Consider the following 52,230-nt stretch of genomic DNA (forward strand, 5'->3'; position numbering starts at 1 on the left):
GGGGGGCGGGCGTGCTTACTCGCTCTCTGTCCCCCCAGCCTCCAGGAAGAGAGAGGCTCCAGGCCAAGGGGTCCAGAGGAAGAGAATGAAGGGGGCCTCGCCCGGCACCTCACCTCCCACCTCCCCCCCCAGACCCCAGGGGGTCACTGCCACCACCAGCCCGCTGGGGAAGGCCAAAGGTAGAGCCGGCCGGCTGCAGCCATGCGGGAGGGAAGGGCCCCGGCTCCCCCCCCCCCCCCCCCCTCTGCCTCTGCCCTTGCTCTCCCAGGGGAAGGCGCCGGCCCCGCAGGGGGAGCAGGGCCCGGAATCGGGACGCACCCACCCTCCGAGGGCCCCAGGCCAGCCGGAAGGGACCCCTTCTGTGCCTTACTCCGGGGGTGACCCTTCCGGCTGCTGCTGACCCCCAGGCGGTGGGGTCCTCGGAGCCCTGGGGCGGGGTGGGGGGGGAGGGTCTTCCTTGGACTGGGCTGACATTTGGCTCCTTGAAACTTGTGCCCGGCAGCAGCGACCCTGCCCTCCCGAGCCGCCCCACACCGCGTCCTCCCGTCTCCCGGGGGAGGGAGAATGAAGGGAGGGAGGGGACAAGGGGGGGCCTGACCCCGGTGTAGCCACGGCCGCTCTCTCAGGCTTGGGGGAGAGAGAAGGCCCAGCTTCCCTCCGCGGGGGCCGTCTCCTCCTCCCCTCCCACTCTCCCCCAGTGGTCCCAGGGCTAAAGGATGCCTCAGTCTTGTCCAGTGCCTTCCGTAGCCAAGACCCCTCCCCAGACCCAGAGCCATGAGGAGCGGGGGGCTCCCCACCTCCCCCTTGTGGCCAAGAAGGCTCCTGCTCCCCACGGGGCCCCCTCTGCAGCCCCCGCTCCTGTCTCCCCAAAGGCCAGGGCTCCCCCCAGAGGCCGAGGCCCACCAAGGTGCTGTCCCCAGAGGCTTTGGGCACGGTCAAGGTCCTGACGGACAAGGACGGCCGGCGCTGGAGGCTGGGGGAGCTGGAGACCAGGGCCGAGGGCGCCATGCTCTTTGAAGGTGGGGGGGCGGCAAAGGGGCCCCACGGCCCCAGACTCCCAGCCTGGGTGGGGGGTGGGGAGCCCCGCAGCCATTTGTCCGGGGGCCAGCCTGGGGGGGTTAGGGAGGGTCAGGGTCCCAGAATGGGGGCGGGGAGAGCGGGCCGTGGAACCCCCCTCGGGAGGGACTCCTGGGGAAGCTGGGGCGGCCGGCCTCTGACAAGCGGCCTCTCCCCTCCCTCCCAGCCTTCCCGGCCTCCGGCTCCGTGCTCCCGAATCAGCGATTTTCCCTCAAACTAGTGAGTGCCGCGTGGGCCCCGAGACGTCCCGCAGGGGGCTGGGGAGGCGGAGAGCCGGCCCCCAACCCGGGCAGGGGCCCCGCTGATCCTGCTCCTTCGGTGCCCGAGCCTTCTCTTCTCCAGAGCAGGCAGGGTGCCCAGGCTCCTCGGGCGGGGTCCCCACTCCCCCCTCCGGCCCCGCGGGCGCCCTCCCCGCCCTCCAGACACCCTTGGGAGGGAGCGTGGCAAAGAACGGCATCTAGCATCTGGACAGCAGGAGCGGGGGGGGGGGGGGGGGGGGGTGCGGGGGGGGGCGCCAGCCTCCAGGGAGGGAAGCTCCTCGAGGGCACCGCGCCAGCCCTCGGGGGTCCCCGCTGGCACCGAACACGCCCTTCGGCACATCCCCAGGGAACGCTTCAAGCTCCCTTGCATACTTGGGAATATGAGGAGCTCATTACCATGGATTGAGCCAAACGCTCCGCTGCCCTGGGGACCCCGCAGAATGACGCGGAGGGGAGGGGGCCTCCCACAGTGCCGCTGGCTCCTCAGCCACACAGCCCCGGCCTGGGCACATCGTCGGCCCGCCTCTGGGCAAGCGGGCACGCAGGGGCCCCTCCGGCGGTTCTGGAAGGTGTCCCGCCTCCCCCAGCTGGCGAGCTTCATCTTCTGTGTCTTTCCCCCTTCTGCCTCCCCCCCCCCCAGGACTTGAAAAACGGCCGCCTCTTCCATGAGCAGAACTTCTTCCAGAGAGCAGCGAAAGGGAAAGAAGGTGCCCGCCGGGAGAAGAGGGGCACCCCCACCCCACCCCGACTCCTGTTCACACTAGGTTGTGAGGGGCTGATGGCCCTCCTGGGCAGCTCCCCCGGGGCTCCCGCTGAGCTGTGTTTGCTTCTCCGGGAGGAGCTCGGGATCGTTCCATGGGGGGTGGGAGGAGCCCGTCCACGGCCCTGGCCCCCTGCCCCCCTTCCGGCTCTGGCCTCTCCCTCAGGGAAAGGCGGGTGCCGGGGGCTCCGCGAGGCCCCCACAGGGTCCTGGCCTGGAGGCGGCCCGGACCGGGGCTCCCGCCGGCCTCAGACGAGCAGACAGGGACGATCCAGCGTTTTATTGGGAGGAAGAAATCACAGACTGAGGACGTGGAGCGGGAGCAATGCCATCTGGCCAGACGGGCCCGCTGCGGCCCAGAGCGCCCGGCCCGAGGCCTTCTGTCCGCGGCCGGACCCGGAGGCCTCGGGAACGGAGGCTGGGCCCGGGCATCGGACCGGCTGCAGCGGGGAAGCCCCTGTCCCCCCTCTTGCGGCCCCGGTGATGCCGCTTCCCGAAGTCCCCTGGGGAGGCTTTGGGCTGCTCCGTCAGTGGGCCGGGCCTTTGGCCCCCCAGCCGGCCAGGCAGGCGGCAGGACTTCTGGTGTTCCCATTTTGCAAAGGAGAAGACTGAGGCTCACGACTCCCAGTCCTGGGGCTCCCCTGGGGAGCTCTGCTCAGCCCCCACCCCCAGGGCTCCGAGGGGCAGGAGGGCGAGGGGGGCCGAAGGGGCTGCCACCCACCTCCCGGCCTCTTTCTCTCCCACAGTGGACAGATGGAAGAAGGCCCGCTCCCTCCCCTTCTTGGCCATCCCGGCTTGCGTCACCTTTGGCCTGCACCAGGACACCTACAGGTGAGTGGGGGCCCCGGGGAAGGGGGCAGCAGCCTCAGAGACGGCTCTGAGTTCCCCCCTGTAGCGTGGCCCGGCGGGCCGGCCGGAGACCCCCGCTTGGCCCGAGGGCCCGTGGCTTTGGCGGGAGCTCCCAGCCCCGGACCGCCCTCTGCCCTCAGGTTCCTGGTGTTCCCCGGGCTGGGGAGAAGCCTTCAGTCGGTCCTGGACGAGCGCCCCAGGAACATGCTGGCAGAGCTGACCGTGTTCCATCTCTTGTTCAGACTGGTGCGTTCGGGGAGCTCCCGAGCGGGCCCCGAGTCCCACACGCTCGTTCCCCCCTTGGGGGGACCCCAGGGGCCTCCGAGTGGTCGGAGCAGGGGACGCTCAGGTCCCTTCCAGGATTCCATGGTCTCGGGGCCCCTCATCTGACCTTCTAGCGGGGGGTCCTTTCTGCGACCCAGGACGGCTCCCCTCGGCCAAGAATGCCAGAATCTCGGGGTTGGAAGGGACCCCGGGGGTCACGTAGGCCCCGGAGACCTCAGCGGCGAGGAGCTTGCTCCTCTCTAAGGTAGCCCGGAGATAGAAGGCGCTGGGGCGGGGGCCACAGCCAGCGTGGTGAGGGGTTCGGCCGGAGAGGCGAGGGCCGCCAGACGGAGAAGGGACTCGTGGCCCCAACGGGCGCCAAGCTCGGAGGCCGCCCCCCGGCCAGGAGGTTCCCGAGGTTTGGGGGAGGGGATGGCGTGGCCAGATCGATGCCCTAGGGTGGGGCGACCGGCCGAGGCGAGGGGGTCCGAGCGAGCCAGGACGGTCACGGGGGTGACGACAGGAGGAAGGGCCGGCCCCGCGGCGGCCGGAGAGCGAGCGGACTCCCGCTTCTCTCCCTCAGGTGGATGCCCTGGAATTCATCCATGAGAACGAGTACGTTCACGGAAACATCTCGGCAGAGAACATCTTTGTGAATCCGGACACGCCTGGCCAGGTGGGTCCGGCCCGGCCCGGAAGGCCGTCCACAGGTCATTGGGACCCGGAGCCGCTCGCCCCGGGCCGGCAAGCGTGACCTCCCGAGGACGTGGCCGGCCTCCTTTGGCCTGGCTCCTTCGCTCCTCCCTTCTTCCACCTCCCCCATGGCTCCCGGTTCTGCGCTGGGGGTCTCAGGCCCGTCTCACTCTGTGACCCCCTTTGGGGTTTTTCTGGACAAAGATACTGACGCGGTCTGCCTTTCCTCCTCCTGCTCGCCTTTCAGATGAGGAAATTGAGGGAAATGGGGTTCAGTGACTTGCTGGGGTCACCAGCCCCCAAGGGGCCGAGGTTGGAACCGAACTTGGGCTTTCCCGGGTGTAGCGGCCCCGGCCCGGCCAACCTCTGGGCGCAGGTGGCGGAGGCGCCCGCCTGTGTAGCGGGAGAGTCCTTGGAGACCCTTGTCGGGCTGGCGGCCGGGCTGGTCTCCCAGGGCCTCGGGGCGCTCCTCAGGGACCTGCTTCCAGACCTTCCTTCTGAGACTCAGGAGCTGAATGGTCCTGGACACGTAGCTTCCCTCCCGGTGCTCCCCCAGAGGGCCAGCGGGGTCCGGACCCGAGGGCGCCTGCCTAGAGCCCCTCGCCTGTAGCCCTCGGGTGCCCTCGCTGAGAGGCAGTGCCCCGTGCCCCAGGCCTGGCCGGCGGCGGGACCGTTAGGCTCCTGATTCCGAACAGTTGGATTCTCTCGCTCACCTGAGATCCGTTGGCCGTTCAGCACTTAGGAAGCGCCTGGCCCTGGGGCCGATGGCGACCCCCGTGCGTCTCCAGCTGTCCTGGCCGTGCGGGCCCCGGGGACACGGCCGCCAAACACAGGTCCCTGCGTCTCCCCCCTTCTAGACTGGGCTCCGTGGTGGGGCCGGCCAAAGCTCTTCCCAGAGCCAAAAGTTGGGGTTCAGGCACCCAGACAGTCCACAAGCAATCATTCGGCACCTGCTGTGTGCCGCCCCCGGCCAACGTCCACGAAGAACAAGCCTTTTGTGGGGGTTGGCCGGGAGCGCCCCGGTGGCCCAGTGGTTAGAGCGCCAGGCTTGGAATCGCTCATCTTCACGCTGCCTGGCCTTGTGGCCCCAGGCAAGTCACTGGGCCCGCCTGCCTCAGTTTCCTTATCTGTCAAATGAGCTGGAGAGGGGAATGGCCAAGAAAAGCCCGGGGGAGTCGGGGAGAGCCTGATAAATGAGTGACCCACCGCAAGTGGGCAGTCGCCTTTGTGGGAAGAGGCTCCTGGGGAGAGGCTCGTGGCTCTCTGCTCTGGCCTCCCCCAGGCCTGGCACGCTCCCCCTGCTCGGCGCTGACCACTGAGCTCCCTGCCCCCTAGCAGTCCCCGCTGAAATCTCAGCCTCAGTTCTCTCCCCCTTGAATCCCTGGTCTTCGCGCTTCGTCTTCTCTATTGGGCTCCTCTCCTCGGGGGCCTCCTGGGCCCTCAGCACGCAGCCGGACCCCCGCTTGCGGGGGATTTAGCCCCGGCGTCCGGTGGCTCTGCAGTTCCCTCCTTGACCTGTGGGGTGAGGCATTTGGGGTCAGGGACTCGCCCAGGGTCCTCCTGACTTGGGGGCCGGAGCTCTGCCCACGGCGCCCCCAGCTGTTTCCTGGCTCGGTTCTTCCTAGGAAATGCTGTCCATTTCCTTCCGTGCTTTCTCCTTTCCATTCGGCCTGAGGGTCTCTTGTCCCCCGGAGTCACTTTTTGGCTCGCTCTGCTTTTCTGCTGCGGAAAAGAGAAAGGTCCGCGGGAGTCTGCGACGCCCTCCGGGGCCCGCCCTGCCCGCGTTCTCCGCCTGCGCGCTCGCCTCCTTTGCGGCCGCTTGGGGCTCGTGCACTTGGGACGGGTCTCGGCGCCCGCCGGGGCTTTTCCTCGAAGCTTTGCTGACGGGCGCCTGGAGCCAGTCTGCCCCCGTGGCTCCCGGGGGGGGCACTTCGTTCTCCTTGGTGCAGCGGAACTGGGTCTCTTGCGGCCTCATTTCTCGGACCGTGTCCCGGGGCCGCAGTCTGGCCGCAGCTCTACGTCCTCTGGGCCCCTTTGGGGACCGAGCGTCACGGGCTGGGCTGCGGGCGGAGGGCTCTCGCGGGCTCTCGGACGGGCCCCAGGAGACAGGGCTGGGGCCCAGAGCAGGAGGGTCGGCCCCCTCGGAGCCGGCTCTCACGCCCGAGAGTCGCCCCTTGTGCCGCTCCCTTGTTCTGCTCTCCCGAGGGCCTGGGGCAGGGCTGGGGACACTGGAGAAGACGCCCCGAGGGCCTCGGGCAAAGGGAGGGGGGCGGGCGTCCCTGAAGCCGCTGGATGGGCCCCAAGTGGCCGCGGCCTCCGTCCCTTCTCTCCAGGTCACCCTGGCTGGCTACAGCTTTGTGTTCCGCTACTGCCCCGGAGGGAAGCACGTGCCGTGCGTGGAGAAGAAAAGAGACCCTCACCAGGGAACGCTCGAATTCATCAGCCTGGATCTGCACAGGGGCATAGGTGAGGGGGGGGCCCACAGGTGCCTCCTGCGGGGCCGCCGCTCCATCCCCAGCCCCAGGGGCAGACCCGGGCCGGGCCGGCATGGCCCAGGAGGAGTACAGGCTCAGGGGTCCCTTCCTCCCTGGGCCTGCTAAGACGGGGTCCTGACAGACACCCCCTCCCGTGTCCCTTCTGGCCCCGCACGCCTCTGCACTGTCGGAGGCCTCGGGCTTGGACGGGGCAGAGACCCTGCTGCCCGGGCTCCTCCTCGGGAGAGCGGGGGCTGGGCTCGCCCTCCTAGGCCTCCGCGGCTCTGCCGGCTGCCGCACCACGCCAAGGTGGGCTGTGTCGGCTCTCCCCAGACCCCTCCCGCCGCAGTGACCTGCAGGCCCTCGGCTATTGCCTTCTGAAGTGGCTCTACGGGGCCCTGCCGTGGACCGGTCAGCTTCCCGACGCTCAGGCCGTCATGGGGCAGAAGGAGAGGTGAGTCACGAGGGATGTGCCCATGGTGGGTGGGCCTGGAATCAAAGGCGCTGCCGAGAGCTCCCGCAGTGACCTAAAACTGCCCAACTTGGGCGGCCCGGAGCCCGGAAGGCCGGGGCAGAACTGGGCTCTCCCGCCAGGGGGCCACTGGTTTTCCGGGGGACTTTGGGGGGCGCTTTCCCACATTAGGGCTTTCCCTCAGGGCCCTCCGCTTCTTATTTATCCAGCGTTGTTCACTTGGTGCGCCTGAACGTTGTGCCTGCGACTCCCGCCACGGCTCGGTCCCTCCCGGCCTGGGCCCCCCCTTCGGCCGGGGAAGCAGGAGGCTGTGGAGCTGCCTTTGCTCTCGCTCTAAGTTTACGAATGCCTGCCCTTCCGACTGTGGGAGGCATTGGCACATCTTGCAGAAATGGCGGACGCGGGGAGCTGGGGGATGGGCAGCCTGGTGGGTCGGTCCTTGTGGATGGATGGGGCCCAGATGCGGAGGGCGCTTTAGTGACTGCCAGTTATTAAGTGCTGAGCCCTCGGTGGGGTGCCAGGGGCTCAGGGAGATCCCTGGGTGATCTCAAAGATGGCCCAGATGGCATAGGAAAGAGCGTGTGAATCTGCAGGTGGAGGAGAAGTCCCGGGAGCCCCACGTGGCAGGGCTCAGGGGGTATGAGCAGTTTAGAGGCCGGTGCCTGGAGGCCAGACGCATGGCCAGGCCCAGGGGACTTTCAGCTTCCCGGATACACGGGCAGATGCAGGGCTTCCAACCATCACGTGGCCGTTGAGAGGAAATGAGATTTGTGAAGGCTTCGTGGGGCCTTCGGGAGCCTTAGAGACGCACCCTGCGAGAGAACGGTGTTCAGGGGAAAAGAGGCAGCTCTCCAAGACCTGCCTCGAGGCGGGCTGCACGGGGGTCCCCCGCCCTCCTCGCCGTCACGGCGCACTGAGTCCCAGTGTGAGCGGCGGACTTTGTAACAACGCCCCTTTGGGCCGGAGCGCTCCCTCCAGCTCAGCTTCAGAGGAGGTCCGAGCTGGCGGGCCCGGACACTGGCGTCAGCGGTGCGAGAGCTGACCGAGCTTTTGTTTCTGTTTTGTCTTTCTGCTCTTGACAGGTTCCTGCACGATGTGGCGGAGCTCGTGAGGCGGTCCTGTGGCCAAAGAAAGCCCTCAGGTGGGTTGGGAAGGTGTGGGGGAGCCCAGCTCCTCCGAGAGGGCCCGCCCCCGCCCCAGCTTGTGGGACCAGATGTCTTTGGGCACTCGACCTGGGTTCAAGGTCGGAGAGAATGGGAGGCGGCCCAGGTCTCCGGCCTGACCCGGCTTGGCGGGCGGGCTTCGCTGTGTTTCAGAAGCGCTGAAGGCCTTCCTGAAGGCGGTGATGGTGTTGAAGTATGAGGAGAAGCCCGACTACCGCATGCTGCAGACGGTCTTGGCGCCAGCCCTGGAACAGTACCACCTCATGCCCTACGGCCCCCTCTCCTTCTAGCCCGGCCACAGGTAAGGCGCCCGGCTCAGTGCCCGGGAACGTGCTGGCCCCGGAGCCGGAAGGTGCTCAGGAAGCGTCCGGCCAGGCCTGTGCTAACTGGGCCAGTGCCGCTGGGCGCTCAGCCCATGGGAGGCCGCGCCTGGCCTGGGGGGACCGGCCAGTTCGGCAGGGCCAGGATTGGAACTCGCGGCAGGTGGTCTCTCCACCTGTGGCGCCATCTAAACGCGCTCCCGGGCGCAGCATTACCCAGAGCGGGATCCCTGAGGGGGATCTTAGGGCATCCTGGGGTGAGACTAGTCCTGTTTGACCTCAGAGGGCCAAGGAAGGGACAGAGAGTGGCAGACAGGGGCTCAGCGGCAAAATCCCTGCCAGGATTGGGGGGCCTCCAGTGCCCTCCCAGCTCAGAGGTGCCAGTTCCAGCCCGGAGCCTGGGCCAGGCCCAGTCAGCCCAGCAGGCCCGCGGTGCCGGTGCCACGGCTCCGTCTCCACGCGGTCAGACGAGACTTTCTGCGGTCGGGCCGGGCAGTGGGCTGGGGGTCGGGGACACATAAAGGAGTCGTCCCTGCCCCCGGGGAGCTTCCGTTCAGTCAGGACCAAGTACACAGTAAACACAGGTTGGGGCCGTCGCTCCCCCCAGAGAACATAAGAAATAAACCCCTGAGCCAGGGGACGCCGCCAGTCACGGTGTGAGGAACAGGGAGAAGAGCGTGGCCGAGCGCCAGGCTCTAGAGCAGGAGCGACCGGGGGAGGGCTCGCCGGTCCTGGGTCCCCAACAGCTGGGACTCGGGGGAGCGCCCACGACCTGGTCAGAGAAGCAGGAGACCCTGGGCAGAAAGAGCCCCCTCCCCCTGCCCACCAGCACTCCTCTGAGCAGCGGGGGGGCCTGCGGAGGCTCTGGAAGGATCTGGGCTGGAGCCATTGGGAAAGGAGATAGCAGCCAAGTCACGGCCATCCAAGAGGAGGCAAGGGGGTTGATGTCAAAGAGCTGTGCAGGAACCTGGGATGTGAAAAAGCCCATTGCAGGGAGACTGCCTGGAAGCAGGGAGAGCTGGGGAGACTTCCCGGGAGAGCTGGCCCACAGCTGCCCCTCAGTGGACTTGTGTGTCCGGCAGGTGACCCCGGGGCTTGGCGTCCCGGGAGGAGGGGACAGTCACAGAACCGGGGAAGGTGTAGGAAGTTCAGGGATGGAGGCGGCCTGGTTTTGTCTGGTGTCGTGAAGACGGGGAAGGAGCCCGGACACCTCTCGGCTCTCGTGGGGACAGAGATGTCACGGTTCTGCAAAGGGTATTAGAACGGGGACCCGGGAAGACCCCGATGGGCTCAGATGGCCACGGGCTGGCTCCCCGGCCGAGTGAGCGCTCGGGGTTCACAGGACCGGTTCTAGAGGAGAACTGCAGAGGAGGGGAAGCCGGACGGCCTCTCAGCAAGAGTCCACTGCTCTGTTCTGCAGAGGATCATGGGGGGAGGGGGAGGTGGTCTCTAAGATCCCAAGGAATCCCAAGATCCCACTCCCAAATCTCTCCCCTGGATCCCAAAGGGTATGGCCTGCCCTGCCTGCCCTCCCACCAGAGCAAGCCTTGGACCCGGAGGGCCGAGACCCAACAAGAAGTAGCCTCCAGGAGTTAATGGCCTTTTCTTGCGTTTCAGATTTATCGACTCCCTGCTTGTTTCCTCCAAAAGTGATTACGAAGCCGGCCTGAATGTCAGTCTGCGTGGGACCCCCGACTCCCAGAGCCAGACGTTCTCTCAGAAAGCTCCTTTCTCAATCTTAGATAATGTGAAAAGTCCAGTCACCGCCCATGACACCTGCCGAAAGCCGGAGGCAGGCGGGGCCGGGAAAGCATGCTTGGGTTCCTGGATTACCTCCCTGCCAGACTGCCTCCCCCCCCCCCCCCGGGGCCCTGGGCGTCCTGCTGCCCCAACCTCAGAGCCCACAGAGCTACGGCCTTATGTTCTTGGTCCGTGCTCTTGCCTCCTGGTCCCCGCTGCTCCACATTGACTCCCCCACTGCTGCCCCCTCACCGTGGAGAGGAGCCACGTGTCCTGCTTCATCCCTTCACCTCTCCGCATATGACCCTGTGGCTCTCAGAGATTCTCGGCTGAGTTTAGACAAAAAGACCCTGGGGAGCCATCGGTAACAACTAAAAGAAGGCCCCCAGGAGCCCAGACGTCTCTGCCCCAGTATTTAAACCGGAGCCCAGGGCGGTGCATGATGGCGGCACCAAAGGAGACAGGAGGAGAGGGAGGTGGCCCCAGATCAGGCCTCCTGTTTCCTTGGAGCGGGGACGATGTCCCAGAACAGAAGAGACATGGGATGGGACGGGAGATTCTGAGATGTCCAATGGTGCTCATCGGGCCCAGAACACACACACACACACACACACACACACACACACACACACACACACACACACACGATTCTGCAGCTTCTTAAGACCTTTGCAGCCACCAAGGCGGCCCGAGCTTCTTGGGTCAGTCTGACCTTCATCTCTATAGGTGAGGCCCTGAGACGGGCAGCTCTCCCTGGGCCGAGGGACCCCAAGATTTCTGTGAAACGTTGGAAGTTCTTGTTTTTCTTAGAGAATGGTAGAGCCGGGAGCTTGATTTGTTTGGCCATTTGAGATTTTCTTGCCAAAGGGATCGGAGTGCTTTACCTTTTCCTTCCACAGTGGATTAAGGCAAACTGGTGAAATGACTTTCCTGGAGCCGCCTAGCTAAGTGTCTGCAGCTAGATTTGAACTCAGGTCTTCTTGACTCCAGCCTGGAGCTCTAGTCACTAGAAATCTTCAACTCCACTAGCTTGAGGTTTTGTTTTCAATTCCATTCGAGATCACAGACTGTGACCATGATGATGACAGGGATGGGGGCGATACACAGATATCGTCGCCGCATGAGGGATGTAAGCAGTTTATCCTTAGTCCTTTGTCTTTGTTCGAGTTTGCCTTTTCCCCTTTGCACTACTTTAGGGTTGTTTTCTTTTGTGTCTGATTTGTGGATTTTATAACTTTTAAAAGCTGTTGGAAAAATTAAATACAAATATAAAATAAAACTATATTTAACTTAATTTGGTTGACATAAGCATGTTTTATTTGTTAGATGTTGCACAATCTGGAGTGCCGTTTTCTGATGGTCTTTTTTCTTTTGGCAAGAATCCCAAGGCCATCTGATCACCCTCTGGACACTGTCCAGCTAATACTCACACTGCCAGGCCAGTGTGCCCGGCTGGCTTACCCAGGCAGAGGTCCTAGCCCCAGGCCCTGCTGCTAAGCACTTCCATGGTAACCTTTTAATGGCCATATGACCCCGTTGATGCATGGTGACCTTTAGCCCACTGAGACCCCCAGATCTTTTTCAGATGAAGTGCAATGGAGGCTTGAGAACACTTCCCCCCAGCATCCCTGAATGTTCTTCAGGGGAAGCTTCCCAAGGCCTTTCTCGGAGGGTTTCCAGACTCCTGGTTCTCCTTCACTGTGATGCTTTCCATCCCAGAGCACTACAGCTAAGCAGTCCCCGAGGGACCCTGAGACTGAGTGGCCAGAGCTTCCACGGCCCTTCCCCACCGTCCGTCAGGCTGAGCGCGCCAGGCTCACGTCCACATTTGGCGGCAGGTCATCGTCGGCATCGGGATGGACAAGACCCGTGTGGGACTGGAGCGCCAGCATGGGATGGTTCTGGAGGCCTGGAGTCAGACCCGAGGTCACCTCCTGCTGAGGGGGGGCGGCCCCCCGAGGACCCCGCCTGAGAGGGAGCGAGCCCAAGATCCCAGGTAGGTGAGGGAGAGAGCGCCATCCCAATGATTCGAGTTCACACCTTTAAGAGAGCTTGGAGCCTCCAGCAGGAGGCGCTCTGGGAGATTCACAAGCCAGAGAAGGCAGTCGGGCAGAACTGAGGAAGACAGAAGTGGCGGCGGGTCCTCCTGTGGAGAACACCGAGAGCAAGATCGGGAGGCCTCCAGAAAAGCTAGCCAGCCCCGAGGGAAGGAGATAAGATTTTGGAAGAGACACCAAAGGACCTGCACTTTCCCTCCTGGCCGCATTCGGGGTGATTATTACTCCGAACTGAAACGAAGGCTGCTCCAGAAGCCCCCAAGAAACCTGCTCCCAGAGGAGACCATACTGTAAGGAACGCCACAGAGACTTTGGAGTCCCCACCTCCCCCTTGCCCCTCATGTAGACCTGGCCATTGATCTCCAACCAATAAGAGAAAAAAAAGACCCAGAGCAATAGATTTTGAAACGCATACTTTTTTTTTATTTTATTTTTTTCTTTATTAAAACTTTTTAATTTTTCAAAACATCTGCCTGGACAATTCTTCAACCTTAAACCTTGCAAAACCTTGTGTTTCAATTCCTCCCCTTCCCCCCACCTCCCCTAGAGGGCAGCATACATAGTTATACGATTAATGTGCCGCACAAAAATCAAAACAAACCAGTGAAAAAGAAGAAAATTAACAGGCAAACAACAGCAAAGGGAGTGAAAATGCTGGGTTGTGAATCACACTCGGTTCCCACAGTCCTCTCTGTGGGAGACACATACTTTTAAAAATCTCTGCATCCTCGGCATAAAGAGACACAGACTTTGATCCAGTGATGTAACTACTGTATCTCAAGGATGTCAAAGAAATTCTACACAAATAATTATCGGGGCACTTTTTTGTGGAAGGAAAGCAGGAACCCCCAAACTGGGAAATGGCCAGGCCAATTCTCCATGAAAATGAAGAATTTCAGGGAAACGTGGGCAGATTTGTACGAGCCGGAATAGAGATGAGGAAGCGGCAGCAGAAAATTCTACACAACGGCCACAAGAATATGCAGGAAAAGGCATCTGGAAAGCATGCTTCAGCAGAGAGCGGGGGACCAGGGGTGCAGAATGAGGAGGGTGTTTCCTCACCTGGCCAACAATTTTGTTTGATTGCTCTTATCTGTGCAGGGAGCGAGCAGGGAGGAGAGCATCAGTGTGTAGCTAAAACACACTAATAAAAAACAAAATCGATCAAACAGGCAAAAAAGTGGCTCTGGGGTTGTCTGAAGCCCCCCCTTTGGGGGGTCTCCACCGTCCCCCCCACTTCTGTTGCTCCTCCCCCAGGACACCTCCCCACTGCTGCCTTGACTCCATCTCTCTGAGCACCTGCGTAACCGCACTATTATGTGGAGCTCTTCCCCGTCTTCCTCCTTAGCCTGGCAGGGCCAGAGAGCCATGGTTGGCTTCCTTTGGTGCCCTTTGCACCTGACCCTGCGCCAAGCACCATGGGGGCACTTGGAGACTTGATGCAATGAAGGGCTTTAATGCCCTCCTCTCACATCCTCCACAAAGTGTCCTGCTCAGATCTGGAACTAGGCCCAAAAAGTGATCAAACTGTGCATACCCTTTGATCCAGCAGTGCTGCTAATGGGCTTATATCCCAAAGGAATACTGAGGAGGGGAAAGGGACCTGTGGGTGCCAAAATGTTTGTGGCAGCTCTTTTTGTAGTGGCTAGAAACTGGAAGATGAATGGATGTCCATCAATTGGAGAATGGTTGGGTAAATTGTGGTATATGAAGATTATGGAATATTATTGCTCTGTAAGAAATGACAGGCAGGAGGAATACAGAGAGGCCTGGAGAGACTTACATCAACTGATGCTGAGTGAAATGAGCAGAACCAGAAGATCACTATACACTTCAATGCTGTATGAGGATGTATTCTGATGGAAGTGGAAATCTTCAACATAAAGAAGATCCAACTCACTTCCAGTTGATCAATGATGGACAGAAATAACTACACCCAGAGAAGGAACACTGGTTACTTATACCTTCGGAATCTAATACTTAATGTGCAACAAGAAAATGGTATTTACACACGTATATTGTATCTAGGTTATACTGTAACACATGTAAAATGTATGGGATTGCCTTTCATTGTGGGGAGGGGGTGAAGGGAAGGAGGGGAATATTCAGAATAAATGTGAGTACAAGCGATAATGTTGTAAAAAGTTTCCCATGCATATGTACTGTCAAAAAAACAAAAAAGATAAAATTATAAAATTAATTTTTAAAATGTAAAAAAAAAAAAAAAAAAAAAGTGCCCTGCTCAGGTTGGTGTGAGACCAGCCAGGAGACAGAGCAGGGCAGGAGGCCTCCAGGCAGGAAGGTGTGAGTTCGAATCCAGTCTCAGATCCTTAGTAGTCGTGTGACCCTGGGCAAGTCCCTTAACGCTGGCTGCCTTGGTCTCCTCATCTGTAAAATGAACTGCAGAAGGATGACAAACCACAGTATCTTTATCAAAAACCCCAAACAGGGTCCCTGAGAGTTGGGCCTGAGAAGTGGGTGGACCCCCCCTCCTGTGAGGCGGAAAATGTGATCGTAAAAGCTGATAGAAGGAAGTTCCTGCTCCAATTGCCAGGATGTCACCAGCATCTGATGTACTTGGAGGGCACGGAGCCGGGCACACTGTGGGCGCTGTACCCAGTAGCTCACACTGTAAGTTTTCTTATTGCTCTTCCTGGGTGGGGGCTCCACTAAGTTGCCTTGCTCCTTGCAGGGTCCTGTCCATCTGGGTTCTCGCTGAGCTCGCTCCCCAGTGGGCGGCTGTAGCTCCCACCTTCCCCGGCCTTGGAGACCCAGAGCCTAGATTAGGCAGCAAGCTCAGCTCTGACGCTTGCCACTTCCTAGGCGAGGAGAGTGGAGGCGAGCTCCTCGGACAGATCTCCCCCTCCAGAACCGGGCTCCCCCACCGGGACAGAGGGCCCCCAGTCTGGGTCTGGGGGGGCTGGGGCAGAGGCTGTGTCCAAGGCACGTTCACGTCAGTGCAGATGCCCCCATGGAGGGGGAAGCTCCACTGCTCTTTAAAGCTGGTGGTTCCTCACATTTTACTGGCTCTGCTGCCCCACACCTTTGGTCTGGCTGAGGTCTAGGGGGAGCACAGCCCAGCCTCCAGCTCGTAGCCCCCCAAAAGCCATGGGGCTCCTCAGATACGGGGCAACATCAGTGTGTGCCAGGTGTCAGAAAGCAGCAGGGATTTCTCACACACTCATATACAGAGACACACACACTCTCACACACTTATCCTCACCCCTATCCTCGGGCTCTTCTCTCCCAAGCTCAACGTTCCTTGTATTTCCAACCCCACACAGTTCAGGGTTCCCCGACGGCATCCAGCCAAGCCTTCTGAACACGTGGTTATAGAGCTGGCCAGGACGGGTGGGAAGGAGGAGACAGGAGAAGCTTCAATTCCATTTCTCCAGAATTGGAGCCAAGCATTCCCACATCCACCTGTTGGGAAGGTAGCCTCAGGGGGATCACCCCCATTTTACAGAGGGGCACACCGAGGCCCCTAGGAGGAAGGCCAGTGTCGGAGTCAGGGCTCACGGCTCTTAGCTGTTTCCTAAGCCCTTTCCTCAGAAGGCGGGCAGGGAGCTGTGAGTCCCCTCATCTCACAGGTGAGACAGCTCAAGTCTTAGAACCCAGGACAACAGTTAGTGCCGTAGGTGGCTCTTGCACCCAAGCCTCCCGGGGATTCACCTTAGCACTCCCTTCTGGCCCAGAGGAAGACCCTGACACCATGGCTAAAGAGGCACAACCAGGACTTGGGCCCAATGCCAATGTAGCAGAAAGACTGATCCAACAGCATGGGAGCCTGATGAGTTCTGTCATTAACTCCCTTCCTTCCTTCCTTCCTTCCTTCTTTCCTTCCTTCCTTCCTTCCTTCCTTCCTTCCTTCCTTCCTTCCTTCCTTCCTTCCTTTTTTCCTTCCTTCCTTCCTTCCTTCCTTCCTTCCTTCCTTCCTTCCTTCCTTCCTTCCTTCCTTCCTTCCTTCCTTCCTTCCTTCCTTCCTTCCTTCCTTCCTTCCTTCCTTCCTTCCTTCCTTCCTTCCTTTCTTCCTATTGCTGAAGCAATTGGGGTTAAGTGACTTGCCCAGGATCACACAGCCAGGAAGTGTTAAGTATCTGAAATTAGATTTGAACTCAGGTCCTCTGACTTCAGGGCTAGTGCTCTGTCCATTGTGCCACCAAGCTGCCCCTCTGTCATTAATTACTAAACACTAACTCTTGTCACCTGTGTGACTCTAAGTAAATCACTCAACTAGGTTTTAGTCACCTCAGTGAAAAAATGATAGGGCTCCTTAGACAAACTCTAAGCATCTTGGGACCCCAAGTCCGCATGCTGCTAATCGTGGCTCTTCGTTTACTTTCCCAGACATTGGGGGGCTGCTTCTCCCCCTTGTGTCCATGAAGCCCATGGGGAGGCTGCCCTGGACTATGGGAAAAGCCAGAAAGCAGCCTCCAGAGGTCCCTGATCTCAGGGTTTCATTGCAGATCTTCAATGCAAACAGCTCCTGTCGGAGCAAAAGGCAGCCTATTGATCCTCCTCCTTGAGCTCTGAGATGGTCAGTCCATCTTCCAGGGCTGCGGGCTCCTGGGCCCACTAAGAAGAGGGACTGTTGGAGAATCTCTATTCCCCTGAACTCTCCATCACGCCTCATACTCAGCACCAGCTTCCACATTGCATCCCTCATTTGCTGTTCCCTTCAGCTTCCTGTTGCCCAGCAGCCCTTGGGTCCTGTCCAAGCCCCACTACAGCATACCCAACAAGTGAGGTCCTCCACCCTCCCCTTGAAGGCTTCCAAGGAACCTCTGGAGGCAACTCGTTTTAGTCCAAGAAACTATGAGTAAGTCATTCATGACATGGAGCCTATGTCTGCAGCTTCTCCCCATGGCTCCTGGTTCTGACTCTGGGCCACAAAAGAACAGTCTGGCCCTCCTTCGTGGGATGGCCCCTCGGACTCCCGGAGACAATCACGGAGTCTCCTCTTCTCCGCGATCTCCCGAGGGGCCAGACTGTGAGCCCTACACCACCATGGTTGCTCTCCATCGCATTCAGCAAGGACTCTCTCCTTCTCTAGTGCCCAGAACTGAATATAGCACTCCAAAAAAGGCTCGGAATGGTGCTCCTTTCTTCATCACGATCACTACGTGTCAAGTGCCGTGCTGCCAGGAAACCGTCCCCACCTCTGGGAGTTCACAGTCTCATGGAGGAGGAAACATGCACAAAGATGAGAGAGAAGGGATAAAGTGGAGAAAAACTCAGAGGGAAGGCAGAGCAGTAAGAGGGGCTTCAGGGAAGCTTCCTGGAGCAGCTGGGATGTTAGGTGAGACAGGAGGGGAGCCAGAAATCCCAGCAGTGGAGAGATAGACATGGAAAGCAAGAGAGAAGAAAGGAGGAGGAGCAGGGATGCCATGTTACTGGGTCAAAGAGCAGGGGAAGTCATCCCCACAGACAAAGCTTTAGATGGCTGAGTCGCCTCGGCTGCCGCTTCACCTGCAAACTCAGGTTGAATTTTCGAGACCCTCAACAAACCTCCCAAATCCTCTCCAGAACTCCGATCATCTTTCCATGGCTTCCATTGTGAGTTTGTGATGTTGATTTGGTCCCCAGGTACCAAACTTTACATTAAATCCTATTGTATTTCATCTTAAAAGATTCGACCTCGTGCTATATCTTGTCAAGGCCCTTTTGGATCCTAATCGTCGCTGGGTGTGTCAGCTGTCCTCTGCTTGTGTCACCTGCAAAATCCTGCATGTACGCATCCATAAAATACTGATAAAAATACTAAAATGCCAAGCACTGCAGCGTAGGCTTCCCGCTAAGTGCCATCAAAGCATTAGCCACTCAAGTCCAACAAACCAACAGAGTTTGGATACATCCGATTAGATTATTGTCTAATCCACACTCTGCTCTCTTCTCCACAAGAATAGCATGAGGTTTTAGCAAAAGCTTTGCTAAAAGCCAGGAAAATCCATCTCCAGCATTCCTTTTTTCTTATTAGTCTAGTAACGTTGTTACAAAAGGGGAAAAAGTGAATTTCCAAAGGCCTGTTCTTGATGAAGCTAGACCGATTCTGCTCGACATTCTTGTTTTCAAAATAAGAGCAATTTGATTTATGTTTCATTAAACAGGACGCACACCCCAGTCCAGAAAAGCCGTAATACCCACCAGCAACTTCTACTGCTCTCCGAGTAGCTCTTTAGCTCCTGTCTAAGAAAGTCAGGATTTTTTCCTACAGGGGTCCTCAAACTTTTTAAATAGGGGTCCAGATCACTGTCCCTCAGACTGTGGGAGGGCCGGACTATAGTAAAAACAAAAGCTCACACTGTGTCTCCGCCCCTCAGCCCATTTGCCATAAACGGGCCACATAAACGTCCTCAGTGGCTGCATGTGGCCCGCAGGCCGTAGCTTGAGAACCCCTGATTTAGAGTCTCATCTGTCTCCCCTAATACTCTTTCTTGATGCTTACCAACTATATGATGATTTGTTTTTGAATCTTCCCAGGATTTCCAGTCAAAATCAAGCACATTGGCAGACTATTCCCTTCCCTTTTTTGAAAATAGGATCATTCAACCTTCTCCAATCTTGTAGTGCCTTTCTTGGTTTCCATAATCTTTTAAATTAATACCTATAGTGGTTCAGTCAATACATTTTTCCGTTCTTTCAGGACCCAAGGATGAAGTCTACCCTGATCAGACGGATTGACTTCAATTACAGCTTTCAAGGTGTTCTTTTACCATCTTTTTATGTATCTTGGCTATCAACTCCCCATGAATCATTTTTGTTTTATTATTTCCAGTGTAAATTATCATTGCTAGAATAAATGTTTATTGATCAATTGATTGTCAAGATAATTCTCCCAGGCGGAAAAAATAGGAACAAAAGAATTGAATTTTACTTTCTCTAAAACCTCTTCATCCCATGTTCCCCAAAGGTCCTTCTCCACTCCAAGAATGTAGCTTTAAAAGTGCAATTTGAAACTGTTGGGAAAACTGGAAATTAGTATGGCAGAAATTAGATATGGACCCACACTTAACACCCTCTACCAAGATAAGATCAAAATGGGTCCATGATTTAGGCATAAAGAATGAGATAATAAATAGATTAGAGGAACAGAGAATAGTCTACCTCTCAGACCTGTGGAGGAGGAAGGAATTTATGACCAGAGGAGAACTAGAGATCATTATTGATCACAAAATAGAAGATTTTGATTACATCAAACTAAAAAGTTTCTGTACAAACAAAACTAATGCAAACAAGATTAGAAGGGAAGTAACAAATTGGGAAAATATTTTTAAAGTTAAAGGTTCTGATAAAGGTCTCATTTCCAAAATATATAGAGAATTGACCCTAATTTATAAGAAATCAAGCCATTCTCCAATTGATAAATGGTCAAAGGATATGAACAGACAATTCTCAGATGATGAAATTGAAATTATATCCACTCATATGAAACAGTGTTCCAAATCACTACTGGTCAGAGAAATGCAAATTAAGACAACTCTGAGATACCACTACACACCTGTCAGATTGGCTAAGATGACAGGAACAAATAATGATGAATGTTGGAGGGGATGTGGGAAAACTGGGACACTGATACATTGTTGGTGGAGTTGTGAAAGAATCCAACCATTCTGGAGAGCAATCTGGAGCTAAGCCCAAAAAGTTATCAAACTGTGCATAACCTTTGATCCAGCATTGCTGCTATTGGGCTTATATCCCAAAGAAATACTGAGGAGGGGAAAGGGGCCTGTGTGTGCCAAAATATTTGTGGCAGCTCTTTTCGTAGTGGCTAGAAACTGGAAGATGGATGGATGTCCATCAACTGGAGAATGGTTGGGTAAATTAGTGGTATATGAAGGTTATGGAATATTATTGCTCTGTAAGAAATGACCAGCAGGAGGAATACAGAAAGGTTTGGAGAGACTTACACCAAGTGATGCTGAGTGAAATGAGCAGAACCAGAAGATCACTATACATTTCAACAACAATACTGTATGAGGATGTATTCTGATGGAAGTGGAAATCTTCAACATAAAGAAGATCCAACTCACTCCCAGCTGATCAGTGATGGACAGAAACAACTACACCCAGAGAAGGAACACTGGGAAGTGAATGGAAAATGTTAGCACTACTGTCTATCTACCCAGGTTACTTATACCTTTGGAATCCAATACTTAACGTGCAACAAGAAAATTGGATTTACACACATATCTTGTATCTAGGTTATACTGTAACACATGTAAAATGTATGGGATTACCTGTCATCTAGGGGAGGGAGGGGAAAATTTGGAAAAATGAATACAAGGGTTAATGTTATAAAAAAATTTACTCATGCATATATACTGTCAAAAAATTTATAATTATAAAATTAAAAATAAATTTAAAAATAAATAAAAGTGCTTTTTGCTGTCCTTGGCTTCCCTCATCATTTTGTGCTTATTCTAATCTTTCATATTGTTCAAGCTCTTTAAGATTGTTCCATGATCTTTTTATTGATCTTGCTATCTAATCTTGCCCCGATTTTCTATAAATTTCTTATCGTCTATATTGGTTAGTGAGCTCCTGATAAATTCACATCCGCCAGCATCTTCAGACAAGTTCCATTTTTCTCCTCACTCGATTTTTTTTTCCTTTATTATCTTTAGGATATAATTCTCAAGGATCTCCCTGGCCTCTGATCTGGAATTCCTTTGGTGCATGTCATATGCTCCTACACTTGTACTCAAGCCTGAGCTCAAAGATGTGTTATGGGTTGTGCCAGAGGGCGGGGTGAGGGGGGTATAAGTGCAGAGTAGAATCCTACTTTTTCTTTGTGATCTTTGAAGTCTTTGGTTGCCCATAATATAAAGTCGCAACTTTTCATCCTGGAATTCAAGGCCTTCTACATCGGCTTAATCCAGGTTTTCTAGTCCCATCTTGTCCCTCTCCTGTTTACACATTCTATATTCTGGCCAAAGCAGACTAAGCTTCAAAGCTAATTTCTCATCTTTATGTTGCCTTTATTCATTTCCTCTCCCATGCCTCAAAAGCTCTTTGTCCATGCTCATTTGGTAAAGTCCCTCTCTTCTGAGCCTTGCCGAGGAGCCACCTCCTCCTTGAAGTCTTCCTTGATTCCCCATCCCCTTTCTCATAGGGAGAGATGCTCTAATTTTCCATAGACCTTCATCTAAACTTCACATTTGCATTTTCCTCACTCTCCCATATTTCATGACATGTAAGATTAATAGCAGGAAGAGACATGACAGAACTCTTAATCATGTGATAAAAGATCTTAGAGACTGGAGTCCAACGACAACTTTTAAAATTTTATTTTTTCCAGTTTAAAGCATTTATTTTCTTTTTCTCCCATTCCCAACTGAACCGAGAAAACCGGAATCCTTGTAGCAAATATGCATAGTCAAGCAAAGTAAACTCTTACCGTCTGCATCCAAGATACATTTGCCATTCTACATTTTGAGTCCATTACTCAAGAGCTAAGAAACATGGCTGTCTGGACTCCTGCTTTGTTGCTGCCTCAGAATTCGACTTACGGTGTCCCTTTTTATTGTGCCATTGTTCTGTAAATTGCTCACTTCGCTATGTAGTATATCAGTTCATAAAGATCACAGTTTCCTGTAAAATTGCCCTTTTAAGAATTTCATTTGGCAAAATATTGCATTATATTCACATATTTTTAGCCATTACCCATAGAGAGGCACTACCTCAGTTTCCAGTTTTGCCACTATAAGAAAAGCTATATTCTTGTGTGTGTATATATACATATATTTCTTTTTCCTTTGATCTCTGTGGAGGACATATGATAAGTTGTGGTACTGTTCACACACACACACACACACACACACACACACACACACACATATATATATATTTCTTTTTCCTTTGATCTCTGTGGAGGACATATGATAAGTTGTGGTACTGTTGACCAAGGACATGGTGACTTCTGGGTGGGCAAAAGTTCAAGTTGCTTTCCAGAAAGGCCAAACTCATTCACAGCATCTACACCGCATCGGGGTTTCTTTTCCCAGCCTCTCAAACATTTGTCATTTTCCTCTTTTGTCTGTCACTTTTGATGGGAATGAGGTGGAGAAACAAGTTGCTTTAATTTGTATTTCTCTAAATATTCGTGATTTGAAGCTGTGTTACACCATTGTGGATAGCTTGTATTTTTTTAAAACCATTGATCGGTTTGAGAAAGGGCTCTTGTTTATATAAATTTTAATAAGTTCCTTATATTTCTTGGAAACAAAACTTTTATCAGAGGAAATTGCTGCAGAGATTTCCGCCAGTTGCCTGATTCCTGTCGAATTTTAGCTATGTGGATTTTCTTTATACAGAGATGTTTTTATTTGTCCAAATTGCCCATTTTATCTTCTGCGCTCATCTCCTTGGTAGGGTCATGAACACGTTCTCCTACGTGTAGAATTTCTCTGTTGAATCCCTAGTTTGATTATTGTCATTTTTCTGTCTCCACTACGATTTATTTGGAGCTTATCTTGCTACGTGGTGTGAGATGTTGGTCTACACTATTTTCTGCCAAACTGCTTCCTGCTTTTTGAAGCCATTTTGGTGGAAGAGAACTTAACCGGGAACTGCTTCTTATAGAGGAGTCCCTGAGGGCCAGCGGGGTTGAGATTTTAATTTGAATTGAGGTTCTTTGACTTCAAAACACTGTTCTTGTAGAGGAGACTGAAGGAGGCCCAGAGAAGTGGATGGCACTGGAAGGATGTGGCTGAACTGGGTTTCAAAGCTGGGTCCTGCCGTCAAAATACAATAGTCTTTGCCACACGGCCTCTGTTCCATGTGCCTTTCTCCCCCTCTCCCTTAGACTGGATGCTTATTTAGGGGTGCAGGTCTCCCTGTAAGGGCTGCAGAATAAATACATGGATGAATGAGGTAGAGGGCCCGGGGACATCACTCTGGGCGGCTGGAGGACACCGTCCCTCGATGGACTCTCTGATGGACCTGCAGGTTGGAGCTCTGCTTGAAGCCCTTCCCACACACGAGACACTTGTAGGGCTTTTCCCCCGTGTGGACGCGCTGATGGACGTGCAGGTGGGAAGTCTGGCTGAAGCCTTTGCCACACTCGGTGCACGTGTAGGGCTTCTCCTTCATGTGGGTGCGCCTGTGGATCCGAAGCGTGGTCTGGTGGCTAAAGCCTTTCCCGCAGTCAGCACAGGTGTAGGGCTTCTCCCCCGTGTGCACTCTCTGGTGGATGTTCAGATTAGATCTCTGGCTAAAGTCTTTGCCACAGTCGGGACATTTGAATGGTTTTTCTCCCGTGTGCGTTCTCTGGTGGCGGACGAGTGGAGACTTGCAATGGAAGCTTTTCCCGCAGTCCCTACACCTGTATTGTTTGGGTCCCTTGGTCAGTCCTGGGAGGTCTTTCCAGGGAATCTTCTCTTCTAGGCATGGAGGAGCCCCGCCCTCACTTGGGAGAGGTCTCTGTTGGACCGAGAACTTGCCTTTGTACCCTTTTTCATGGGGGCCTTGGAGCTGTGCAGTTGGGATGCTTGCAGCCACGAGATCTCTCTGAGGCGCGGGGGGGACCGCTTCTGGAGAAGCCCTTCTGGCATCCTGCCTTGGCGACTTTGCCTGGCCCTGTGGGGAGGTGGCAGCTTGCAGGGCCCTCTGCTGGGGACCTTTCTCCTGAGGATTCCCCTTACAGGGTCTCTTCCCATAACCTGGAGGGAGAGGGGTAACAAAAGGTAACTCAGCTAACGAGGCAAACGGGAGTTTGGAGTGCTCCCGGGGGCATCATCGGGCCAAAGCTTGCTACTACCCCAGGCTCATGTTTTCAGTGACTTTTCCAAAGTCATAAAACAACCTCAGAAGAACAAACTGGAGCAGATAAGAAAGCTGGCTCTGGCCCCACAAGACCCGGATTCAAATTCTGCCTCTGCCATTAACTAGCGACGTGATCCTGGGCAAGTGACTTCATAGTCTGTAACTCAGTTTGCTTTTTAGTAATTCCTGCTGCAACTGCTGCAACTGCCTCCCAGGCTGTAGAGGCTCAAGGGAAGGGGGATATCCCAAGTGTTTTGCAAACCCTATCACAGAGGCCAAGCAGCTCGTTTTGCCAAAACCAGAGGCTTGGAGGACAGAGTGAGCCAGGCCCGTCCTCCTAGGGGGCGTCAGAGCGGGTTTGTGTGAGTCAAGCGCCCCCAGGGAAATCCTGAGGTTGTCCGGCACTGTGCTTGGCTCCCGGACCTTGGCTCCGAGAAAGGAGCCTCCCTTTGGGATGCGCTTCCTGAGGAAGGAGGGATGTGAGCTCATGGTCACGGTGCCATGGACTGGCCAAGAGTCGTGGACCCCCCCCCCAAAGGACCCAAGCATCCCATGGAGGAAGGTCAGCACTGATTGGCTGGCGGGGCCAAATGGGAAGGCAGGTGGGGGACGTGGAGGAGCCATAAGGCCGGCCGGGCAGGCCGCCAGGGCCTCTAACCAACGAACATTCGGGGTGGTCTGCGTTAAGGGCCACATGGCCCCGGGTGGGTCTAGCTCTGAGCCCCTCGGACTGGGGGAGAGGGCTCTGGGTTGTGCCCCTCCTGGGGCCTCTCCCAGGCCTAGGTCCCTCGGAATGAGCGGGCCAGCTTCCTCACCTGCGGGGGCCCCTTCCGGCACGGGCTCCTGTCCAGCCGAGCAGAGCCACCCATCTTTGGCCTCCTCCTCTCTATCAATCAAGGCAATCAGGTCTGGTTTGGGGACAGGGATTCCTGTCAGGAAGGAGGAGAAACTGAATGGCCCAGGAGACACCTGAGGGAGTCCCAGGAGGCAAGGGGAATGGGAGCCCCTGGTCCGGGCAAGGGACCCAGGTCTCTGTGTGGGCAATGGGCAGCTGGGGAGGCCTTCGGGGTCCCCACTCTGCCCGGGGCCCGTCTGCATGTCGGCCTACGCTCGTTCCCACTCTCCACCCGGCTCGCCCATTCTCCAGCCCATTTTTTCCTTCTGCCCATTCTCTACCTGAGCCCCTCGGGGTCCATGGGAGGCTATTCCTAAGCTGGGGGAGGTCAGGCCGAGCTCCCTCCCCTCACACCCTGCCCTTGGGTCTGACCTCCCTCTCGGCTGTACAAAGGCAGCCCCTGTTCTCCTGCCCACACCCTTCTTCCAACCCCTGGCCCCTCCTCAGCCTGGAAAGCGCCAAGGAGGACGCGAGGTCCTAGGGCCCAATGAGCCCTCCCTTTCTCTTCCAGGGAGCAAGGAGCCTGGCCCTAAGGGGGGGTCAAGGGGGAGCCCAGGAGGTCAGGAGACAGAGGGGGGATGGGAAGGGAGGGACACTGAGTCTGCTGCAAGGGGACAAAGCCTTGAGCTGGCACATGCCCACTAGCCAGGGGCCCAAGCCGCTCGGGTCACTTTTGGGGCTGCTTGCTGAGAAGGAACGGGAGTCCACGCTCTTGATGAGGAACAGCAGAGCCGGGGATGGGGAACACGCAGGCCCAGGGACACGGTCCTGGCCACCGACGACCCGGGACCCGAGCACTCACCGAGGGCGCCCAGGTGCCCGTAGCTCTCCCACAGCACGTCCCTGTAGAGCTCCTTCTGCCCAGGCCCCAGGTGCCCCCACTCTTCCCACGAAAAGCTCACAGTCACATCGGCGAAGGTTAAGTCGGCCCGGGCCCCGGGGGAGGATCCTGTCTGAGGCTGGAAGGCGGGGGGCTGACGGAGGGAAAACTCTGTCAGAGGCCCCGTGCGCCCAGCTCCAGGCCGGGCAGGGGGCCAGGAGCAGAGGCCGGAAAGACTGGCCCTGGCAGAGACAGGGGGCCACACGGGCAGGCAGAGGGCGGGCAAGCGGGACAGGACTGGGCAGTCAGCTGGGGCTGGGCGGGCCGAGGCAGGGGCCCTGCCCGGGGACGACCGAGCCGCCCCGCTCACCTGACACCCGGCTCCGGCCTGTGGCGCCTCCACACCCAGGTCTCCCTGCAGCTGCTCCCGAGGCCACGGGGGGACTTCGGGCACTGGGGCACCTGGGAGGGAGAAGAAAGGGCAGCCTGAGAAAGCAGCCGTGTCCCCCAGCTCGCCCTGCATCTCTCAGAGGCCACCTCCACCCCCGCGGCTCACTCCGGACTCGGCCCTAACGGTTACCAGAGGTCAACAGGGATCTCGGAGCTGGCCGATGCCCCAGGTGGGGGGGGTGCAGCGGCCAGAGCCCCGGGCCAGGAGCAGCCCCCCAGTAAATTGGCACGAACTCCTTCACCTTTTTTTCTCTCTCCCATAATTTTCCCCTTTTGTTCTGATTCTTCTCTCCCAACGTGATTCATAAAGAAATGTGTATTAAAAATGAATGCACATGAGTAAACAGCAAAAATAATTAACGGAACCACACAAAAAGGTGGGGGGGGGGGAAGCCCTGAGTTCAAACTCAGCCGCAGACACTTCCCAGCTGGTCCAGAGCCTTTTTTGCTGCAGTTTCCTTATCTGAGGATATTGTTGATCTCCAGTGGGAAGGAGATATTTCTAAAGGGCTTGGCACACAGTAGGAGCTTACTCAGTGCTTGCTCCCTTTGCCTTAAAGGGCAGATGTTGAAGTGAGCCCAGAGGGCCCCGCTCAGGTCCCACACGCAGCGAGCCAGGATTCCTGCTTGGGGCTCCTTCCTCTGCTGCCCCCTCCCATCTTCCCCATCACACTCTGAAGCCGGCATCCTCCTGCGGGACCCTCCAGAGGCCGGGTCTACAACCCCCACTCAGGGGCCTTCTCCCAGCTGCCCCCGCTGGCCCCAGGGCTCCGAAGGCCCGCCTTTCCTGGCTTCTCTCTGTGTGAGGCGCGTGGCAGGGCCGAGGCCTCTCCCCCACCCCGAGGGCTCTCGTCATCACCCACAGGCACAGCGGGGGTCATCCGTGGCCCCCAGGCCCACACACAGTTGCCGGGCGGCTCCCGGCCAGTAAACGTCCCCAGCTGCCCGTGTGTGAAGCCGGGCTCCCCGAGCTCCCTCTCAGCCCCGGTCGCCCAGGCTCGCCAGACGGGCGTCATTTCTGTCCTCACCGGACCTGCCCCAGGGAGGCCGTCCAGGGGGAAGCCTGACTTCCCAGAGAGTTTTGCTGCAATGGGCTGCCGGCGCAGCCTGGGGAGCAGAACCCTTGGAAGTCTCAGGGGCTCCCCGGAGTTCTTAGAGGAACCTTCAAGAGAAGGCAAAGCGCGTGAGAGCGGAGCAGCAGTGCGGGGCCACGGCCCTCCGGGCCCCTGAGAAGCCAAAAGGAGAAACTGAGGAAGGGGAGCCGGGGAGCACCGAGAACATCCTGGGCCACAGGACTGAAGGAAGCTCCTTGAGCCGCCCTCGGCCCAAGCCATTATGCTTTTATTACTTACAAACTGCCCCCAGTCTCATTTTCCCAAGGGTGGGAGAGACCCATTTTGAATCAGAACCCGAAGGCCCATCTCGGCCCGGATGCTGGGGATGTTCCTACCCTGGGGTTCTGAACTCCTGGGTTTGTACTTAAACTTTGGGCCGCAACGTGCGGTCAGCAAGACTGGAATTCAAATCGCTTCCTAGCTGTGAGACCCTGGCCCAGTCACTTCACTCTGCCTCAGTTTCCTCGTCTGTAAAACAGGCTGGAGGAAGACATGGCCAACCACCAGCGTCTGCCAATGGGCCACACAACGCCGAGGAATCGGCAGAGATGGGGCGCCCCAGCCTAGGGCCCCTGGGCTAACAAGGAGCCGGGCGCCCGACCCACGGCCCGTTAGGCAGCCAACGAGAGCGAAGAGGGCCCAGCTGGAGAAGCGGCTCGGTGAGCTCCGGAGCCAGCCCCCAGAAAGGTTCCGGGGGTGTGTCTGGGCTGCCTGGGGGCCCATCTCTGCCGCTCTGCGTTTGAGGGTCTGAATCGAACTCTTTCCCCTTGCCAAAGGAAACGGAGCCCCCAATTCCTTCGGGACAGAGTTGGCCCAGCCCTCCACAAGAGCAAGGTTCGAATCCTGTCCACCTCGACCCCTTCTCCACTTTGGCCTTCCAAGGCCTTGCTGGAATGTTCGCTCCTCCCACAAGGGCCGCCCAGCAGGGGGTGGGGGTGGGGGGGCTCTTCCCTCTAAGTCTCGGGACACTCGAGATTCAGGGATCCCAACCCAACTGGCTTTGAGCTCCACTTGTGCTTCTTTAGGTTCTAGGGGTAAGCCTGAGGGATTGTGGCCTCTAGAACTGTTGCTCCTGAGCCCCCATAGCAGGCTTCCGCTTTTCACCAGCCAGTAGCCCAATCCTGTTTAACAAAAGGTACACGTGTCAGTATGAAGATCCCTCCCTCTCATCTCTCTCCAATCCAATGCACCCAAAGTGACTTTCCTAAAGCCCATCACTCCACCGCTCGCTCCGCAGCCTGCATTGACTCCCTATTGCCGTGAGGGTAAAATTTCATATTTAAAGTTCTTCTAGGGGCAGCTAGGTGGCGCAGTGGGTAAAGCATCTTCCCTGAAGTCAGGAGGACCTGAGTGTCAGACACTTAGCACTTCCTGGCTGTGTGACCCTGGGCAAGTCACTTAACCCCAATTGCCTCAGCAAAAAAGAAAAAAAAAAAATTGGCCGATCCAGCTACAACTAAATTTCCAAGCCGCACATGATGCCCTTCGCTCTCTCTACAAACTGGCCATCTTCTCGTGGGTGATACACAGCACTCAATCTATCGCGCCTGATGTCCTCCTGTTCTCCCCTTAAGAGACTTTCTGATCCCCAAAGTGACTAGCCTCAAAAAGCTGCCCTGTGTTCCTTTTCAGATATCTAAATATGTAATCATCAGTAACGCTTCTCAGCGCCCGTTCCATCAGAACATCAACGTCTTGTGGGGAGACACGGCTTCATTTCTTGTCTTTGTGGCCCCAGCCTATGGCACACAGCAGGTGCTTCATAAATGCTTGCTTGGCTGATGGCTTGGAGGCCTTGGGAGAACCGCATCCCGATTTCTTCCTCCCACTTTTAGCAGGAAAGAGGGCTTCCACCAACCTCAGCCCCGACTCCCCAGCCTGGCATCTGGCGGAGAGCATTTGACCTGGTACCGGGGGACCGGAGAACACGCTCCGTTTTTACCTCTGTGACTTTAGGCCAAATCCCAAGTAACAAGAGCTACGTCTTCAGAGATAAAGGCCAGGCCCACAGTATTCTGGGAGTCGAAAAAACCAGCAGGTCTGACCACAGTTATATCAAAGGGTGGAGAGGGGTAGGTTCAATGGACCTCAAGAGGCCAGAGCCAGAGAGCTGCACTTCAGGTCCCAATAAAATTCTAGAGAGATTATTGGGGCAGCTCGGTGGCATAGTGGATAGAGTAGCCGCCCTGAAGTCAGGAGGGCCTGAGTTCAAATCAGGACTCATTTACTTAACACTTCCTAGTGTGTGACCCTGGACAAGTCACTTAACCCCAATCGCCTCAGGGAGAAAGAAGAGATTTCAGAGGGATGGGCAGAGAACTTGTGGCTTCATCAGAACAGGCTGTGCTGGGCAGAGCTTTCAGAGGGCCCCAAATTTGAGCAAGATGGCACCCAATTACTCATGTTGTTCTTTGGACAAGAGCAAGTAGAGTGAGGGGAACACTGGGTCAGATCCACAGCTTGTGCAGCACCAAGTTATGCGCATGTGGCTCCCTGAGTGAAAGGCAAGGCCCACGTTTGTCTTTTGTGCCTCCAACATTTAGACACAGCATGTGCTTACAAGTCTCTAATGAAGTGCTCTGCAGGGACCCTGGGCTGCGCCTGGGATGGGCTGCCTGGGGGCCTGGGCTGCTTCACATCTCACTTGTATGAAAGCGGGGAGGCCCGAGGATCGGAGCCCCGGAGGGCACAAAGGAAGGGCCGCTGCCAGCACGCTGGATGATAGCCACAAGATCTCAAAGGATCCTGCCCCACTGGGCTGCTGAGCTAACTCCAGTAACTGGGCACTGATCAGGGATAAACGGAGAGTCCAAGACAATCAACGGGTCCAAAAAAATCAATAGAAACACCGGGCAGGGAACGTGAGATCCCAAGTCTGGTGGGAATAGTTCCACGTGAGAGTCACTCTGAAATGCCGCCCGCTTTGCGGCCTGAGAGACGGAGCTGCCCCTCCAAGGGGATGCCCTGGGCCCCTATTCTTTCTGTTTGAATGCTTAATCAGTAACCTCTACGAAAGCCTATTCCTCCCATTTAGGGTGGGTAGCAGTGCAGGAGAGTGAGCGCCAACGTTACGAGGGGGCCGGTGGTCCCCCAGTATTCTTCTAAATGCTTCTCTTGTGAGCTACGTCTTCTGGTGACTAGTAGAAATACTCCAGGGCAGCTAGGTGGCGCTGTGGACAGAACACCAGCCCTGAAGTCAGGAGGACCGAGTTCAAATCTGGTCTCAGACGCTTAACACTTCCTAGCTATGTGGCCTTGGGCAAGTCACTTAACCCCAGCCTAATTTAAAAAAAAAATACTTGGGGAGGGGTCAGGGGGTGGGGGGTTGTGACCTATGCTTCAGACCCACAAAAGCTTAGGAATTGGGGGAGCTAACTAAAGGCCCAGAGTGAGCGGTCCCCAGATGTACTTAATGTTCTCCTCTATATGAGGAAGCAGGGATGAGACAGTAGTTTATGTAAAATAAGGCAGGTTCTCCTGGACTGCAAACTCAACAGCTCAGCAGTGATCTAGAACAAGCTTAAGAGAGGCAGAGCATGAGAGTCCTGGCACGGACTCAGCCCCGGTCGGACCCCAGCTGGAGACCGGGTCCAGTGGCGAGCATGTCAGTGGGAGGCTCCCGTCGCTTACAGAAGGAGGCTAGCCCGGGGAAAGACCTTGAGAACATGGCATTGAAGGACGTGTAGAAGGAACCTGGAAAAGAGAAGACTCTTAGGGAGCAGAAGAGCCAGGATCTGGAGTCGGCAGGGGAGAGGAGGGAGGTCCTGCCCGACTCCAGAGGCCAGAACCAGCAGCAAGGTCAAGCCAAGGGCTCCCAGAGAACTTCTAAGAACTGGGGGCAGAGGCCCATTGGGCATCCTGCCAAGGAGAGCCGTCCCAGAGGGAACGGGGGCGCGGGGAGGGAGTGGGCTCCCCCTGAGGGCAGGACTTGGAGCAAGGGCCTGAGGAGCCCACATCAGGGAGGCTGGTGAAGGGATCCCATTCAGCTCTGGGCTGGATCAGGAGCCCCCCAGAGCCACAGCATACTCCGAGCTTCCCTTTGGTGGGTCTCTGCCTCAGTTTCCTCATCTGTAAAAGCAGGGCTGGGGGTGGCTTATATGACCTCCGGGGAGCTCTCCCCGTCCTCAACGCCCCATCACGGACCCTCGGCCCCGCGCCCCGGACCCCAGGCCAATCCAATCTCACCACTTTCTTCCAGCCTCTCCAGCAGGCCCAGCACCTCCTCGCCCCTCTTGGGCTGCTCCTGCCTCACGCGGGCCTGCACCTGCCCGGGCAGGAGGCTCAAGAACTGCTCCAAGACCAGCAGCTCCAGCATCTGCTCCTTCGAGTGAAGATCTGGCCTCAGCCAGCGGCGGCAGAGCTCCCGGAGCCGGGCCAGGGCCTCCCGGGGCCCCGCGGCCTCCCCTCGGTGCCCAAACCGGCGGAAACGCCGCCTCCAGGACTCCGGGTCCGGCTCGGCTTCAGGGGCAGCCTCCTCTCCCTCCTCCTCCTCCACCTTCACCACCACCAGCCCGCCCAGACCCAGCAGGGCAGGGCCGCTGCCTCCGGGGGCGCTGGCCATGGCAGAGGGGCATCTCGGGGTCCCAACGGGCCCCTTTCTTTCCTTCTCCATCAGGCGCAAGGGCCTTCCAGCATCCCTGAGGCTGGAAGAGGAGGAGGAGGAGGAGGGTCCTGGCCCCAGGAAGAGGAGGAGGATGAAGGTCCTGGCCCCGCAGAGGAGGAGGATGAAGGTCCTGGCCCTGCAGAGGAGGAGGCAGAGGAGGAAGATGAAGATCTTGGCCCTGCAGAGGAGGAGGAGGAGGAGGGTCCTGGCCCCAGGAAGAGGAGGAGGATGAAGGTCCTGGCCCCACAGAGGAGGAGGATGAGGGTCCTGGCCCCACAGAGGAGGAGGAGGAGGATGAAGGTCTTGGCCCTGCAGAGGAGGAGGAGGAGGATGAAGGTCCTGGCCCTGCAGAGGAGGAGGAGGATGAGGGTCCTGGCCCCACAGAGGAGGAGGATGAAGGTCCTGGCCCCGCAGAGGAGGAGGAGGAGGATGAGGGTCCTGGCCCCGCAGAGGAGGAGGATGAAGGTCCTGGCCCCACAGAGGAGGAGGATGAAGGTCCTGGCCCTGCAGAGGAGGAGGATGAAGGTCCTGGCCCTGCAGAGGAGGAGGAGGAGGATGAGGGTCCTGGCCCCGCAGAGGAGGAGGAGGAGGATGAGGGTCCTGGCCCCGCAGAGGAGGAGGAGGAGGATGAGGGTCCTGGCCCCGCAGAGGAGGAGGAGGAGGATGAGGGTCCAGCCCCGGCCTGGCCGCCTGAGACCTCCCTCTGCTCCTGCTCGCCCCCCTTACTTGGCAGGCGCTGGTAGCAGCCTCGCACCCTGCAGAGAAGGGAGGGAGCCCTTCAAGGAGTCTTTTTCCAGAAGGGGAAACTGAGGCAGGAGCCGGAAGGGTTACTCGGCGCGGAGGAGGCGAGAGCCGCAGCCGGGAGGGGCGGCACGTTCCCCCCCCAGCCCGGGGGTGACAGCGCTGCCGGAGTCCCGTCTCGCTCCGGCAGGGGAGGGAAGGAGTCGCAGGCAGACGGAGGGATGGCCAAGGTGACGGGCAGGGACGCGGAGGCCGCGCGGAGCGCTCCGGCCCGCACAGCGGCTGAGCTGCCCTCCGGGCGGGGCACTCACCTGCGGCCTCAGCCGGGCTCCAGCCGGTCAGCCGCTCCGGAGGCAGAGCGGGAGCCTCCTCCCTGCAGGCAAGCTCCTCCTGGGCCGCCGCGCCTCCTCCTCCTCCTCCTCTTCCTCCTCCTCCTCCTCCTCTTCCACCACCACCTCCCCCTCCTCCTCCTCCTCTTCCTCTTCTTCCTCCTCCTCCTCCTCCTCCTCCACCTGCAGACACACACCCAGAGCAGAGGCAGTAAGTGCGGGGCTGGATGGAAGCTGGGGAGAGAGAAGGGAGGGGATGGAGGGGGAGGGGATGCTGGGGATGGAGGGGGAGGGGATGCTGGGGATGGAGACGGAGGGGAAGGGGAGAGGGGGGGAGGGGATGCGGGGGAGGGGAAGGGAAGAGAGGGGGAGGGAGGGAGGTACAAGGGAGGGAACTGAGTTGGAGAGGGGGGAGAGAATAGAGAGGGGGAGGGGAGAGAAAAAGGGGGAAGGGATGGAGAGGGGGAGGGGAGGGGAGAGGATGTAAAGGGGAAGGGGATGGAGAGGAGGAAGGGGAGGTGGAAAGGAGGAGATATAAAAGAGGTGGGGGTGGGCTCGAGGGGAGGGGGTTAGGGCTGGCTGGAGGGGGCTGAAGGGGGGAGGGAAGAGGAAAGGAAAGGGGGAGGGGGAGGAAGAGGGGGAGGGGAGAGTAGTGGCGGAGAAGGGGAGGGGGAGGAAAGGGAGGGGGGAAGGAGGAGATGAGGGAGGGGAGGGGAAGGAGGGGAAGGAAGGGAGGAGGGCGAGGGGAGGAGAGGGCTGAGAAGGGGAGGGGGGAGAGAGTGCGCTGGCCCCGCCCTCACCTCGGCCCTGCCTCGGCTTCCCTCCTCCCCTCTCTCGGGCTCTCTCTTTCTCCCCTCTCCCCGCCCGTGGCCGGCGGCTCTGATAGCCGCTCATTGGGTGAATGCCGACACGTGACTCCAGGCCGCGGCTTTGGGTTGGCGGTCGCTTCCAGAAATTCGCCCCAGCTTCTCCTGGGAAACGTAGTTCTCTGTAGTGGCTACGTCTTCCCGGGGCCACGCGCCTGCGTCTGAGTATGTCCTTGGCGAATCTCGGCGTAACCATGGCTCCGGGGATTCCGTCCAATGAAATCTGCGCCGCCCTGGCCCCGCCCTCACATCTGAATCTCCGGGAGGGGTGTATGTGTGAAAAGAGGACGTCCTGGGAATGGGCGTGGTCATGCAAATTAGGCCCAGGCCGCCGACCTCCTGGGGCTGCGGGACTCTTCAAGAAAATCCTGCCTCTGACTCTCTGATGTCACAGATGAGAAAAGTGGCCCCCAAATGCCCCTGTTCGGGGCAGTAGACTAAGGCGCTTAGAGGTGCATCGGTGCACTGATCATTTTACAAATGGAGAAACTGAGGCTGAGATGAGGGCCAGGAGGCCAAGCGCGCAGGGCGGAGTTCCCTGCTACTCCGCCCCATTCTTACGTATCCCTGTCCGTGGGACGGAGTCCAGGTGTGTCCTCAGGGGCTTCCCCGCTGCGGGGGAGGGCGAAGCTTGGTCCCGGGGTGTAGGAAAGGCCCCTTAGACCGGCTCCCCCAGCCCCAGAAGGTCTGTGCTTGCTGCCCCAGGCAGGGTTAGAAGTGCAGAAGTGTCCGCTCTATTTATAAATGCTAAATACAATGTAACTTTAATGTCAAAATGCCTCTCCACATGTGGCTGCAGATCTAGAGAGAGAGGGCGGTGATCTGACTAGATCTCTATCTCACTGATATGCATCCATCCATATTTAATCTATAGTGCCATTTTTGTTCAAGAAAAAAGAGAAGACTAACCAGCGAGGCAGGCTTTGTAGGGCAAGATCAGTTCAACCCCATCCTCTCTCGGGCCTGTATATAGGAGGCAAAAACAGGAAGGAAACTGGCCTGCCCTGGGGAGCTTAGGTTCTTTTGAGCCCCCTCCCATCAGATTCAAGTTTATAAAACTCTTCTTGCCTCATGAGGGAGGGAAGGCAAAAAATGATCACACACATACACCTCCCCACACACACAGAGGAATACACTGTACATCATGTGATTACACACATACACCCCCACACACAGAGGAATACACTGTACATCATGTGATCACACACATACACCCCCACACACAGAGGAATACACTGTACATCATGTGATCACACACATACACCCCCCCACACAGAGGAATACACTGTATATCATGTGATTACACACATACACCCCCCCACACACAGAGGAATACACTGTACCTCATGTGATTACACCCCCCCACACACACACAGAGGAATACACTGTATATCATGTGATCACACACATACACCCCCCACACACAGAGGAATACACTGTATATCATGTGATTACACACATACACCCCCCCACACACAGAGGAATACACTGTACCTCATGTGATTACACCCCCCCACACACACACAGAGGAATACACTGTATATCATGTGATCACACACATACACCCCCCACACACAGAGGAATACACTGTACCTCATGTGATTACACCCCCCCACACACACAGAGGAATACACTGTATGTCATGTGATCATACACATACACCCCTCACACACAGAGGAATACACTGTACCTCATGTGATTACACACATACACCCCCCACACACAGAGGAATACACTGTACATCATGTGATCACACACATACACCCCCCCACACAGAGGAATACACTGTATATCATGTGATTACACACATACACCCCCCCACACACAGAGGAATACACTGTACCTCATGTGATTACACCCCCCCACACACACACAGAGGAATACACTGTATATCATGTGATCACACACATACACCCCCCACACACAGAGGAATACACTGTATATCATGTGATTACACACATACACCCCCCCACACACAGAGGAATACACTGTACCTCATGTGATTACACCCCCCCACACACACACAGAGGAATACACTGTATATCATGTGATCACACACATACACCCCCCCCACACAGAGGAATACACTGTACCTCATGTGATTACACCCCCCCACACACACAGAGGAATACACTGTATGTCATGTGATCATACACATACACCCCTCACACACAGAGGAATACACTGTACCTCATGTGATTACACACATACACCCCCCACACACAGAGGAATACACTGTATATCATGTGATCACACACATACACCCCCCCACACACAGAGGAATACACTGTATATCATGTGATCACACACATACACCCCCCACACACAGAGGAATACACTGTACATCATGTGATCACACACATACACCCCCCCCACAGAGGAATACACTGTATATCATGTGATCACACACATACACCCCCCCCACACAGAGGAATACACTGTATATCATGTGATCACACACATACACCCCCCACACACAGAGGAATACACTGTACATCATGTGATTACACCCCCCCCACACACACAGAGGAATACACTGTATATCATGTGATCACACACATACACCCCTCACACACAGAGGAATACACTGTATATCATGTGATTACACACATACACCCCCCCACACACAGAGGAATACACTGTATATCATGTGATCACACACATACACCCCCCCCACACAGAGGAATACACTGTACCTCATGTGATTACACCCCCCCCACACACACAGAGGAATACACTGTATATCATGTGATCATACACATACACCCCTCACACACAGAGGAATACACTGTATATCATGTGATTACACACATACACCCCCCCACACAGAGGAATACACTGTATATCATGTGATCACACACATACACCCCCCACACAGAGGAATACACTGTATATCATGTGATCACACAATACACCCCCCCACACACAGAGGAATACACTGTATATCATGTAATCACACACATACACCCCACACACAAAGGAATACACTGTACCTCATGTGATTACACACACACACCCCCCACACAGAGGAATACACTGTATATCATGTGATCACACACATACACCCCCCCCACAGAGGAATACACTGTATATCATGTACCCCCATAGACAACCCCCCCCAAAGGCCAGACCAATCAAACCGTGAAAAGTATTACTGAAGAGAAAAAATTCAGGGGAGGGTTGTGGAGAGACACAGAGAGAGAGAGAGAGACTCCAAAAAAGGCCAGGAATCTACAATGAAATCATGAAATTAATTAGGAAAGAAAGGGGCCCCAAAGTATCAAATGCTCATTTGCCTTTCCCCAGTTATTATGATTTGGAGCATTTTTTCACATGATTTTGTTATTTCTTTTGAAAACAACCTGTCCAAATTTTTTGATCCTTTCTTTATTGGGGAATGGTTCCGATTCTTATAAATTTAAACCAGTTTCTTAATATAGTTAAGAAATGTGTAAGAGAAACTTGCTGCAGAGATCTTTCCCTCCACTTGCCCATTTCACTCATTTTAAATGCATTCATTTTGTTTTTGCCAAAACTTTTCAAAATGTCATAAGATCAGTACTGTCCCCCTTCCACTCTCCTCTCTATGTCTTCTTCAAGTCATGAATCCTTCCCTCTCCATAGATATGACAGGTAATTTATTTGTTTCTCTGATTTGCTCTTAATATACATTTTTTTGGTTTTAATCAAGTATCTATTTGGAGTTTATCTTGATATACAAGATGAAGGGTTGATCCTTTTCAATTTTTCCAGCAGTGTTTAATCAAATATCTAATCCTTTTCACAGGAGCCGGGGTCTTGGATTGCTGTGTTCTTTTCCTTCCTTCACCTACTCTATTTCATTAATCAACTGCTCTTTTTTAACTAAACGAAATAGTTGGGATAATTATTGCTTTGCTTTATAGTTTGAGATCTTGTACTGCTAGAACCCCTTCCATCAAAATTTATTTCATTACTTCGCTTGAGATTCTTGGCCTTTTCTGTTTCCAGATGATTTAATTATTTTTCTAATCTTAAAATAATCCTTTATATATATATATATAGTTTAATGGCTATGGCACTGAATAAACAAATGAATTTAGGCAACATTGTCATTTTTATTAGGGTGACAAAATAAGTCATGAGCAATTAATATTTCTCCAATTGGGGGCAGGTAGGTGACACAGTGGATAGAGCACCAGCCCTGAAATCAGGAGGATCTGAGTTCAAATCTGTCCTCAGACACTTAACCCTTCCTAGCTGTGTGACCCTGGGCAAGTCACTTAACCCCAATTACCTCTGCAAATAACAATAATTCTTTAATTATTTAGGTCTATCTTTGTTTAGGAAGGAGTATTTTGTAGTTGGACACACAGAATTCCAGGGTATAGCTTGGTACACAGATTCCCAAATATTTTATTCAATTGGTCAATAAATATTTATCAGGCATCTACTATGTACTAGCCATAGTACTAAGGACTGGAAATACAAAGAAAGACAAAAGGCTCTCCAACTAAAGGTGCAAACAGGTATATGCAAATAAGATATAGTCCAGATAAATTGGAAATATTTTTTTTTTTTTTTTTTTTTTGCTTAGGCAATTGGGGTTAAGTAACTTGCCCAGGGTCACACAGCTAGGGAGGAGTAAGTGTCTGAGACCAAATTTGAACTCAGGTCCTTCTGATATCAGGGCTGGTGCTCCATCCACTGGGCCACTTAGCTGCCCTGGAAATATTCTTAAAGGAAAACTAGTAGTATTAAATGGAATAGGGAAAGGCTTCTTGTAAAAGGTGAGATTTGAATGAAGCCAGGTGGTAGCAATGAGAAAGGAGAGAATTCCAGTCATGGAGGACAGCCAGCCTTTAGAAATCCCCAGGGTCAGCTGATGGCATGTCTTGTTTAAGGAAATACAAGAAGGCCAGTGTCACACTGTATAGTTGCTTTGAATGTGATTTCTCTCTCCATCTCTTTCTGCTGAGTTTTGTGGATAACATAATGGAATGATGTGAAATATGACTAGCCTTGCTTTATTTTTGATCTTATTAGAAAGACCTCTAACTTTTTTCTGTTAATATGATGCTTGTTCCTGGTTTTAGACAGTTATTTATACAATTAAGGGAAGTTTCAGCTATTCTCATGCTTGGTAGGGCTTTTAGTAGAAATAGATGTTGGACTTTGTCAAAAGTCTCTTCAGCATTTACTTATAATCATGTGGTTTTTATTCTTTATTATCAATATCATTTGTTATATTTATAGTCTTCTTTATATTGTGCCAACTTTGTGTAGAATTCCTAATTGCAGACTATAATCTTTTATTATGCTATTATAGCCTAACTCACTAATTTTTTTAAATTTTCCATCCATATGCTAAATTAGAGATACCAGTTTTCTTTGCATTGTCTCTCCCTTGTGTAAGTATCAGAACTGCATGTGTATAACTGAAAGGGATCAGCATTATTTTCCAATTTTTGCAAACAGTTTGGGAATACTGAAATTAATTCTTCTTTGAATGTTAGAATTCATTTGTAAATCTCTCTGATCCTAGAGGTTTTCCTCTCTCCTATTTTGAAGTTCATTTATGACTTGTTCAATTTCTTGCTTTGAGTTTTTAAATAATCTTTTTTATTAATTTAATGAACCTGGGTATTTGGATGTATTTATCCACTTCCTCTAAATTTTCACTTCTGTTGTCATGTAATTAAGCAAAATGATTTCTGATAAATTTGTTTATTTCAGATTCAATTGTGGGGAATTTCATCTTTTGTACAATTTGTTTTTCCTTTCTCTTAAAAAAATCTGATTAGCTAACTTTTTTCTTTAAAAATAGTTCCCGCTTTTAATTATAAATACTTATCTTTTGGTTTTGTTAAAAAAAAAAAATTTTATATTTTAGAATTTCTTCTCTGGTGTTTACTTGTAGAGTTTTGATTTATTGTTGTATTAGGTTTTTTTTAGTTGTGTCCCCCAGTTCATTGATTTGATCTTTCTTTGATTAAAGCATTTAGAGATAAACATTTTCTGCCAAGGACTACTTTAGTTGTATCCCATAAGCTTTGGTATATGGTTTCATTGTAGTCATTTTCTTTAATAAAATTATCTTGTGTTTCTAAGATTTGTTCTTTAGAATCAAGTTCATTTTAGTCTTCAGTTAAATTTTAATTGTTTATTTCAAGGCACTTTGTTGAAAATAATTTTATCATATCATGATTAAATGAAGAGTTTAGTATTTCTGCTTTTCTACATTTGAGGCTGCTGCTTTCATGTATCAATATATTTGTGGTTCTTTTTTTTTTTTTTTTAAGGTGCAATGTATGGTGAAAAGGTAAACAAGCTCCTTTCATTTCCCAGTCAATAATCACCAGAGATTAATAATCTCTAATTTTTCTAAAATCCTATTTGGTTTCTTAACTTCTTTCTCTTTTAGCTTGTTAGATTAGCCTAGATCTGAAAGGAGTACATTGAAATCCTGCAGTGTCATGTCTCCCTATGTCTTCTATGTATCCTGCAAACAGATACTTTGTAAATTAATTGGAATACATCTGTTAAATATTGACATTCATTTGTTATCTCTGTTGCTTTTAAGCATTTCAAGTCTTTTAATATCATATCTATATTTACTATAGCCTTATTTGAAATCATGATTGTTACTGCTGAGGTTTTTTGCTCACCCAAAGCATAATAGATTATGCTTTATAGTCCTAATCCAAACCCTCTATGAATCTTTATAATTCAAATAGGTTTCTTATAAACAACATATTGTTAGATTCTGCTTTCTAATCTATTCTACTATCCTTTTCCACTTCATGAATGAGTTTATGTTCACTTTCATAGTTGGGTATCTCATGCATCCTGTCCTGTGGTTCTTTTTCTTCTCTTTCCTCCTATCCTTTTCTTTATAAACAAGAAGGTTAGTAAAAGAGAATGAGTTTACCCCATACTTTTGATCTTTAAATAAACTGATCTGTTTTTACACCTCGACTCTTTCCCTTGTCTCCATTCTGATCCCAAATTTAATTTCTGATCCTTTCCTTTGATCCTCTATTTTTCCTCTCTGATATTGGAATTTGTTTTTGCTTACAACTACTCACTGATCTATCCTGACCTCCTATTTATAGCCTTATCTCTCCCTCTCCTCTCGATGTCCTTTCCTGTTTCCCTGTTAAGTTTAATATACTTTTATATAAGTCTCTTTGTATGTGAATATGTTGAGGGGTCTGGAGGTGGTTCAGATGAAAATAATTTATGGAATGCCCCACCAAGTGGGATTCCCTACTATACAAAATAATTATGTCCTTCCTCTTCCTCCTTTCCTCCCTAGTACAGTCTCCATTCTATCCCTCCCTTTTGTGTCTCTTCCTAAGACCACCAACAGAGAAAAAAAACAATCATTCCAGGCCCTCTGCCTGTTTTATCTACCTTACTCTGTGACTCTTGAAGACATTAGGGTTTCAAGAAGACATTTGTTTCTTGTCCTCTTATAAGCATGTAAACAAATGCCTTCCACGTGAGTAAATCTATGCATGTTTATTATATTTCTCTCAGTCCCTGCGTTTCCTCTTCACTGGTTTATTCAAGTCTGGTCTTTTCATTAAGAACACCTGGAAACCGTCTGTTCCATAAAAAGTTCCTCCACTTCCATAGAACAAAGGTAACATGGCTTCCATCTTTGCTGGGTAGGTGATTCTTCTCTGGAAGTCTTTCTCTTTTACCTTGGAGTCATTCTAAGGAAGTATTGCCCACCTGAGCTCACTTCCAAATGTGGCCCAGCTGATGGAGGAGTCACTGTGATCTCTCTGGCTGCCTTCAATCCATTCCTGAGTAAGGGCAACCGACTCAATGGGACCTTCACTCCTCCAGGACTCCAGGTCCTGGCCGTTTAATAGATTGCCTTCTTGACCTTATGAAGCTCAGCAGCTCATATAGCTGATGGACTGGGAAGGGAGATATCGGCCCAATGCCTCTCTACCCACCTGGAGGCTTACATTACTCCTCAGGTGAACACAGCCGGGAGACAGAGAGCACCTGAATCATGTCAGTAAATGCTTTTTGTAAACATCCTAAGTTCGGACTTAGCAGTTCATCAAAAAACTCTTCTCCATGAAGTTAACAGATAGAAAACAATTCCCAACCAGGCTAGTGGGGATTGCATCAGTGGAGCACTAGGCTCTTTTTGGTCAATCTTAAGCTCCCCTTATTTAAGTAAAAAGAAAGTCAAACTCTATATAATGTTTAATTTTGTGTTCTCTATCTTTGAAATACTCATTTTATTGGGCATTTTATTCAGAATAATAAAGAAAAATGAGATAAGAGAACAAAAGATAACATGGCTATTAAAAAGAATAATAAAGGCCTTGAAGTCTCTGAGCTCTGCCACTAATTCCTGGGTGACCCTGATCATATCACAGCCTTCTTAAACTTTCGTTCTCTCATCAATTCCATGGCCTCTGACTCCCCTTCCATCTTAGATTGCTGGTGGAAAAAACGACCAGCTGTGGAGCCAGATGGGAGTTCCAGGCCTAGCCTTGACACTCCTCAAGTGATTTTAGGCAAGCCACCTAACCTCTATTTTCTCCTCTCCAAATGAGGAGTTCGAAAAGCATGTTTTCCCTAAGTCCGTCCAGTTTCAACCCATCTAGGAACAAAGGTAACATGGCCAAGCCTTCTCAGAGGTAATACTGGTATCAATTTATAGTCAGCAGCCAATTCTTTGAGCAGTGAGAGTAAGCTAAGTGCTAGATGACTTGGGCTTTTGGCTGCACCGAGCCTAAAAGAAATCCATAATAGTGTAATGGTGTCCACTATCTATTAAAAGTAAATCAGAATCCCACACTATTCAAGCCTCATTCTGAACATTATCCCTCCCTGAATACAGCCTAATGTCTCAAAGAAGGAGGAGGACTAAGGGAAGAGAGTAACTTCTCCTGCAGCCAGGCTGTAGCACAGAAGGCACTTTGACAGTTCATTGGGTTGATAGAGTCTGAAGCACAATGAAGAGAGCAGAGAAAACACATTGCAAGTAAACACAGGGAACATGTTACTCAAGGGAGCGTCACAGAAGAGAGCTGGCTGTGAACTCGAGAGAGAGGTAAATTTGGCTCCAAGAGCTGGATCTTAGTCTATAAAGAAAAAAGGGCCTCCAGTTCTGGATTTGTGTGTTAACCCAGTATGTGTGTGCCCTACATGTCTTCTTTACTACTATTGTTTCCTAAGCTTATATTTATGGATTTTTTTGTTTTGTTTTGTTTTGGGGGGGAGAGAAAAAATGTTAATTGTGTCTATTGGCAGATTTTTATTTATTATTTTATTTTATTATTATTATTTTTTTTTTTGCTGAGGCATTTGGGGTTAAGTGACCTGCCCAGGGTCACACAGCTAGGAAGTGTTAAGTGTTAAGTGTCTGAGATCAGATTTGAACTCAGGTCCTCCTGACTTCAGGGCTGGTGCTCTATCCACTGTACCACCTAGATGCCCCTATTGGCAGATTTTTAAATGGAAAGCACATCAATGGGGGCTCGTTCCTTACTGGTAGAAGTACAATTTGCCATCCCAGACCTCTAAGCATACAAATAGTATGGGGGATGAGGGAAAGTTACCCAAAATAATAAGTGTAAATCCATGAAGCTTTCTGTCAGATGCTTACCACCCTGGAAATGTATGTGGCTTGCTAGAGCCATGTTTCAAAGACTTTCTCCTTATCTAAGTGGTCAATACCCTCAGAAACCTGTCCCTGTTGTCTATTGCTGAAGAATCACATCAAGCTAGATTACATATCTCAGAGCCTGTCTTCCTGCCTGAGTCTCAGGAGTTGGGCTGGAGTAATAATAATATCAGTCATAACAACAACTAGCATTTATATGGAATTTTTAAGGTTTGCAAAGCACTTTGTAAGTATGATCTCATTTAATACAATAACCTTAGGAGGTAGGTGCTATTATCTCTACTTTACAGATGAGGAAACTGAGGCTGAGTGATTTCCAAATAGCTGTTCCATGTCAGAGGCCATATCTAAACCGAAGCCTTCCCTACTCCAAGGCCACCTCCAGCCACCTAGTTGTCTCTAGACAACACAACTAGTTTTCTTTTGGGCATTCTTAGGAAACTACCAATGGCTCCAATGTGGGTTTAATGTAGAATATATTTATTGAACTTTGTGTTCCCTTCTTTTGGAAGTCTTTATTCAAAGGTTGGATGGCCACTTGCCAAGAACAGAGGAATATGGGTTAAGTAGTCCATTCTAGATCTTAGCTTCTGGAATGGCGTGACCAGTAAGAACAGAACCATAATTTGTGGTTTTTAGAAATATTTCATAATTTAGGGTAAACATTGACCTATTATTTGTTCCTTTTTTTTTTTTTTTTTTTTTTGCATGAGCATCTAGGTGGCAGAGTGGATAGCATGCTGGGTCAGGAGTCAGAAAGACTCAATTTCCGGGCCCAAATCTGATCTTAGATATTTATTAACTGTGTGTAGTAGGCAAGTCACTTAACCATCTTTGCCTCAGTTTTCTCATCTATAAAGTGAACTGGAGAGGGAAATGGCAAACCACTCCAGTGTCTTTGTCAATAAAACCTCAGTGAGTCACAAAGAGTCCGACACAACTGAACCACAAAATTTTCCCATATTTTACAAGCAACATAACTTACTGGTCTTAGGATCAAGATAATGTAGGTAGAAATCTCTTCAAACACTAGCTACGTAAGTCTGGGAAAGTCACAACTTCTGTCTACCCCAGATAACTCCTCAGGATTTAACTACTAAATTGCAGATCTCTGAGAAGTAAGAAATCAACATAGCTATATATACACATATATTCCACCTATATGTTCTAGAAATGTTTTCTTGTAAAACTCAACTTGCAGGAATCAATTTCAATTTTACTATTTTAGCAAATGCCATAATATACATGAATATTTGACCTGAAAGTATCTTAGAAATGGTTCATTTTTAAAAGCAAAAAAAAAATTTTTTTAAAGATCTTTGTGACACTAACCCATTAAAATTTTGCTTCTTTGACTAGTTGGCATTTTTTGAACTGATACAAATTTTAATAATATATCTTGGGGTTTTAAAATTTGCTTTGTTTTGAGTTTTTTAATTTGTTTTGTTTTTACAAATCATGAGCAGATGGAATAAAAGTTAACCATGGAGTACTGCAAAAGACTCCAGCAAGCCAAAGTAGCCATATCAGAGAGCATTAAGGACCAAATATTATTGGGCATTAAAAAAAAATCATTTTAATTAAAAAAAACATTCATGCATGCACTTCACAAAATTAACTGGTTGAGTAAGTATTAAAAATGTAGCCAGATCAAAAGAAATAGAGACTTCGGTGTCTTTGAAATGGTAATACTTCAGTTTCTGGCTATTGTTTCCATGTCTACTTCCTGAGACTTTTGTAGTTGCAACATTTTAAAAATTATTTATCATTTGTGATAAAATGTGTCAGTGTCTCAGTGATTAGGTCACTGGGCCTAGAATTAGGAGGACCTAAATTCAAAACCAGCCTCAGAAACTGATTAGCTGTGTATCCTTAGTTAAGTCATTTAACCTGTTTGCTTTAGTTTCCTCATCTATAAAATGGGGACAATAATAGCAACCCCACCCTAGGTTGGCATGAAAATCAAATGAGATAATATTTGTAAAGAAAGCAATATCTGACACATAGTAGATGCTCTACAAATGCTAATGATTATCATTATAGTTGTTATTTTCCAGTCTGCTGAAATTTGTATATAACACAAGTCGATAACCATTTATTAAGTGCTTACTATGTGCTAGGCATTGGGCTATGCATTAGGAATACCAAAAAGAAGCAAAAGATAGTATCATCTGTGATGAAACCCACAATCTAATGAGGAAAACAATAAATAAACACTTATGTACAAGTTATAAATGGAAAAAAAATCATTATAAGAGGGAAGGCATTAGAATTAGATTAAGGAGGAAGTGCATTGCGGATATGATGGACAGCCAAAGAAAATGCCTACAACTTAGAGATGAATGGTCTTGTTCATGGAACAGAAAGGAGGATGGTGTTATTGTATCAAAGAATATATTTTAAGGAGTAATATGTAAGACTGGAAAGATAAGAAGAGGGCCAGAGAGCAAAGAGCTTGAAGCACCAAAGAGTTCTGTATTCAATTCTATAAGTGATAGGGAGTCATTGAAATTTACTGAGTAAGAGAGTGACATGATCAGACCTGCACTTTAGGAAAATCACTTTGGTGGCTGAATGGAGGATGGAATTCTAGTGGGGAGAGACTCAAAGTAGACAGAACCACCAGAAGTTACTGCAATAATTCAATTATAAGGTGATGGTGGCCTGTACTAGGTGTGAGCAATGTCAGAGGAGAATGAGAGAGATTGTAGAAGTGAAATCTACAAGAAATTATACAAAGGGGAAATCTACATGAAATTCTGCAAAGGGGAAATCCACAAGAGGTGCTGCAGAGGTGAAATCTACAATAGATGCTGCAGAAGTGAAATTTACAAGAGATGCTGCAGAAGTGAAATCTACAAAAGATGCTGCAGGAGGGAAATCTACAAGAGATGCTGCAGGAGAGAAATCTACAAGAGATGCTGCAGGAGGGAAATCTACAAGAGATGCTGCAGGATCGAAAAGTATAAGACTTGGCAATAGCTCCAACATGGCAGAATGAGTCCAGGATGACTCCTAGGTTGTAAGCCTAAGGAACTGGGTGAGGGAGGTGCACTGAATACAGGAAGAACGGGGGACTGTTTTTGTCTTTACTCCAGTATTATCCTCCATGTTGTCCTTTCTGTGAGAAAGATGTTGAAATTCTTCCCTGAAAGCATCTTTCACATCTGCCATCTGTCTGGATGGGGCTGTTGCACTTTAGCCAAAGTAGCAATGCATCTTGGTGATTTTCCTCCTATTTGTTTACTTTTAGCTTTTGGCTATTGTTTCCAGGGCTGTGGCTAAAATCTTCTCTGTGTCTTGCTCTCCCCCTAATCCCTTAAAAAGACAACCTGAATAGCATGTGATAGAAAAGGCAGTTGGTGCTGATGTTTGGGAATAACTTGCTGGAAAATGCTTCTCTTTGAGGAGCCAGTCAGAGAAAGTAGAGTGTTAGAGCTTGGATGGTGAGGAGTGGGCAGTTACCATGGTAACTGGTACCAGGTACTTAGTACACAAGGGGCCAGAGAGAGCCAGAAGCGTGACGTTATTGCAGGCAAGGGAATGGCATAGTCCCACCCATTCTTAGGAAGGTGATCTTGGCAGCTGGGTAGAGGATGGGTTGGAAAGGAGATGATACAGAAAGACTAAGTAAAAGGTGATTAGGATTTACACTACTAATAGCTAACATTTATATGTAGTTTAGAGTTTTTGAAGCACTTTACGTAGATTATCTCACTTGAAAACTAGGGTAGCAGCTATGTGATTGACAGAAAGGGAAGAGTATAAAAGAGCCATATCCACGAGCCTGGACAGCTGGTCCAGTCCCTTTCCATGAGGGAAAAGGGAGGGGAAAATCGAGGCTGACTCAGAATTAAGAAGTGTCCTAATTAATATGAACCCCTTGGACTCTGCTGAGATTTCCATAGGGATGTTCAGTCTTAGGTAGGGTATTCTGGAGACGATTGTTGCTCATCGTAAGGGAAGTAAAACATGGAGCCTTCCTCCAGAAAAAATACTAAGAGATTGGTTATTCAGTCTGCTACCCTTTGAATGAAATTTTCTTTTTTAAAAAATAAGAAAGAAGTAAAGGAAGCTAGGGGCTGGGAATGCTGGAACATGAAACATCCAACTCTTTCTTTATCATGAGCTAGCCAGAAGATTCTGACTCTGTTACTGCCTACTGTTTCCCCTTCTCTCACTTGGATGGTGCCAGCCCTTGTCCTCGTTTCTCATCTTACCAAACATTCATTCATAATTCCCATGTGCTGGAGTCAAAGCTACAAATACTGATTCCTGCCTTTAAGGAGTTCACACTCTATTAGGATTGGGAATTACATAATGAGTTTAGGTGACTGGGAGGAAGGAGAGGCTCAGCTCTTTCATTTTCTCCTTTCCCTTCTCTTGCCTTAACTCCTTTCCTCTTAGCAATTTCAGGAGCATCTTTACCCTTCTCTTGTTCCTTCACCCTGCCTCCCCCCAGAGGCCTTTACTCCAGTTGCCTTTACAACTTGAATTTGCTTTTCCTCATTCCCCAAAACCAGTTCTGGATGCTTAGTACCTTTGTGACTTTGGGCAAGTTTCCTGATCATCAGTTTCTTCATCTGTATAAGGAGGGTGTTGGATTGTAGAATCTTTGAGGTCCTTCCTCATCTATCACCTGAATATGATCTTTTTTCTTTGGCTTTCTAAGGTCATGAAAGAGAGAAGAGCTTGGAGGTTCAGCCAGACTTGGGAAGAAAGCACACATAGCCATTTTTGGCCTCAAGCTGTCTGAGAGAGAGTGGCATAGCCCAGTAAAGACATAAAAGGAAGAAGCATTTATAGAGTGCCTACTGTATACCAGGAAGTAAATTGAGAGTTGTTTTTTGGTTGTTGTTTTTTTTTTAATATATTATCTCATTTGATTCTCACCTCTCTGGGAGGTCAATGCTATTATTATTCCCATTTTTACAGATGAGGAAATTGAAGGAGATAGGGGTGAAATGAGTTGCCCAGAGTCACACAGCTAGTGTCTGAGGATGGATTTGAAGTCTGGACTTCTGACTCCATTCATTGCTTTGTACAGTGGAGCATCCCCTAGTGGCCTCGGAGAGCATTGCTGGATTGGAGCCATGGGCTGACATAACCTGTATCACCCTGGGTCAGTTACCTACTACTCTTCTAAGCCCATTTCTTCATGAGAGGGCTAGATATCCTAAGGTCCTTTCTAGAACTAAACCTCTGCTTTTATAAGTGCTGGGAACTGCTGTGTAGGGACCCAAGTACACAATCTGGCCATTGCCAGAAGTGCCAAAAGGTTCTGATGGTCTCATTGGAAACAGACAGTGATGATTCCCCAGGTAACAGGACACTAACCTGACAGTATGGGTAAACTTCTGGGGTTCTCCTTCTCTCCTTTAAAAAAAATTGTATTTTCTGTTTTTCTTTTTTCCCTGAACCTGACAAACTCCAATGCCATAAATAAATGTAACATGGTTGAGGATTGTAAATGAAACCACAAATCTCTGTTGTTTATAGCTTGCTTTCCCTTTTGAATACAATAAATTCAACATGTAACTTAAAAAAAAAAAAAAAAAAAAGGAGCTGTGCATCATTCCAGTAATTCTAGAAAGCAATTTGGAACTCTGCCCTAAAAGTCACCAAACCCTGCATTGCTTACTCTAATGCAGGGATATCGCTTCAAAATCTATAATATACCAAGAAGTTCAAAGAAAGAGGAGAAGAAAGGAGCCATATGTACAAAAATTTTTCTAGGAGCTCTTTTTATATAGCCTAAGAACTAGCAAAAATACAGGTGCCTATCAATTGGAAAATGACTAAACAAATGATGGTATTTGAATATTATTGAACCATAACAAAATGACAAAAGGCAAAAGGGATTGTTTCCAAAACAAAACAAAACAAAAACTTGGGAAGACATATAGAGTGAACTGAGCAGAAAGAAAAGGACACTCTATATGATAATATAAAGAAAAACAACTTTGAAAGATTTAAAAATTCTATAATCAATGTAAGAAAGATTAGATCTCAGTTCCTAAGGACTAATGAAGCATGCTGCCCATTTGGTGGAAACAGAAATGAAAGACACAAGAGCCAAATAAAATACATATAATGGGGAGCTAGCTGATGAAATTTCCAGCTCTACTAATGTGGGAATTTGTTTTCCTTGTCTAATTTATAATGCAGAGGGGGGCTTTTTGTCTTTTCCCTTATGGATATGGAGAAGATAGGCTCAGGTAACAGAAAAAGATAGGAAAGAGTCACTGAAGCATCTCTTTTTTTTTTAAAGTGCACAGAAGGAAATCCATAAAGAATCACAAACAGGACATTAAAAATTATGTAAATAATAATAACTAGTGTTGATATAGCACTTACTTTGTGCCAGATACTATACTAAACATTTTATATTTGATCTTCACAAAACCCTGTTTTATAGACGAGGAAACAATGGCAAACAGGTGAAGTGGCTTGTCCAGAGTCACATAGCTAGTGTAACTCTTCCTAACTATAGGCCCAGTACTCTGTTCATGGTGCCAACTAGCTGCCCCTTCAAATTTACTACTTTAAGAGAACAGCAAACTGAACATAATAAACATCCTCAATTTCAAGTGCAAGCCTCTTTTTGTTCTATAAATATGAAAATGTCTTGCTTATTTATTTATTTATTTATTTTTCTTTATTAAGGCTTTTTATTTTTCAAAACATATGCATGGATAATTCTGCAACATTAACCCTTGCAAAATCTTCCAATTCTCCCTCTTCCTCTACTCCCTCCTCTAGATAGTATATAGTCCAATATCTGTTCAACATGGTAGAAATATATGTTAAATCCAATATATGCATACATATTTTAAAATAATTTATTAATTGTATAATTATAATTTTTGTTGACAGTACATATGCATGGGTAATTTTTTTACAACATTATCCCTTGTATTCACTTTTCCAAATTTTCCCCTCCCTCTCTCTACTCCCCTAGATGACAGGCAATCCCATACATATTAAATGTGTTACAGTATATCCTAGATACAATATGTGTATGTAAAACCAAATTTCTTGTTTATACATACATATTTATACAATTATCTTTCTGCACAAGAAAAATCAAATCAAACCAGAAAAAATGAGAAAGAAAATAAAATGCAAGCAAACAAGAGAAAGAGTGAAATACTATGTTGTGATAGACACTCAGTTCCCACAATCCTTTCTCTGGGTGTAGATGACTCTCCAAAGCCATCAGAATTGATTATTGTATAATCTTGCTGTTGCCCGGTACAATGATCTCCTGGTTCCGCTCATTTCACTCAGCATCAGTTCATGTAAGTTTCTCCAGGCCTCTCTGAAATCATCCTGCTGATCATTTCTTATAGAACAATAATATTCCATAACCTTCATATACCATAATTTATTCCGCCATTCTCCAACTGATGGGCAGCCACTACAAAAAGGGGTGCCACAAACAGAAAATGTCTTGTTTTAATTGGTGGGTAAGTTCAGAACTTTTTTAAAAATTCCATTTGTCTCTTGAAGATATAGTAACAAGATAAAGTGTGTGAAAAATGTCTTAACATGAAATATTTCCCCCTGCAAAGCAGTGGAGAAAATGTGCATTTTATCTGTGACTTACAGCAGTCCAGAGAATTTAGGAGAATATTTCATGTGTTCATTAAGGAAAGAATAAAGAGAAAAGCCTAGAAACTTTAATTATTATCTGAAGCAAGTTGAATGATTTGAAATTGGGTTTTCAAACAAGATTGAAGGTAAAATTGGTGCTGGCCACTAGGTGGCGAAGTCAATCAGCACACTACCAGAATCAGCAAAACTTCAAATCCAGCTTCAAATACTTATCACCTTTGTGACCCTGGGAAGTCATTTAATCTTGTCTGCCTCGATTTCTTCATCTGTAAAATGAACCGAAGGAAGATATGGCAAAATCACTCCGACATCTTTGGCCAAAAAACCCCAAATGGGGTTACAAAAAGTTGGACACAACTCAACAACAAAAGTGGTGCCATTAGAGCTAAAATATTGTAAAAGAAAAACAAAAAACTTTTTATATGTTTATTGTTTTCATTCATTTAAAAATTGTTTAGTAATTTTAATATTTAATTATAGATAAGAGAAATAGCTACTAGGAAAAGACGTGTCTAATTCATTAAACAATATTTAATGGAGTAGGAGCCCAAGAACATTAGTTGATTAATGAGAGAATATTACAAATTAATGAGAATCAGATTAATCAGTATACCCCTAGATCAGCCTAGAACTCAGGATTAATCCTGTACACATGTATATATTTACACAATATCTCATTTTATGTCCTCAAAGTTCATTTTTACCTCTTTCCAGTGTTTGAACTATTCATGAGCAAAAGAAGTAGAAGGCACGAATATTCTTTTATGCAGCATCCTCATTACCTAGAGCTCCCAGGCTCTGAGCTGTTTTTCTACTGCCCATAAACACACCCACTTCCCCCTCTCCCCAGTGTTACAAAGCCAACCTTTGGTTCATCTGTGCACCCCCAATGGCTGAGCTCCCATCCCTCTTCTCTTTGTAGCTAAACTCTTCTAGAAGGTCTTCCTCTCCTCTGTCAGCTCCCCACAATCCAGCTTCCAACTTTCCTGTTCAAATGAAAACTGCTCTCCAAAGTTACTCACAAGAGTGTAAAATAAATCATTCCTGCATTCATCAATGAGTCATTCTTGGACGTAGCAGTGAAAGTTCCTGTGCTGAATCTAGGAGGTGGGTCATAATGTGGAGATATCTGGCTAAAAGAGAAATGCAGTGGCATGAGGAATACAGTTCTGGACTTGATGTCAGAAAGATCTCTCCAGTAAAGTTCTCCTTCAATACTTCCCGGTGGTGCACGGATGATCTCAGCTCTTCATGGCTATGTCAGT

General features: G+C 50.8%; 2 protein-coding genes across 4 annotated transcripts in view; one reads left to right on the forward strand and one right to left on the reverse strand.

Annotated features, from left to right (window-relative positions):
- Nucleotides 1–11,366, forward strand: part of VRK3 (VRK serine/threonine kinase 3) — a 17,390-nt gene extending 6,024 nt beyond the window's left edge. Inside the window, exons 4-15 of the mRNA XM_074308059.1 lie at nucleotides 39–179; nucleotides 873–1,019; nucleotides 1,244–1,296; nucleotides 1,978–2,044; nucleotides 2,844–2,928; nucleotides 3,087–3,192; nucleotides 3,794–3,886; nucleotides 6,237–6,369; nucleotides 6,711–6,831; nucleotides 7,932–7,990; nucleotides 8,166–8,313; nucleotides 9,950–11,366. Of these exons, the coding sequence (XP_074164160.1) occupies nucleotides 39–179; nucleotides 873–1,019; nucleotides 1,244–1,296; nucleotides 1,978–2,044; nucleotides 2,844–2,928; nucleotides 3,087–3,192; nucleotides 3,794–3,886; nucleotides 6,237–6,369; nucleotides 6,711–6,831; nucleotides 7,932–7,990; nucleotides 8,166–8,302 (1,142 nt within the window). The 3' untranslated portion in view covers nucleotides 8,303–8,313; nucleotides 9,950–11,366. The remainder of the gene's footprint in view (nucleotides 1–38; nucleotides 180–872; nucleotides 1,020–1,243; nucleotides 1,297–1,977; nucleotides 2,045–2,843; nucleotides 2,929–3,086; nucleotides 3,193–3,793; nucleotides 3,887–6,236; nucleotides 6,370–6,710; nucleotides 6,832–7,931; nucleotides 7,991–8,165; nucleotides 8,314–9,949) is intronic.
- A 10,031-nt stretch (nucleotides 11,367–21,397) lies between these two features.
- Nucleotides 21,398–33,519, reverse strand: LOC141565019 (zinc finger protein 174-like). 3 transcript variants are annotated; one of them, XM_074307992.1, is made up of 6 exons: nucleotides 32,502–33,519; nucleotides 31,358–32,084; nucleotides 25,978–26,069; nucleotides 25,590–25,761; nucleotides 24,708–24,821; nucleotides 21,398–23,789 (listed from the first exon to the last, which is right to left on the reverse strand). In XM_074307992.1, exons 2-6 carry the CDS (start codon nucleotides 31,782–31,784, stop codon nucleotides 23,020–23,022), a joined length of 1,575 nt encoding a protein of 524 aa, XP_074164093.1. In that variant the 5' UTR covers nucleotides 31,785–32,084; nucleotides 32,502–33,519; the 3' UTR covers nucleotides 21,398–23,019. The 3 variants fall into 3 exon arrangements, with proteins under 3 accessions (XP_074164093.1, XP_074164095.1, XP_074164092.1); XM_074307994.1 differs by having other exon boundaries at nucleotides 31,358–32,120; nucleotides 32,828–32,877; XM_074307991.1 differs by having other exon boundaries at nucleotides 31,358–33,519.
- Between the last annotated feature and the right edge of the window lie 18,711 nt (nucleotides 33,520–52,230).

This window comes from Sminthopsis crassicaudata, chromosome 3 (assembly GCF_048593235.1).
Source record: "Sminthopsis crassicaudata isolate SCR6 chromosome 3, ASM4859323v1, whole genome shotgun sequence".
NCBI lineage: Eukaryota > Metazoa > Chordata > Mammalia > Dasyuromorphia > Dasyuridae > Sminthopsis > Sminthopsis crassicaudata.

What these genes read in the sequence shown, in the direction of transcription:
- LOC141565019 (XM_074307992.1), bottom strand. Translation starts at nt 31,784, where the DNA reads ATGGAGAAGGAAAGAAAGGGGCCCGTTGGGACCCCGAGATGCCCCTCT. An exon ending in GGAGAGGCTGGAAGAAAGTG is followed by an intron (nt 26,070 to 31,357) that starts GTGAGATTGGAT and finishes TCTCCCTCCCAG; the next exon opens with GTGCCCCAGTGCCCGAAGTC. An exon ending in CGGGCACCTGGGCGCCCTCG is followed by an intron (nt 24,822 to 25,589) that starts GTGAGTGCTCGG and finishes CCTTCCTGACAG; the next exon opens with GAATCCCTGTCCCCAAACCA.